Source organism: Molothrus ater, chromosome 2 (assembly GCF_012460135.2).
Source record: "Molothrus ater isolate BHLD 08-10-18 breed brown headed cowbird chromosome 2, BPBGC_Mater_1.1, whole genome shotgun sequence".
Lineage (NCBI taxonomy): Eukaryota > Metazoa > Chordata > Aves > Passeriformes > Icteridae > Molothrus > Molothrus ater.
Genome location: NC_050479.2, coordinates 63,563,664 through 63,635,752, shown reverse-complemented (window position 1 = coordinate 63,635,752; position 72,089 = coordinate 63,563,664).

The window sequence follows — 72,089 nt, the reverse complement described above, 5'->3', positions numbered from 1 at the left end:
TCCTCTGAGCTAGAGAGCCAAGACTGCAAGAGATCATTGTTCAAAAGGAAACAAATTAAAAAGATCTAGCTGATTTATTCCAGAACAATTAAACGGGCTGTTCCCTGCAGTTTGGACCACAGGGTCCAAGGCGCCCAGCAGAGTTGCTGTAGCACCCAAGGTATCAGCACAGCAAACAGCCTGCTGTGAGCTCCCAGGGAATGGATCTGATTCCTGACAGAACCCTGCCTGTAATACACAGGGACACCTGTAGGTCTCCTCAGGACCTCTGCAGTAAAATGCTTGTTCACCTACTCCAGGTGTTTAATCAGAAAGTTTATTGGTGCATTATTCACAATTTCACCTGTGATATTTGGTCTACTTTTATTATTTGTTTGGTTTTAAATTGTTCATTATAAACTTTAATGCCCCACAGATAAATGTTCAATGAGTGTACTACAAAGAGAAACTATTAACACGTTCCTCTTAAGAAGCAATAAGAGGGTTAAGTATTTGCATGGCTCATTTATTAGAAAAATGTGTGCAAGTAACTCAAGGAGTTTTCATTGAGTTACTCTTTATGAGTTAGATTCAATCAAGATTTCTTCTGGCTTTAATGCTGCAGTAATGGTCCAAGGCAGATCAGCTGCCCAAGCCTTGGCTGCCCAAGCCTGCACCAGGCTGATGTCGCTTCTCATGGCAGCTGAACATGCACAGGGTCTGTGGCCCTGCTCAGCCACCACACAGCCAAACCCAGCACATCTCCAAACCAAGGACTCAAGAGGAGATCCCCAGGATCCCACATGGCCTCTTTGCCACAGCGGTGGTGTGGTATCCCAAAGGTATCCCAAAGGATGGGCCAAGTCAAGTAAGTGTAAGGAAGTGACAAAGGTGGGTTGAAAGACCCCAGCTCCTCAAGAGCACGAAATTTGTTTGAGCCAAAGTGACATGGGAAGTTTCCTCACTGAGCACATCTCTGGATCTTCCATATGGGAAAGAGCCCTTCTCGTCAAGCCTTGCCATTGACCTAACTGCAAGCACTCGAAAGTGGATTTTTCTCTCTCTCCCCTACCCACAACAGATTTTTCTTATTTTTGGACAAGATTTATTTGACCTGAAATAATAATTTTTATTAGCTGAGATGTATTCATTCCCATTTTCAAACTGAAATCTTCTTAAATTGGTGTTTAGAAGATGTTTTCAGTTAGAGACTGACTCATTTTATTTATTTCTTTTATTAGGACTAAGCAGGCCAAACCCAAGTTGTTCTATTTTGGATTAAATAAACCATTTCAGGTTGACTACCCCCTCTCATGTACTTGAAGTATGAAAAAGAAATAGGCTTTGTTGAAACAAAGATAAATGTATAAAACACTTTCTGGCCCATTTTTCACACAGCTGCAGTCAAAACCTCTCCTACTTGGATTAACTCTTCCCGCTTCTTCACACGGCCTGCTCTATTCCAAGCACTCAAACAGAAGATGTAAAAACCATCTTCAAGTAAATAAGAGCTACCTGCCAGCTGCAAAACAAAACACTGGAAAGCAGAAATTAATCTCTTTTTAATCTGAAACAGAAATTGCAAGCACTGAAATTTCAGCATGTGGCCCCACCCTGAAAACTGCCTGTGTTGGCTCTGCTTTTGGTAAACCAAGCCACAAACAGAATGCTAAAGACTTTGGCAAACCATACCCCTATGGAGCAAAAGCAGTGTGAATGACATGGGAGCCATGTCCTTGGTAGATTATATTGGGGTGGTTTTGCAGAAGTCAAAGATGATACAGCTGGAACAGCAATAGCCAAGACCCAGCATCCTGAGATCCCTGAACCTTAGGGCAAATATTTAGTGTCCATTCTTCAAAAACTTTGCTCATTTTAAAATGAGATAGTCTCTAACAGCTTTTATTCAGAGGTAGCTACCAAGACTCTGCCTTCATTGGATGAGTAATTTTCAGCTCCTCAACATGTGTTTTTCACATGCTGGGGAGAATAAATAAGGTTAAAAAAATAAGGTTAAAAAGCAATTCTGTTCCCTTAGCAGACGTCAGAGAAATTGCATCTTACAACACAGACATATCAAACAAGACAGGTTTCCAGGGGCTAGCTTCAGTGCTGTTTGTACACAGAATATGGACCACTGTGAGTGCACTGGTGTAACAGTTATGGCAATAAAGTCCTTGGCCACTGGGACCCAGTTTGCATCCTTCTTTTTTGTTTTTGTTTTTGGTTTTGTTTTCCACCATTTTTTAGGGTCCAGCACCAGACCCTAGAAGACCACTTAGTTTATAAGCAGTTACTCTCTATTACATCCAGATATCTCTAAGGTCTTCTCCCTTCCTAAGTCTGTTGCTTTTATCAAATCAGCTTTGTTCCAGCTCATGCCCATTGGCAAGCAGCCCATTCTGTGTCCTGTGCCCTTGCTCCTTCACACAGAACCTGGCTGTTGATGGGGAGTTACATATCACAGCTCACAGGCTGGAGGGTTTTCTGGTTTTTCATAAGAGAAAGAATAAATGCCTCATGAATGTCATCTCCTCCTCTTTCCTGCCTCATGAATATCCTCTCCTCCTCTTTCCTCCAGGACGAGCCTGCAGGAGGTCTCTCTGCCAGGCTGATGGGACACTCTGGGCACAGAGCTCCCACATTGTTGGGGAGCACTTTGCCCTTTCTCAGACGGTCTGTTCCCACCACAGCAGCCTGTCTCTGACTGCAGTGCCATTCAGATTGGTATGGCTGAGCCAAAGGCTAACTCAGCAGCTTTTCCCACTCTGTAAAGCCAGGATGGGCTTGCATTGGGAACACTTTGTACAGTCCTGGATGTTCTTCCACCCGCACAACTTAAAACTGATACAGTGCAAATTGGAGTAGGGTCAGAGCAAAGCAACAAAAAGGGTCAGAGGTTCAGTGCTGTTTGCACACAAGGAACAGCCGAATGCCCCAGAATGCTTCAACCTGGGAAAGAGAAAACCTGAAAGTAAAGGAAAGGGTTTAATATGATCAAAAATCAAGTAATCATGAGAAGCATGGGAAGCTTAAGAAGAAAATGCCAATTCACTGTCGTTTCCAGGGCACACTGTTGAGCTCACAGCTGTTAGTTGGATCAAGTCCTATGAAAGAGGATGGTTTTGCACAGAGTGTGCACTTAAACTATGGACTGCCAGGACTTTACATGGGCTCACGGGGAGACTGGATGAACAAAAGTCCACTGAAGGTGTTCAGTGTACTACAGAACTTCTGGTTCAGGTAGCCCTATCTGTGAATGGTTGGATGCTGGGAAAGCTTCTGTGGAAGTGGCACACACACTTGGACCCTCGTAATAGGCATTCAGCCACTGTTTACCACTGCCAAAAACTTGTCACCAGACTAGACAGACCTTTAGTCTGCCCCAGCATAATTTGCTACCACACATTCCCCATGCAGAATCATGCTCTTTCTTCCTTTTTTCTCTGAGAACTGCAAATTTCACTGGTATGAAAAGTAAACACTGCTGCGCCAAAGTCCTTCCTCCCTTCCCCAGGGTATGGGCACACCACACCCAGTCCCACAACCAGTCCACTTGCCTGGGGATCAAGCCACATTTTTGTGCTGACCTTTGCTCTTCTACCTGCTCTCTGAAGGACAAAGCCTCCTAGCCCCTCTGTGCCATGTCCTAACGCTGTTTTCCCCTGGCCCAGCATGCCCAGAGCTAACTGAGGACTTGTCAACTTCAGAGGAACTTCTTTAGCGGGTAAAAGTATCACCAGGGTGGGAGGCTGAGCATGGCCCCAGAGAGAAGGGATTTCTGCACCACTGCCTCTAAGGATTGGCCAACACAAGCAGCTGTAATAATTTTCTGGACATTCAGCAGTTTTTACCTTGGTTGTTAAAGGGGTAGCTTGGGTTAGGGATACCATAGTGGTACCTGCAGCAGCTCTGAAGGCATCATCAGAGCCCTCACAATGGGCTCAGGCAGACAAGTCCCTGCTGGGCCACCCTGGTCCAGGCAGTGCAGAACAATTATGATCAAGCTGGGGAAAAAACATTAATATAAGCTGAATTGACAAATTTCCTTTTGGGTCACCCCAAACCGCTACATTTGACCCAATGTGAAATATTTATTTTACTTTTGAAAACAAAAGTCTTCTCCCTGTGCTCCAATTCAGTAAAAGTCTTGTTCTGAAAATGTTCATGGCACAAGTGTGTTTAAAAAAAAAAAAATTTCTTCTTTTATATTTAAAGGGGTTTTTCTGACTTCAGCACATTTGACATATTTATTAGTATTTCCCAACCCTCCCCACCAAAGAGAAGTGTCACTCAGCTGATTTTACCATGGCATGTCTGGCAAAAATACTGGAACATGGTGCCATAGCAGTTCTCAAAACACAAACATTCATGACCACAATTAAATAGCCCAATGTTGGGGATGGATCTGATCATATACTGTTGAACTCATTCAAACTCATACTCAGACTCATTCAAACCAGAGGAAGCAACACCAAGCCAGTGGGGTACAGGTAGCACCACAGCACTGAATACAGGCAACACCCATTTGTGTCTTGACACAGTTCACTCCCAGGTTCCAATACTCCAGGGGAGCTAATGGTCATTTTAGCCTTGGGTACAAAATCAGGTAACAAACAAGGAGAAGTGGAGGCAGAAAACACTCCTCTACCCCCCCCCCCCCCCCCCCCCCCAGCTCCTCTGCTCCTTGTACCTAAGCACTTTGGCTTCTTCCTCACATTTTAGAAAGAATCCGATGTTCACCCATGCATGTTCACAGATATGCACTGGTTTCACTAAATTATCCTCGAAAGTCTCTTTCATCCAAATTAGATTTGTTTAACAAAGTTAACTTTCTTCAGGCCAATACTATGTTTTTCGGTCTTTTTCAAGTGTGTCCAAAGGCTCTGATTCTCTGTCAACATGAGTTACTAAGAAATCCCAAGAAACTTTGGAAAAAGCTGAGTCTACATTTGAAAAGAACGTGCTAAGCAGCTTGCCAAAATATCATGCCTAGCCTCAGATAGATGTCTTGAGAGTGTGCAATGAGTGACTGTACGATCACAAGATGGTACCACAGGTACCCCAAAGTCCTGAGTCCTACAGCACTCACAGGGGTCCTACAAAAAGTCTGTTTCCCATTCCCACGAAAAGAACCCATTGCAGCCCCTTGTCTAGAGTCATGACACTTCTATCCTCCCCAGAGACTCAGCTTTAACATTTCTTGTTTTCACAAAACTGTTCACCGCAGTAGCTCACTCTGCAAGTCCACCTAATCACAGCCAGTTAATTCATCATTTCTGCTGGTCTCATTGCTCTCCCTCTCCCCTTTCACAGATAAAACACATTTAATGGCTGTGTTAAATAACAAGTAGCATGCCAAAGAATATCTGGCATACTTCAGAAGGGTAATGTCCTACCAGATTTATCTGGTAGTTTAAATCCCATTTTGAAAAAGTTTTCTTGTTTACTGAACTGCTGAATGCAAATTTCATAATAATTTATTTCAGAAGGCGAAAAGAAATGAAAAATTCTTAGTTTTTCATTATTTGTCTATACGTTAATATCTCAATTTCAAGTCCTCATCATAGGACTTTCCTCAGGTGCAACCTGGCATGTTCTCAAAGAATTTGCCCATAAAAGTGTCTCTCAATTTCCTGTTCCCAGACATAACCACTCCAAGCAAAGACCTCAGCTCAACTTGGCAGGGGCCATGCTAAATCCACCTCCCAGTTCTACCTGCCACTTGTGTTATCCCAGCAAAGAGGCAATGGCATCCCACCATGGGATGCTGTCCATATCTGTGTAGCTACATGGCCGGAGTCTGCATGGACAGCAAGCAGCATGCTGCATTCAGTCCTCACCAAACCCCTTCTGTGTCCACCCAGCATGCCTGTAAGCTGCAGAGACACCATTTTCCATTTCTTTGTTTATTTTTTAAAGTCGAGTCTTTGATCTTCTAGGTAGTAATAGTAATTTTCCAGCCATCAAACAGGCATAAGGAGTGTGGTATGTGCCTACCACAGCCTCAAACCACAACTGAGAGCTCTGAATACCCTCCGTCATTAGCCCCAACAGGACACCAAAGCCAGGCTCAGGTGCTGAGCCCTCACTGTCTCAGCTAAACTTATGTAATTTGCTGTTAACTATTTTTGAAACAGGATGGGAGGGTGTGGCAGAAGCCAGAAGTGGGAATCACTTGAATCTGCCTGCATCTTTTCCTTAAAGCAAGCCCACCTAAAATATAGAATGGCTTTTCACCTTGAAAGTGGAGATTTATTGGGGGATCTTATAATAGATAGGAAGGGGAAATCCCCAGCCAGAAGGCAAAATTGTTGAAGGATTTTCTCAGAATACAAACTATGACTAAAATCATGCAGTTCTCAGAAACACCTCCCTTTATTTTTTCAAATAATCTTTTTATGGCTTTATTTCCTTTTGATTGAAACAGAATGCAAAATCTCTAATTAGGAAGCACAGAGAAGGAAATGCTGAAAAAGTCAGCACAGGAGAATCTATTACCAAACTTAAATTAAAAATTACTTTGGATCCTTAATCAACAGTGTCTCTCCAGCCTCTACCATCCTGACTGTGATTTGCTCCTGCCTCCCTCCCTCAGATAAATACATCCCAGTGTGGTGCATGTCTTCACAGGTTTGTTTTCAGCCACGGTCAGTTTGCTTTTTTGAGGGACTGATTATATTTCCTTTGAGGAATATTTATCTAAGTATCATAAGGTTATACTGCCCCTTGGCATTTTAGCAGTCTTCATGAGCTCTCATCTCTTGTATGCTTTCATTGAACAGCTATTTTGTTCCCCACTCAAAGATTTCAAACCTACCTATCGCATGCATCAAATATGACTAAATAAGTGCGTGATGTCTGGAAAACAGTCTGATGAGAATTTTTGGTGCAGAGGTGACTGTAAGGCAGAAAAAAAAAGTAAGGAATTTAACTTTTATTAATCAGGCTTTTTTCTGTAGCACTGCAGCATGAAATGGTGTAAATTTTTTGCCATGCTTTGGAAGGCTGCCGGCTCCTCATGCTGTGTGCAGGAGAGCCAGAGCCTCCAGCAGGATACTGCTGTGGCTATCCTAGCAAACCACCTGCAATTCACCACCTGCAATGCACCATGGCCCCCGAAACGAGACAGAAATCTGGTGAATTTGTACTTTTATAGTCATAGAGATTCCACTGACAGTTGCATCTCCTGTAAAACACACTAGTAATAATGGCCAACACTTTTATCGACAGTCCCTGCCATTTTCACACAGAAGTTACATATGCCTACTGCAGAACAGAGTGATCACTGTGGTCCAGGATCTGATCTCATTACCCCGCAGTGAATCCAACACTATTCAGTCACTCACGGCTGGTACTTTGGACTTGCACCAGTGTCACTGTGATCAAACTCTGCCTCTCTGCCTGCTTCAAAAGGAATATTTAGAAAAAGATGCCAAAAGTATCCTTTTCCCAGTACAGGCACTGGCTAAGAGCATGTCCTAGATTATTAGAAACCTATCACCATCTGGTCACACTTATTTCAAATATTATCACCACCTCTGCAAAATTCATACTGTCCTGCAGCATTGAGTGCCCCAGGGGGCACAGTGGGATCAAGCACCACAATGAACACGATGTCACTGCCTGCAGAATATTTTGGGTCACTGCTCAGCCCATTTGTGGACCGAGTCTGGATCCTGGCAAGGCTGGAGAGAGAGGCTGAGCCCACACAACTTACACTTGTCTAGTTTTGTGCAGGAAATGGCCCCTTTTAACTGAATCAATGCTCCATGTAGGTTAATTACCCTGTCTGCAACAGTGGGCTCAGGGATTTGACTGCCTGGGGAGAAAAGTGACGCTTTTCCTCATTGCCTTAGAAGTATAGATGGAGTATAGGGCATATGTAGCCTGACTTGAGTAGGTTCTACACATTTTTCTGAGAATGAGAATTAGAATTAGCACTGCCTCAGCTGACGGGCAACGGAGACTCAGACCTGCCAAGACAGCACATTGTGAGCATCAGCTTCTGTCCATCAGGACCTTGAAATTGCAGCAAATCCCTCTTGCATCCCCTGCTCCTGAGCTTGAGACTGACAGCAGACTTCTTCATGTGTTCACTGCTTGAAGGTGCTACTGAGTGAGATCAGATGGGAGTTAGAGGAAGCAAAATAAAAACCAGTATGTTTGCATTCACATAGTGTCTAGAGAACTAATTAGTCTTGGTTTTGGTGAACACGCTGGGGGTAATGATACCAATCAGCAAAGCTGACTTGCCACGTCCCTGGAGATCTTCAGTGCATTAGAGAAAAAAAACATTACCTTATGATTTTGACACCAGCACAACTCCCTGCATGCTTTCTACACAGCACTGTTATTGGTTGTTCGTGGAGAATGGAAAACTGCCTGTCTTTCTGGAGTTCCTTTAACAGCCATGGTCCTGCATCCCCACAATGCTTTTCCCTGTGGGATACCAGCAGCCATCATCATCTGGAATTAGCTTGTGCAGTTTTCCATAATTAGGGCCCTAGTGAGTGCTGCTGTGGGAGCAGGAGCCCTCAGGAAGCACGGTGCCTCTTAGGGTGCAGTCCCAGAGCAGAGTAGGTGACACAAGTCGGTGCAGAAAATGCTGAGATCATCAGAATCTCAGACAACCTGGACACCAAGAAGAGGAGCAATAATGTGATAACACCAACAGGATCACCCTCAATGACTGAACAATAACAATTTCTTCTATAACATGGAAGCTCCTCAGTATTGCAGCACCTAGGAGGATGGAAGTCTGAGTGTGCTGCTAAGTCTCAGGATAAAGATGCTGCAAAGATGCAAGGAAGCCTTGTGCCACTGGGGAACACCAAAAGAGACACAAAGTTCTGCAAGGCTGAAGTGCCCTAAAGACCTACTGCCACACAACTAGAACAACCCTTAAGAACAATCTGTCATAGAAGAGTCAGACAGCCAGGAGGAAGTCAAGCAGACCAACAAGATGCCCTGTTGGTAAAATTAAAGTAGAAGCAAGCAAAACATTTTAAAACAAGTAAATAAATACTGTAAATATCATAAGATAAAGGTTTACAGGCCTGAGGGCAGTGAAGAGACTGTCATAATGAAGTATAAACAGAAATAGGTAGAGCAGTCAAATAGAGCTCCTGTCTAATCCTTTCATAACACAGCACCATAAAAGTAAAGCTGGTCAAAATTTTCCATCCAAACTTCTCTACTGAACAGTAAAAAGAGTGCTTTTTTTGATTACTCTGATTTTTTTTTGACCCACAACAGCTGCTTTCCATGAAAATTTTCAACATTTTGTGGAAAGGCCAAAAAACACCCAACCCTCTGTTTATGGCAACTAAACATTTTCAGACAAAAAAAGTTTAACATTTTTGGTGAGAATTAAATAATTACTTGTAGTTTTGAGACATAACTAATCCCTTTGTTGCCAAACACCAAATATTTCTTGGTTTTCCACTAAAAAGTCCAAATTATTCTCTGGGTAAGGGAGGCACTTTCCAGATCAGCAGCACTTTAAATATCCAAATAAAAAATTCAAACTCAATTCCAGCCTTAAGGGATGGCCAGTGCTGAGATCTTTGTAAAGAGGGAGTACTGGGAACTGGTCAAAGAGCAAAACCAAGCAGAAAAACAGACTGATTCTGGGCAGGATACAAAGAGAAATGGAAAAAACCAGGAAAACCAGTGTGTTGGGTTGATGCTGGCTGGCTGCCAGGTGCCCATCAAAGCTGTCCTATTGCTCCCCTCCTCAGCTGGGCAGGGGAGAGGAAATACAACAAAAGGTTCACAAGTTAAGCATGAGGTGAGGTCACCAATTACCATCACAGGCAAACCAGACTCCACTTAGGGAAAATTAATTGAACTTTTTAACCATCAGAAGAGGGTAATGAGGAAAAAAAAAATCTTTGAATACTTTCCTATCACCCCTCCCTTCTTCCTGAGCTCAGCTTCACTCCTGAATTCTCTACCTGCTTCCATCCAGTAGCACAGGGAGTTGAGGGCTGGAGACTGTGGTCAGTTCCTCACAATTAGTCTCTGCTGCTCCTTGCTCCTCAGGGGGAGGACTCCTCACCCTCTGCCCCTGCTACAGCAGGGTCCACACCAGTGGGTCCCTTGCACAGGAGACAGTCCTTCATGAAGTTCTCCAAGGTGAGTCCTTCCCACAACCTGCTGCAACATGGGTCCCTTCTACAGGGCACAGTCCTTCAGGAAAAAAACAGTACAAGTCCTGCCAGGAGCTTGCTCCAGCATGGGCTTCCCACAGGGTGACAGCCTCCTCTGGACATCCCACTGCTCTGCCATAGGGCTCTCCACAGGCTTTGGCTGGATCTCTGCTCCTCTTGGACCCTGACAGTCCATGGGGAAAACTCTGCCTCACCATGGTCTGCACCAGGGGCTGTAGGGGAATCTCAGTTCTGGCACCTGAAGCACCTCCTGCTCCTCCTTCTCCACTGACCTTGGTGTCTGCAGAACTGCTGCTCTCACACATTCCCACTCCTCTCTCCCACTGCAAACTGGTCTTGGGCAGTAATCATTCCCCTTGTGAACTCTATTATCCCAAAGAATCCACTATCCCTGCTGGTCTCAGCTTCGGCCACTGGCCAGCTGTGGGTCCATCTTGGAGTTACGTGACATTTGCTCTGTCAGACATGGGGGAAACTTGTGGCAGCTTTTCAGAGAAGCCACCCCTTTAATCCCATTGCTACCCAAGCCTTAACATGCTAACACAACATGACCATCCAAAAAGAAAATTATTTAAGCTATTAAGCTGGGAGACACAGTGAGAGAATTGGAGCTCAGATTGGTGGTTTTGTTGTAGGAAGTGTCAAATGGTTTGGTTTTGGATGGCTGAGAAGCAGTTTCCAACTGAGCATCTAAAGACTTGGAGACCAAGCAGTTACAGTCTTGAATACTTGGCCAGCCAGTGGCCCTGTCTGCCTCAACATCTTTGGTTGTTTATAATGAGAGAGAAATGTGGGGTATACATTTTTTTTTAATCTGCCTTTGCCAGGGCAGGCATTGTCAGACCAGAGAGGTTTCTCTAGCCTACTGAAATATCATCCAGTAAAATAACTACATTATTGAAAGAAGTTAAATCAAAGTCTAAAATACTAACATTTATTGCAAGAATTCTATATGGTGCTGTATATTAAAAATAGTTATTTGAGGAAACTGTTCTGTTGGACTGGAGCCAACTCTTGTGTTTCTAGTAATAAAGTATTTCAGCTCATTTCACCTCTAACTTTTGATCTTGCGGCAGGTATCACCAGAAGATGGCAGGGTAAGCCAAGGCAGCTGTAAATGTCATCATGCATTAGTATAGGACCTGGAGTTAATTTAAACCTATTTATTTGTGTGATTCACTTGCTTTCCTATCACCTAGCAGCTTACTTTACAAATGCAATTGTAGCCTGGGGTAGATCTTTCTCATGAAATTTCTGGTTTAAACACATTACTGCAAATGATTCTCAGCAGTTGAAGTGATAATAGATGCCAAGTAGCATAAACTTCTGGAGGAGAAAAAAAACCACTCTCCATGGGTCCCCTATAACCTCTGAAATCTTCACCAAGCCAAAAAAGAGCTAAATTTCATCTATTTTCATTTCAAAGAGCTAAATAGCACATGTCTCAAAAGGATGCAGCCTTCTGTGAAAGCTGGGGAAGACATTGATGGAGCTGATGGTCTGGTATCTATGCTAGAGCAGAAAAGGTACTGAGAAAAACAGTCCTGGGCTGAAAAAGACAAAAGGGTTGGAGCTCTGTCCAGCCATGTTAAACAGGAGGAAGAGAGGGAATTATCCCCCTTCAAAAGGAGAAAGCAGGTCACACAGGAATTAAGGTGAATTAATCAGAGATTAGGTAAAAACAGTCAAAGCCTGCTTAAAAATCAAATACTTTTGGCCCTGCTTCCTGCTGGTAAAGTTGCACAACATGAACTCAGGGAGGGAGCAACATGTTGGGAACAGCACCCTCAGCTCAGCAAATGGATATCAAGCATTTAGTGTCAGAAGCAGGAGCAATCCTGTCAGACAGGGGCACAGTGGTGTCACATTGCATCACCAGTGGTGGTCTGGAAGCAGATCCTGTTCTGCTGCTGCAAAGGCTCTGTCTTGGCAGTGACCTGGTCACAGAGACATTGTCACCAGCATGTGTTCACCTGAACTGGAGACAATGTGGTGAAGGGAAGGGAGGGAGGAAGGAAGGGAGGAAGAAAGGAAGGAAGGAAGGAAGGAAGGAAGGAAGGAAGGAAGGAAGGAAGGAAGGAAGGAAGGAAGGAAGGAAGGAAGGAAGGAAGGAAGGAAGGAAGGAAGGAAGGAAGGAAGGAAGGAAGGAAGGAAGGAAGGAAGGAAGGAAGGAAGGAAGGAAGGAAGGAAGGAAGGAAGGAAGGAAGGAAGGAAGGAAGGAAGGAAGGAAGGAAGGAAGGAAGGAAGGAAGGAAGGAAGGAAGGAAGGAAGGAAGGAAGGAAGGAAGGAAGGAAGGAAGGAAGGAAGGAAGGAAGGAAGGAAGGAAGGAAGGAAGGAAGGAAGGAAGGAATAGTCTGAAAAGGATATTTAACAGACAGTATACGAGTGGCAACAAAGGACTTGCAGAAGAGGAAGAGGCTGGATTCCTGAGCAAGGATAAAAGGCTGTCTAAGAAAAGGAAAGTTTAGTCTTCGGTCTCTTCTTCCTTCAAAAATCTTACCAAATGGACACACATTGAAGGATGTGGTTTTTGTGAGGGTTCCAGGAAGGTTTTTGTGAGGTTTTTGTGAGGAAGTTCCAGGTAAGCATGGGGCAAGCATCATACTCACGTTGCCTTTCTCTTAAGACTCAGCAGAGATGTGAAAAAACCAAAAGGAGTCACAGCCAATAGTGACAGGAGAAGAAGAAGTTTAAAAACAAGTAGGTGCAAAGGGAGAAGAGGAAAGCATGACTGGGACATGTAGCTCAGTCCAGGGTAAATGGCAAGGCTTTGCAATTCCTGAATTTCCTCTGGGACCAATCCCAGTTAATTTACTTTAAAGAAGCTCGTTTCATTTCAGAGTAGTTATTTTGGTTCCCATCCTTGTGCATAAAGTATTATGGCTTTTTCATTAAGAATGTGCACAAATTTCACTCTGTAGTGACATTCATGTCAGACTGAAGTGCTGGCAGCAGGTTAATTTCAACCTCACAAAATAAGCATTGCTTATTTTCAGTCCCACTGTAGGGTGAAGAGAACATATAGTCCCTTCCGTTGGTTTGCTGCTTAAACAAAACTAAAAGACATTAATGTAAACTGTGAAATACAGAATCTTTAACTTAATTAATTCTCCTTCACTAACTTGAATTTTTAGGCACTTTTCCTTAGAGCAGGATAAATTTAAAAACCTACTTCTGAACTCATTAAGGCCAGTATAAATAAGGAGTAATGGCTCATGCTAATGGTAATACACTTGTGTATAAATTAGCAAAACCAGATTTAGTTTCACTCTGTTTTGTGTTGTACTATGTCTAGTTTCACTCTGTCCTCATGGTTACATTTCAAGAGGTGTTGCTGTGCCTTGCACACTTGTTCAATAAGTAAAACTATTAAATAAACAGGGATACAACAAAAATATGAAGTTTCAGAATATTCAGGAAATCATCATTTCCTGGAGCTGAATAAACATTTTAGAAAAAACTCACCCAGCAGGAAATGAAGCTATCTGAAGTGGCCAGTAGGTTCAGGGGATGTGGAAAGGGGTTTGTTCAGAGGCGTTAAATAAACAGAGTAAAATGCCTTGGGAAGCAGCTCCCTTTATTTGCTTTCTTGGCTAACAATGTTCATTTTACATTCAGCCTTCAGCACAAGAGACACAAACAGGCCCCATGAAAGATTACCAAGCCAATTGCAAACTGATGCACAGCCTTCCTCATTCTGCAGGCATCCTGAATGGAAAGCTAGAGGAGATCCCACTGCCCTGCTCCACTCCTGAGTACAATACCTGTGCATATTAAGTATTCAGCAAGTTAAGTATTATCAAAATAACCATTTCACTGCTTTTAAACTTTACAGGTTTGCTTATCTCTTGGCCAACTGACCTCCAAGTCACAGGAAACAATACAACCATATATTGATAGAAAAGCCTGTGGCACATCAAAACCTATTAAGCAGGAGATGACATAAAACCTTAAGTCTAAACATCAGCAATATAAAAGGGAAGAATATAAATCAAGACTTTCATGCTTAAATCTTTACAGTCTTCTGCCTCTATAAATCTGTGAAGCTGACACAGAATTTCATGAACACTGTACTGGAATATCACAGAATACAAGGACTTTGCTGCGTTTTTCAGCTCCAGCCATGCCTCAGGAAAAGAGGCGTTCCAGGTCTGTGAGCCAGAGTCAGGCGGTGAGCACAGACTATAAAGTTTCCTTGTTTTTTCTCCCACTCTTCTCTCTCCTTGCCTTTAACTCCTGTGAGTTTTACTTTCCCACCATGACACTGTGGAGAGAAATTGATGATCTTGAGCTCTCAGAGTGCTCTTGACTCGGACACTAAGAGCAAGTTTTTCTGTGTTTTCTACATGGGTGTCATTCCTATACCCCAGTAAAATTAATTGGTTGAATGAAATTAAGACAGTTAACAAGCAGAAGGATATCAGACTGGGCAGAAAAAGTGTCTTCACAACTTTATGTGCTAAAACAGTTTGGTAAATGTATCCTTATTTTCCATATGCCTCAGTTGCAGGTGATTGAGGCTGTAACCCCTTTAGTCCTGTGGAGGACATGAGGACTTGTGGCACAAGAGCTGTGTTTTCCTGCCCAGCTGCACAATGCTTGGCACCATGGGTCCCTAGCATGACTTGTTCATAAATATCAACAGCAGCAATACCATCTGGACCTGTATCTCACTGTTGCTCTGAGGTCCAGGACAAGGCCTTTTCAAGGAATGTGCTCCATTACTGAGGCTGTCAATCATGGAGCTTCTGGAGAAAAGACCAAAATGTGGACATGAGGAGAAAAACAGGAGAGGCCTGAGAAATTAAGAAGAAGGGCAGATAAAATGGAAGAGGCAGTGGAGAAATGCAGTGAAGGATGAACTAATGCATGAAGAAAAACTGAGGAGAGAGATTACAGCAAAAGAAGCCAGAAAACATATATCAGGGATTTTGAGAAGAAGCAGAAGTAAGACCTGGATGGTTGAGAGAAGGTGGACCAAGAGAGTGAGGGGAAAATTTCCAGCAGCTCTGATAGCAGAGCTCTGGTGAGACTTCACACATTTCAAACCAGAAATATGGCCCCTCCCCAGAAAACTGGGCTTCTAACTGCCAGCAAAATTGTTTCCACAGCTGAGATTGCAGTGCCAGCAAATGTCAGCAATCAGCCCATCCAGGTGCTCTGTGATACAGGCTGCACCAGACTCAGCCCATCAAACCAATGGGAATAAATCTGAGGGCCAGGAATTGGGCCCCTGCTTGGCTGCTGCTGTGCAGAAATGAGAATGTAAGTAGCCAAAAAAAGACACATTTAAGGCATAACTCAACAAAAATAAGAAACAGACCTTTTGACAGCAGACATGCTAACAAATCAAGTTCATGGTGTAAGAACCAGCTATCCTGCAGGTGGGACAGGACACTGCTGTAGGAGTCTGATATGCCAGTTTGCAGACATTCCATCTATTTCACTTTTTAAACTGGACTTACACAGGAAAACTATCCTATCTGAGCTTTTAATTAATATTGTATGAACTACCCAGCCTGCAGAGATTCAAAGCCTGATCAGTGTTCAGTCTCTTGCATCCCAGTGAACACCAGCATGACTTCTGTGGTGGGCCCTTGGTCTCAGCAGGCAAGTGCAGCAGTGTCAGTGGCTGATACATCATCGTCACCACCGAGCTGTGGCACTGCTTCACGTTGTCTCAGGGGAGCCAAAGGCAGCACACTCAGTATGCTTGTTCCACAGGTGGCTGCACAGACTTTGGGGGGGATTGTTAATCCAGTCAGGTCAAATAGGAGCATGACAATTCGGTCTGATGGAAAAGAGAGAGACACTATGACCCAGATCTGCTCTTTCAAGCATAGTTCCAACACATTGAGTGCATTATATAGCAAGGGGTAGGCGAGATTTTCTATAAACAAAAGAGTAACCCAAATCCCAGTGAATACCTCCTCATGGATCTGTACCAGCAAACAATAAAATTAAGCTGGAAGGTGCTCTCTGGGGCACCACAGCCAACTCACTGCTGCTGCAAGCAACCACTTTATAGAGTCTCCTCAAACCCATTAATTCACTTTTTTTTACTGGGGCGTCAGGGTGTTATCTATTTAACTATGTCAAATATTCACCTTTTCATCACTGCAACACAGACGGTTTTGTGACGGAATCCAGTTCTTGGCCCAGAGAGGGAACAACATGGCTGCTCACGCGTCAGCTTGTCTTGGCCTCTGTCTGGTCTTTGTTTGCACAGGACTTGAATGTTCAAAACATATATTTAAACTCACTCATTTAATCCTGATATGATTCAAAATTATGGGAGTGCTCCACACTAGCAAAACTGAACCAAAGCCTTGCTCTGCTGGATGAAGATCATTTTAAAGATAACCACCCACTTTCCCGGGAGGCTTTCTGCAATCAGCAGCTGAATGACTCTGAGTGAATGTAACCCAGCTCACATATGGTGCTCAGCATGGGACTGGCAAGATCCCTGCCCTCGTGTTACATGGGACATGGGAAAGCTACCACATCAGGAGATGGTGTTCTCCCCAGCACCCCACAGTGCTCCATGTTATGCTTAGATTGTTCTCCCTCTGTTAGCCCCTTGCCTGGGCTGGGCTCCACTTCAGCTGTGAGGGAAGAGACCTAGGAAACTTTTCACCATTGCTCTGTCTTGAATTCTTCTTCATTGCAAACTCCCCTGGAAAAATACCCTCCTGCAGCTATATCAGCACTGTGACAACACTGAAAGTTTGTGGTGGTGCCCAGAGGGGGTTAATTTAAACATACTGTTAGGCAGCTTTAGAGGAGCACCAAGAAGAACCAAGTCTTGGAAGGACTTTATATTTTCTCAGCCCATTCCCTAAAACTTCTGCATCAAGGAGCCATGGATCCAAATTGGTTCTGTCAGCTGCCTAAGGTGCTCGAGGATGGTGTAAATCAGAGGTAATCAAATCCCCTTTGCCTGCTTTCAAATCTGCCCAAACACAGCATGCAAAGTCAGACATGACACTAACTGGACACTGATTTTGCAGTCCTCATGGTTTCAGGCTCCCTTTGACTGCACTCACAGACCCCCAGTGCTGTCAGCAGCCCCCTTGTCTGCATGAGGCAGGCAAAAAGGATGGTCTACTGATCCCATCCAGAGCAGGAGGCTAGCAATCTCCCTCTTTGAAAGGCCAAATCACAGGCAATGCAAAAGGGAGCCACCTGTCTCCTGAGGAAGCTCAAATCCACTGTAAAGAAGAGAAAGGAATAAAGGAAAATTTACCATGAACTTCCAAATGAACGATATGCCTCCTGGGAAGAAGACAGTAAATTTCTTTTGGTAAATCATTAGTCACAAAACACATTTCAGGTTGGCTGATCATTCTCTGAAGTTTGAACAAATTCAACAAACTGGTTTTGCCAAAACAAATTAAGACTGCGGGGGGCAGGGAGGGGAGGAGGAGTTAATCTATCAGAAATAGTTTGTTTAGACACTTACTGAACATAAGCCCTTCACATTTTGAAATATTTAACTTTCTGGGTACTTACAATCGAGGTCATGTAAACAAAGGTCACGTAAATAAAATTAGTTGTAGCTAACTTTCCATCCAATAACACAAAATTAATACCCTCAGCTAAAAAATGAAAGATGTAGGTTTGATTTCTTCCTATGGCTCAAGGAGCTGCACTTGCATTCCAGAAAAAAATGCTGACCATAAGTCAATGCTGATGTGTTTCTGCTCTCCTGGATCCTTGTGGATGGTGCTGCAGAGTCTGCAAGTTAAGTGTCTTTCTGATGAAAAGGACTGGCTTGAACTAAAGCCCCCTACCCCCTTGGAGGACAGTGGTCACTCAGCCTGTTGTTGGTCCCTCTCACTTTTTCTCTGCCAGTACCCCACGTGTGGAGCTCAGGATGCTCCAAGGAGGAGAGCACAGGCAGGGGGTGAGGATGAGGCCAGGTGCAGAGCTGGCAGTGCTGCCTGCAGCAGCACATCCTACACTTCCTTGTGACATGGACAGAGGGGTAACCAGGGGCTCCTTTCAAGTCAAAGAGAAGTACAAACTGCTGCTAATTTTATTAATTTAATTTTCTTGGCTTCTACCTCAGAACTGAGTAACAAACATTCTGTGACTTTTTATCCCAAAGTTTAGGGGTTTTTTTTAACGCCTTTTCTCTATGGCAAATTAAAAATCCTAATGTTGGGAGAACACAACACAATCTGCATTTTAGTTATTTATTCCAATTACTTTGCAGATCAGCAACAAACTTTAACTTGGTTGTTTACCCAATCCCTCCTTGCTACCCTCATTTGACTCATTTCCACTTTATTTAGATGTCTGGGAAAACAGACCCTTTTTTTCCAAATTAGCTCAGGAGTAGTTGTCTTTTTACTTTGGATAAGGCACTAAGGAGTCCTAATTGCTCACCCCATCTCTGGGAAAAAATTTAAAATTTAACCTTACTAACATCTAGCTTCCAAATTAATTTCATACATCACTGTCTGCATTTCTAGTAGATAGAGTGGAAAATAAAGAATCATTTGTTTGGCACAAAAAGATTAAAAACCCAACATAATTTTCCAATTTCATGTTTTTTAACATGCTTCATTGTATAGCTGAGGGAGAAATCAGCTGAATTTCCCTCATGCCTGACCATATGATCAGAAGGCAGCTACTGCAGGTACAGTTCTGTGAGGGAGCTCTTTTGAAGTCAGAAGTCGAAAAGACTTTCAGGGCTTTAAATCCCTTTTTAATGTGGTCTCTTTTCTGTGTGGAGTGCAGTCCACACTTAAAGGGCTTTCTGTGTGCCTGTGAGAAATACCTTTTTTGAAACTCATTTTTCATCTCTGTTCTACAAACTCTGTGCAAAAGCTGAGACCACTCAGTAGATCCTCACATGCTTCAGTGTGTGCTCATCTTAACCATGGTTCTGTGAGGTCCCAAAACCAGCAGATTAGTCTGGATCAGATAATGTAGTTCTCAGTCTAAAGGCTGAATGCAAATATCTATTATGAAAGTAACAAAACCCTTTTTTTCCTTATTCCCTTTAAAGTCAAGGACATCTGCTTTGCACTGAACTGATTCTACTTTTCACAACCTCACTGTATTTTAACTTGGGGCCCATCACTCAGTGAGACTGCTACGTGTCCCAGGCAGGTACCAAGCCTGTGGAGGTCAGGTAGTACCAGGTTCTTGTGTCCCTCCAAACACAGACCACAATCCTCAGGAGCAGGACAGGCATCATTACACTCCAAAAAGTGCCTTCTCAGGGAAATATTAGTAGGCACTGCCTCAAAAAGGGCAGAGGGGTTCCTAACATGGTGAATGTTGCTGTCCTCTGTTGTCATGAAACATCTGGTAGGAGCTGCCTCAGGTGCACAGTGCTTTTGGGTAATGCTTGGTCTTTCCTCCATGACATCACAGCTGGAAACAGCTGTCTTGTGCCAAAACACCCCCTGCAATGTGCTGGGCACCATCAGTGAGGGCCATCATGGAAATCAGGAATGATGGAAATCAGGTGGCTGTATGCCCTTCCTTTGAGCCCTGTGCAACAGCAGAAAGGGTGGGTCTGGAATTACCTATTTCTCCCCTTCCTCACTGACTTTCCTTCTCACTGTAACCATTCAGGCTGCAGTGCACCCCCAGACTACAAGGGGGAAAAGAAAGAAAAAAAATCCAAACAGTTTCTGGATCATATTTCAGTTTTCATAGTCTTGTCACCCAATCCGAGTGCAACAGTCAGAGTAATTATGCAACCTTTTAAAATATCACAGTGACATATGAGGTAATGCCACTTTCTACCCAGGCTCTGTTGGGAGCTGCTAGGCAGAGCCCTGCCGTCAGCAGTGTATTTGGAGCAAGCACTCATCCACCTTCGTTTTCACAGGGAAACAAGAGTTCCCAGAGCCCAGACAGGATGCCATGGCACAGAAACACCCCTCTGATGTCAAAGTCCCCTTCATTCCTGAATGATTATTTGATGAAAAGAGGAGTTGCTGCAATTCTGATTTGAGAAGATAAAATATTTGTTATCTGAATAGTTTATGGATCAGGCTGGCTGAGATAGGCTGTGAGAGTGTGTTCAGCCATAGAGAAGCATGGAACAAAGCTAGAGCTGTAACATTTTTATAGCCTGATTGCTAACCCCTCTCCACGGATTCTGCCTAAAGTCGCCTAGAGTCTCTGAGAAAGCAAACAACATGTTTTCTTTTACTAGACCCGTTAGTTGTTATTTTAGCATTTCTTTCGCAGTGAGCACATGGAACAAGCAAAGCCTGACTAATACCACAACCTTTTCTTCTACTCTATGCAACACAGCAAGCCCATCACATCCCCCTGGACTGTAGAGGAATGAGAAACTGCCCATTTCACCCCACCCTACCCCCCTGACAGTGGGTGGGAGCCCATCACCCTCATAATTTCTGTCTTTCTCACTGGATATTTTTTCAAATGTGGCCTAGACTTGAAGCTTACATGAAGTGCTGAGGAATAGCCATGTTTGGGGCATGGATCAGCAGACCTAGCAGGAATGTTTGGTCCTTCCTCTACACAGTCTGCTTCAGTGAACAAGGTCTTTGTCCTGTGCAAAGGTGCCAGACGTGTTTAGGTTCTCATAAACAACTCCAAAGCTCAGTCTGTTCCTACACCTGAGCATATGTTTGCAGACAGACAGACAGAGAAGCCTGCGTCAGGAAAAAGAAAGACTCATGATTAATAGACAACACTGGCGTGTCTGGGGACACGAAGAGCTGTGCCCCATGAAGTCCCGGTTCCCCCAAGAATATTTTTAGGTTGGAGAGGACAGACTTGATTATTTTCATGATATGTGATTCCTCTGCCCAAATGTCTCCGTGGAGAAGAGATGTCCTTGGGGAGGACTGCCTCTTTGGGTCTGCAGTAAGAGAAAAAAGGTATTTTTTAAAACAAGTGACAAAGAGGGTACAGGCAGCTAAAAGATAGTCACTCTTTCCTCAGTTCTTGAAAAAATTAAGGAGTAAGTCTTTATGCAGGTCATTTTAGTGCAAGTGAAAGTAAAGACAGCAACTGTGAACAGCCAGCATGGATTAACAGATGTTGAACTCATCAATAACCTGGACAGGGGAATGAAACGAGCCCTCAGCAGGTCTCTTGGTGGCACCAAACTGGGGGGAGTGGCTGATACACTGGATGTCACCCAAGGACCCAGACAAACTGGAGAAATGGGTCAGAAGGAACTCCATGAAATGCTACAAAGAGGAATGCAAAGTCCTGCACCTGAATAGGATCTGCCCACCATGCTCAGCACAAGACTGGAGTCAACCAGCCGGGGCGTTCCTTTGTGGATATGGATCTTGCTAATCCCAGCTCTGGGAATGAGAGCTGTGCACATACTGTGCACTTAGCAGAAGTGTAGGCAGCGTTTCTGGGAAAAGTGGTTATTCCTCTCTTCTCAGGACCTGTGAAGATACATCTGGAATAGTGTGTCCAATTTGGGCCCTGATCAGAAGTAAAGAAAAATTTTTACAGTGATGGTGGCTGAGCACTGGCACAAGCTGACCACAGAAATCGTGACATCTCCATCCCTAGAGGTACTCAAAATGCAACTGGACAAGACTGAGCAACCTGATCTAACTTCAAAGCTAGCCTTGCTTTCTGCTGAAGGCTGGACTACAACACCGCCAGAGATCTAGCCTGAATTTTTCCACAATTCTATGATTTATGATAGCTCTCAGCAAATCCTGTGCCATTATGTTGTTGAAAAAATGGTCTACGCTTTTACAAGGGGAATGTTTCAAGCAGTATCAGCACTTCCTATTAAAATTTTGGCAAATGCATATGTCAATATTTTTAAAATGTAATTGAACATTGCTGCTTTCATTCTTTTCCCTACTTCAGGAAGAAAATAGATTATTAGTAAACATGAATTTTCTAAAATTATATCTTAAAAATTCTGGCAAAACCCTCTGGAAATACATTGTAAAAATAAGCAGAAAAAGTATCAATTTCAAATCATAAGGAGTGGAAAGATCTTCAGAATGTCAGAAATAGTGAAATAATTTAACTAGCTCTGTAATTTCTATAATGCAATAAACATATGCATTACCTGCTGGGTAAAAACCATGAAGACATTTTCCATTTAAATTAAGCGAATTCAATCCCATAATTTCCATTCTTTGGTGCTCACTTTCCTTAAATTATCTCCTGAAAGATTTTCTTGGCAAGTATGTTCCCTGGAACAATTCACTTCAAATAAATGTTGCACACATTGCAGAGAAAGCAAATTTCACTTTCATAATTGCCCCATATTCTCACTACAAACTGTAGCATGTGAGCAGTAGTATGCACATAACCTTTATGCAGCACTGGACACATGAGTTTCCAGTAGAAAATATTTCTGATTATTTTCTCACAAACCTCCAGGCAGATGAGGCTGCCCCTTCTTTGTTTATGCTTAGCTATGCCTGCATCACAATGACAGCAATTCCTTCTTCTGATGCTCCTGTTGGTGCTTCTGATGTTTCCTTGGTGCTTACCAAGAAAAGTAACCACTTTGTATATCAAAAAGCATTGGCTTTTATGGGAGCACCTGGGAATCTAATGCCATCTACCTGAGAAACCAAGAGAGCTCTGAAATATCAGAGGTGGCACAGTCTGCACCCTCTCCACCTGTATTATTTTCTGGGCTTGCACAAAGAGCAACCTAATATAACTAAATTGTCCTGATCCTAAGGAGCGTTGTAAACTGATTTTGTTTGTGTTATTGCATCATCTCAATGTTATATGACTGTACTTGGATTTGCCTCTACAGGGCTCCAGACCTTTGGCTGAAGTAATGTCCAAGGTATGGCTGAGTGCTCATGCAGCACATTGCTGGAAAAATCTCACCTTGGGAGTAAATTCTGACCAACATTGATCTGAGAGAAGAGGCATATCCTCAAGATGGAGTTAATACAAAACAGATCCACATCACTTCCATCAAAATCATTGCTTATCGGGCTGGCCAGTATTGTGTCTCTGCTCTTTCATTTTCCCTTTGATTGTCCACTAAATCTTACCTCTTCTCTTGTAGTAAAAGATTATTCTTTATTATTCTATGTACCAAAATACTTCTAGTTATGAATTTTTATAAATATGTCAGTAACTATGTAATGTCAACACCAAGTAATTCTTTTAGTAGATAATGATATAGGAAAAGAATGGGAATCTTTTCCACTGAACTTATATAACTCACATGAAAACATACATAGAAGACAGGATTGAAAAACCTACACAAAACAAAACTGGGCTTAGGTCTTTAGGCAGTAAAAATGGACTGCTGTTGTCATGTTTCTTCTTAATTCTGAATATCAGTATTTTTGGACTTATTTCCTTTAAAATATCACATTTGTATTATTACCCAGCTTTTCTCCCTAACTTAGTATAAAGTTTTCATTCTTCTTTTTTTTTTTTAATGCTTACAGCATGTACCAGGCTGCATTAATAAAATTTGGACCTTTCCTGGAGTATTAAGAAAGCCAGTAATTAAGATACATTTTAGAAACAATCTTTGCAACACCTAAAGGCATTCCAAATTGCTCTGTTTTGTGGACTTTTACCCAGATTTCATGTTATGTCAAATGTTTTTTAAAAATTTGATTTAATTTTTTTGGATGAAACTTTATGAGACTTAGAGAAATGCAGTTCTGAAGTATAAATGCTGTTCTTCAGCTTGCTTTAATAAGTATGATGAAGTCAATATGGTTATGTTTCCTTTCTCCAGCTGAGACTCTGACCTTCAGTATAACATTTACCTCATTTTCTTCTTCCATTAATTAGTCTAGGCTATAAAAATGGTTTGTCTGGCAACATTTAGTCTTGACAAAGCAGTGCAGGTTATTGATCATATTTTTACTGTCTTCTAGATGGTCAAAGATTATTTTCCTTATCAGATGTTGAGTTTTGGATTAAAGTACTTTAAAAATTGGTAATCACTAACAATATTCTCCTTTTTGAGGATTGCTAGTGCTCTTCTCTTCTTATTACAGTCATTTCTCGGTGCTTTCAGGTTTTTAAAAAGTAACTGCTCCTTGTCTGGTAAGCCAAAGGGCTAAGACCTAACTCATATTTCTTAACCTGTTTGTCATAACCTTAAAGTAACCATATGATGGAATTCTGAAATATTAGCAACAATTAATTTTTTAAGAGAAGCACTTTATAAAGGTATTCATTGCCTTGATGTCAAATTGTCACTAATTGTGAGCCTGTTCACAATTAATAGTGGATTGTTTCCCAGGATTTTAATCTTGCATTCTTTAAAAGTTAAGGATGAGGATTTTATTTTCCTTATAGATATGGAAGTTCCATATAGATATGGAACATTTCTCCTCAGAAAGAAAAAAAAAAAGGAGTGAAAGCTTTCATTTTCTTTAACTTCAGTGACTAATTCACAGGACACATACAAGTTCACCCAGTTTACACTTATTCCACATCTATACCAATAAAAACCACTTACTGAATACAACAGTTTCTGAGTAGTCTTGGCTAGGTTTCCTTACTCTTCCCCCCACTATATATTTTATTACCTGTCCCATTGGGATTTGAAGCCACAATCAATGGAACAATCTCTTGTTGAGGCTACATGTGCTCTTCTCAGCTGCATTCTTAATTCTCTTCCACTCATCACAGAATCACAGAATGGTTGAGGTTGGAAGGGATGTTTGGAGCTCACCTGGTCTGACCCCCTGATAAAGAAGGGCCATCTACAGCAGGCTGGCCAGGACCATGTCCAGTCAGCATCTTGCTGCCTCCAAGGAGAGACAACCCACAACCTCGCTGCACAACCTGTGCCAGTGATTGGTCACCCTCACAGTAAGCAAACCTGTTTTCTGTTATTCAGAGAGAACCTTCTGTGTTTTAGTTTGGGCCCATAGCCTCTGGTGCTCTCTCTAGGCACCACTAGAAAGAGCCTGGCTGTGTCCTCTTTACCCTTCCAGTATTTATACACACTGATAAAGTTTCCTCTGAGCTCTTCTCTTCTCTCTTCTCTTTCTTTCACAACTCTCCCAGCCCCTTCTCACAGGAGAGGTGCTCCAGTCTCTTAAATATTTTTGTGTCCCTTTTTTGGAGTGTCTCCAGTATGTCCATGTTTCTCTTGCTCTGAAGCCCAGAACTGAACCCAGCACTACGGGTGAATTTCCCCATTCACATCAAAGAGGCCATGGACAAATTTTTTTTGTTTTTCATCAAATTTTGCAGAAACTAATCATCTGTGCTCTTCTACAATGAGTAGGCCTGTCCTTGTAATGAATCAGAGAAATATTTGGTTGCCAGCCTGCCCATTATTCTCAAATCAGCACTGAACAAAACAAAAAACCCCATTAGAGTCAAAGGAAAAACTCCAGGCTGATTTCTGCTGGTGGAAGTTTGACCAGGACCCCTCTGGGTTGTACTGCACCTGGTTAGCTTGAATAAAAACAATTTGTTACAGTTTTAGATGGATTAGAAACAATCTTTCAGTTCATGTAGGAGGATATTTAGATGAGCTTTTAAAGCAAAGTTTACCTCTACTATCCAAGGAAAGGTTGACTGCTGCTCTCATGTGTTTACCAGATTTAAATTACTCATCTCTCCTAAGTCCATTAAGAAATAATACACTTTTTTATGATTTTGCCAAACAGCAAGAATGTAAGCTTTCCTGTGCTACTCCATCAATTACTTCATGGCAATAGCGGAAAAGTAGCTGCACTTGGAGGCCAAAGAGTGATTTACTCAGCATGGTTAGTACAGTTAACTGAATCTTTGGCTTATTTAGCAGAAAGAAGGGCATCTACTAACACAGAAGCAACAATTTTTGAAAAACTGTCTGTAAAGTAATGGCTCATGTTTTGGGAAGCGCCTAAAACATCATATTTAAAGTGGGGGCACTTCAATTTGAAGAATGCAGCCAATGTAATCTAACAGCATCAGTGACTTCGGTGGCAATTTTGGGAACTATCAGGTTCTCTGATCACTTTGAGAGATGTGGAAAGTGAATCTTCAGCGATTGCATAGATATCAATTACCTCAGCTGTAATCTTGTATCGTTTCTACAAATGCCAGCATTGCTTCATTACAGAGAAGGGACCATCATCCAGATCCTCTGTGCCCTCCAACCTGGAATTCAAACACTTTGTTGGGCTTTTTTTTTTTCCTCTCTGTCTTCTCCATCATCCAAATTCTTCCTCCAAGACTTTCCACTGGAAAGCTGTCTTGAAGTAAATTAAGTAATCCCTCATGCATTGCAGGAAAGAATGCTGGTTGTGCTAAATGTGCTGGGCTGTACAGAAACTAGCAGTAACTCTCTATTTCTGGCCTTCCTCACCCTGAATGCTTTGGACTATGAAAATGGCCCTTCACTGAAAAAAAGCTCCCCAGTAAGACATTCAGTGGAGGCAGCAAAATGTTCATGTTCAGACATAGAATGAAGGACCATAGGCCAGGCTGGATGGGGCTTTGGCGACCTGATGTAGTGGAAGGTGTACCTGCCCATGGCAGTGGGGTTGGAACTAGGTGATCTTTAGTGTCCCTCCCAACCCAAACCATTTTATGACTCTCTGATCATACAACAAGAATCACTTAGGTATGTATTCTTACCATGCTGGTAGTTTTCCTTTAATTGAGCAATTCCACAACCTCACTTCAAATAATATCAGAAAAAACAAATAGAATAAGATTTATGCACTTATGCTGTAGTATAAGGGTTCTGCCGTTTGGGAACCTAACTTTGTGGATACAGGCATCAGGTTAATGCAGGGGTTTCATAAACTGGCACCAGCCTCATTAGCAACACCACTATAACTGGATTGCTGCCATGTGCTGAAATAAGCAATAAATGAAGTAACCAATAAATAACCAATCAATGAACAACCAGGACATGACCATACATGCATCAAAACAAAGATTATAAGGCTTCAGTTTCTTTCCCCCACAGGCATGTGCTATTGGTTCAATTACTGCAGCATTCTCCAGGTGGTGCCTATCAGAAATTGAAATAAGGGGCTACGTGGCTACAAGCAGGAACCTTGAGCAATATGACAAAACTTGTTTCACAGGCATGACTGACCCATGGAACTGCATACATTCTCAAAACATAATAAACACAAAGATGAAAGAAGAGATTACAAACTGCAATATTTTTCTTATTAGCTCAGTAAGAAAGCCGCTGATGGGAACTGACCACAAAAGATGCATGAACAATGAGGAATGAAAACCTGCATTTAAATACTGTATAGGAAAATAGAAAAATGAAGTATTCTCAAGACATAGATCATTAATAGTGAAATCAAGGAAAATTTTCACATAGATTTTCTCCAAGATGGCAGCTGCTCTTATGAGCTGATCCAAAGCCTACTGAATTCAATGGAAAGATTTAACTTCAATGGACTTGGGATCCTTTTCACTTTTGGCTGAGAGAGTTGCACTACTTCAAGTTAAAAGAAAGAAGACTTGGCAAACAATAACTGAGACTACAGCACATTTAGGGTCAAAATACCTTAGCTGCTAGACCAAATCTTCCCTGATGTGATTCCACCTTACCCAGAGGATTTGCTGAGTCAGTTTTGTAGAGACTGATGATGCCATTTGTGATTTTTAAAGAGTTCAGTTTATAAGTCAGGGTAAAATTTGATCCAGTGGATGCGACCAAACTGTAAAGTTTAGTTTATTTAAATACAATAGCCCTATTGGTTTAAGTAACTGCAGAAGTTTTTCTTAACACATTAAATGGCTATATTTTATGTCTATAACCTTACAGTTATGAAATATAGCTGTCCAATGATATAACTATTCTATATAACTCTCTTCCCAATGGCTGCTGGTAGGAATTTCACTGTTTCTGAAATAAATGGGATATGAATACATACCATACATGGAGGGAAAGGGAGAGCAATAGGAAATACAATGAGCTGACTCAAGATATGTTATTTATTTGCACACATTTTTAATGACCTCATGTCTCAGAAGTGGTGGAGGGAACCTGAGCCACTTGTGAATTATGGAAGGTCATCAATAACTCATAGCAATATATGACACATCCATTCAGGTCATCCAGACTTACTCCATGCTTGGATCTGTTTATCTAACACCAGTTTTAGTTTAGTCTGTACTGTGTGTTGATTTCATAGTACATCATGTAGCAATGAGACCTCTTGGCTACACTCCCATGTAAGATAACTAAGTTTGAAGTATAAGAGAACCTGAAACAAATTTTCAGAGTATCAGTTGGTTGAACTGAACCACACATATCTACTTCCAATGACATGTTGTGAGCATTAAGTAAAATAACTTAAATATATCAGATTGGTTGTGTGCACGTGCATCTGTAAAAACTCTCACATTTCATGCAGTTGAAACTCAAAACTTTTCCTCATGCTTGTTTCTCTCCCTAAGAAACTCAAATAGCAAACATGCAACAGAGATTACTTTGATAGTAACAGCACAAGGCACTCAAGTACTACAGAGATGAGCATAATAGAAGAATGAAATGAATTGCAATCCAGTTTTTTACTGTCTTAAAAGAAAGCTAAAAGGCACATTTTATTCCCAGTCACGTATCTGAAATTCAACAATTAGGTATAATCCATATAGAGACAAGGGTATAATTTACTGTGCTATTCTTAAAAACTGTGCAGGCTACAGTTACACATGTTTTAATTATAGCTACTTTGCGACAGCTCTCTGACAATAAACCGTATTTGAAAACCCAGTTCTGAAAAAAACTCCTATGATTTTAAATGGGTTTTGTCCAAGGAATCTTAATCAATCAATTAGAAAATATTAAACTCCTCTGCTAGTTCCTCTTGGTAACACTCATGATATCAAACTGACCAGGCAGTGCCCATTATTGGCTGCCAATACGTTCATGGCAATACCCTGGGGTGGAGCTCATTTCTTCCAGCCCCAAGCACCACTGTGGTTATCCCTTCATGAGCTAATGTGAGTTCAGTGTGGGAAATACACAGCACGTGGCACACCGTGGGGAGCTGTGGTGAACACACATTCTAGGCAGTGCTGCATACTCAGAAGGTGCCTAATGCCAGCACTGTCATCACTACTCACACGTGCAAATTCCCCATACAGACCAGTATCCAACAGCTATTCAGCAAGACAGGATGCATTTTGGTGACCTACAGATGTGTTTTTTGGGATGGCTGCAAACATTCAGGCCTTTGGACAAGCCACCTGGCTCTATATCAGCCCAAATGCTACATAAACTATTTTGTAGTGTTCCTGCATCAACTTGGCATGAAAATAAATAAGTCTCCAAACATCTCACATCACATGTGCTGTTTGAGGCAGACACCGAAGTCATTTATCTGCACAGTTGTTCTCCAATTTGACAAAAAAACCAAGCCAAAAGGGTCTTTGATAGCAAAGAAAAATTAATTCCATACACGCAAGTCTTGGACTTTTCAACTACTTTAATGAAACTCTCATGGTAAGTCATTTCACATTTAATACATGAAATAGAGCATCCTGTTTATAAACCCGAACACTGCACAAACAGTTTTTGTCAGGGCAGGAGAACAGCTCTCAGGCAAATGACAACACAAAACAATACCTTCTACAGGCCGCTGGGCAATCCACACCACATGATAAAGTCAGGATTACCTGTTCACAGCCAGAAGATGGAAGAAAGCTTGGTCCTATCTTTTGCTGTCAAAACTTCCCTCAACTTAATATGGCAAATGTACTTATCTAAAAGTGACAGGACACCCTGCAATTAGCTTTAATTCTTTCTCCTTACTTACCCTTTTAGAAAGTTTCATGTGTTTTTCCCTCCTATCACCTCAAAATTGGCTTATAAGAACTGATTTATGAGCTTTCATCAAGCTTTCAGGTTTTTGGTTGGTTTATTGGTTGGAATTTTTTTCCAAGACGGACAGCTAACTTTCTCAAAGTTAAAAAAAAGCATTGGTTGCAACATGACAACTGAGTGAGTGGTGAAGCATAGTGGATGATCCCTGCCACAAATACCCAGATCAACAACCTACAAAGCTCAGAACTGCACAATTTTTTAAATGGAAGAACCACCAGATTTAAAGCTAGAAGACGATGGTTAGGATGGCTGAGGTTCTGCCTGGAAGGGTTTCCATACCTGATATGTTTCAAAAAGTAAGTGCAGGGTAAAAAAAGGGCCTGTTTGCTCTTTCAACAGGTTGCTCACTGGTCCTAAGTAAAAAAGCCAGCTCAGAAAACCAGGTTACACTGAATTTTCCTCCTAATCCATGAGAGGTTAATCTAGAAACAAACCACCACAATTTACAGAGCTCTAGAGAAGCTCACATTAGCTACCAGCATTGCTCCTGCCTTGGGGATGAATGGAGGTCAGAAGACCACAGTGCTTCCCACAAGGTTACAATTCTTCAGATCCAGATGTAAAAACTTCAAGTAAAAGAAAGAAAAGAAAAGATAAGAGCCCATTGTTTTACAGTAAGCACTTCTTCCAGTTATTGTATGAACACACCAGCCAGATCAAATCCTCTGAACCTGATTCTGACATCACCACATTAAATATATTGCACTATCTCTGTCAATTTAAATCAAATCACTGCTGCTTTTTCCTACTATTTGATCAGAGTTAGGCAAATGAACTGTTCAACATGACTGCAGAAGTCAGGTGCTCTGAGAACAGTGTTGATGGGTCCTATGCACCGAGTTAAACACAACAAAACAGAATACAGCAGAGCCTGACTAACACAAATCTGGCATGAGACCAGGATCTAAGCCTTGTTTTTCTCATTCATACATCACCACCACATTTTTCAAGTGCCACTGTCATTAAGTTAAGATACAGCGCAATCCATCATTTAAAACCGTTAAGTAAACCTTTTTGGGTCAAAAATATGACCTTTCATGCAGCTTGGTCTGTAAAGAAGAGCACTTTCCCGATGTGGCAAAGGGAATTAAGCAGAACAATGCAACACACTATCAACAAGTAAATCTAACAGCTTCATCACTAATTAATTATGATTTCCACAGGATTTATGCTTCATGGTTGACTGCACCTTCAAACAAATCACAACAATGAACTCATCCTTGTCTCACCTACAGCCCCACCACAAAAACCTCAGTTCCCTCATTTCTCCTCACTGCAGGGCTCTTCAGTCCCCTACCACAACATCCTTATGCCCTTTCCATTTGTTCTTCTCCTAGGCAGATATTTTATCAACTTTGTGTAGCTTGCTGGTGGGCCAAGAGACATCAAGACCTTTGTATGGACCAGGGCTACATGAACACAGTTTGACTGGCCAGGACACCCCATACTGGTTGCTCAACCAGTCAGTCAGATGTCCAACACTTTTCCACAACAGAGTCTACAAGAGTGCTTCAGGTGCCCTGTGATGAATTCTGCCACACTTTTATTTTGGAAGGAGAAGACAGGACATGGTGAAAGTCATGTAACTGTGGATCCTCGTGCTCTTTCACCATACATCTCACAGGCCTTTACCAGAAATTTTGTATATTGGAGAATTAACCCTCCGTTAAATCTTAATGAAATTGGCTTGTGAATTGAAACAATAATAGTGAAGAAAAGAACTGACATACCCACCCACCTTACTCTGAGAGTAAATATACACTGACACCATGCAAGCACATGAAAATGTGCCACTTTAGAAGGTAGAAGGTAGAGATTTGCTCACACAATTTAAAATGCTTCATGTTGTGCAATTTTCATGTAGCTCTCAAAACAGTAAAGTAATGGACATTCAAGTTGATAGAGAAAATCTGGGAGCTGCAGAGATAGGTTAGTATTACTCCCCTTCTCTGAAGTAATTCTTCTCTGAGTATTACTCACCTTGGCCAATGAAGGAGACTTTCTTCAGCTGCTCTTTACCTGTCAAATCTAAAAATAAAAATTATCAGGTCTAAGAATTACCTAGGGTCTTTTTGAAGCTTCTTGCAGTGTTTAGAGAAAGAAAAACATGAATTCAACTCACAGATGCACACTCTTCTGTTAACAATAAAATTTCAATGGTTTTGCAAGTCCTGCTGTCAATAATTACCCTTCAGCTCCAGAGCAGCTCTTTTGTGCTCAGGCTTTTGCTTCTATCCTGAAAGGCTGCTTGTCATGCATTCAAGCCATAGGCACTGCAACTATTCCCAGCTACTTTGAATTCCAGTCAATATTTGTGATGTCCAATGTTTTCCTCCATTTAATTTATTTAGGCATTTGTAACAGATGGGTGAATGACAACAGCTGAAAAAGATAACAGCAGAAAGACACAGCAGTTAAGTTAATTTACAATCCCACTTAAAAATCAGTCTGTTCTGGTTATCACCTTCCTCTACTTCAGTTTCAGCATGATTTTTAGCAACCATGCTTCTCACAAAGTCCTGGACTCAACAAATAATGCTTAAGAGTTAAACCACTCAAAATGGAAGTAACAGTGTTCTAAAATTGTCTACTGCCTCCATCCTTTGGACAGCTGCTGCTAAAATGAGGATGGTGTGGAAGCAGAGAGGAAAATGGAACAGGCAATTATTTTTCATGTGCAAATCAGTAAGATTCTATAGAAACATTCTGCATAGTTAGAAAATAAGCATTCCAAAGGTGTCCAGCCTTTCTTTCCTGTTCATGGTACTTCATGATCATGAAGGTTTGGAAATACCCAGATATTCTTTTCATCCCAGCAGGAGCTAAGGCTGTTAGTCAACATGCCAGGATGCTTTATTACCACTGGGAGCTCAGGTCAGTCCATCTGTACCGTTACTTGAAGATGGAAAGTTGTCCTCTAGTAATTAATACACTTCCACCTCTGTCTAATTAGAGATCTAGTGCATTCATTCTCATTAAAAAAGAAATGTGGAGATTTGCAGTTTCTCCAGTTTGGAGATGTAAAAGAACTTCCAACATCAGAATAATTTTCTAAAAGTAATGAGTTCCCTCATTCTAGTTGGAGCTACAGCCCTGGTAATAAAGCATCTTTGCTAAAAACTGCTGTCTGCAGACTGATTCATTCTGGTGGCATGAGAGAGAGATTCAGACTGTGAGTGCTCTGCAGGGAATCTGTGACAGTCTTTCATCAGCTGCATATTCTTGACTTATAAAAACAAAAGCAAAGGCATATTGTGAAGATCATGGAGCCTCATTGCTGGGCTGCAGAATGTTTTAGCTGAAGATTTCAGACTCGGATACAACAGTGTACTTGAGAAAAGGGCGCCATATAAACTTAAAATCAAGTGTGAGATTTCTGTCTCCATTGCTGTCTGTACAAATCAACAAAATCTCAACTATTCTCCCTCAAGGCATCTTGTGGATTTTATTTTTCTCTTAACAGACCCACTCTACCCCTTTGAAGTGGCAAGCGGAGACAGTGGCTTGCCTCTCTGGGGTAATATGCATAATGAATGTGTTCACATACAACTGCTTCCTTTCTTGGCATATCTGCAGGATACTTGCACCATATTTTCATCCAGATCATACCAGTGTAAATCTTGAATAATTTAGACAGAAATCATTACAGCTGAGAAAAAGTGCCCAACAGTCTCCAACAGGAGACTGGCCTAAGCAAAGTCTGCAAAACTACTGTAACGATACCTCACAGAAAAGTCCTCAGAAGCCAATGCCAGGGCCCTAAGCTCCTAATTTACATGACCTTCCTTGGCTTTCCAAATTAGTCAGAATTAGGGAGGAGACAGAAGCTTGGGCGACAGCCCACCTTCCCTTTGCTTTGCACCTTCTGACACTGCTAGGCCTCCTGGGAGGAGCAGTTGTTCTGCTCCTTCGAGTGTGGGAACCACAGGCATTTCTGGCAGTTGCATGCAGAACTTTCAATATACTCTCCCCTCTACTCACACCCACATTAAGCATAAAAGACAGTGTTTTCCATCAACACTTATCAAAGTGCCAGTACTCTGAGATGGAAAACTGAGGGAAGGGGAATTCAGCTAAGAAAATCAAACCACTGCCATCAACCCATTGAAAACTCTTCTAAAAGCTTTTTTCTTCCATATTCCCCACCAGAGTGCCAAACAAACAGTAATTAAAACATATATTATGCTCAAAGGCACAGATTATTCTTCCCACTGGATTTCTTGAGTGGTTCTCCTGTCTTCTTGCATCAGTGTTTCAAACTGTGAGCTTTCTGAGACATGACTTTCATTATCTCTGGGTCATTAGCAGCTCATAACTCAATGTCAGATAATACTGATAAAGAGAGACAAAGGGCAGACCCTTTTCAAAATGTGGAGCCAAACATATTGCACTGCATTGTGTAAAGTCAAAAATGTATGCATTAGTTACCAGGCAGTGACAGTGCTGGACACTTGTCTGGCTAAGCAAAGTGGATGGCATGGCACATTGCCTTCAGCACTGGGATTCACACAGCTGCTCAAAGGCACACTTTGACAGCCACGCTGGGTCCAAGATGGGTCTTCAGGGATATTGGTCATCAGAACAGAACCCATGACTCAGATTAGTTTAGCTAGGGCAGAGATTTTTTGTAGCTTCAGAAAAATAATCTAAAACCACTCCTCAAAACCCCAAACTTTGCCTTCCACTGTCATCAATAGGAACCATGACCCACAGCAATGTGTTTGGATTTCCACATAACTTTGGGATTTCTGCACCAAATGCAGAATGTGCCTCCAGTGACTTAGCACTTGCAGGGCTCCATGGGATCTGCCAAAGTCACCTTGGAAAGCAAACCTAAGATCACTCTTTTAATAATGTCAATATTTTATCGGGGAAGTTACTTTTTAAGAGTATCCTAGTGACTGTGCATTCACTTGGAAAGCAGACCAGCCCTGGGGTGCACCGCACCACATGAACAGCCTGGCCCTGAGAAGCCTGAGTCATGTCCCATCTTGGTTTTCATTCAAGCCACATGATCCCCACATTCTATGTGACACCACAATGCCAGTTCAGTAGGAAAGGTTGGAAGAACCCTCCCACACAACCTTATTTTCACAGGTGTGACTCAAGGTACTTCCCAGTTCAGTAGTGAATGTGGGTTTGAATGCCCTCAGGCTGATGAGGGTGATGTACCCAGCTCACCTACTCCTTAGTTGTAGAACCTAACTCACAACCTAATAAGTAAAGACACTGAACTTTTCCTGCTGGGGATTTTTTAACTGAGGAAAGGACTGCTGATGGTGAGCATGTTCCTGTTCTCTGGGCAAGGAGCATGAATCTGCAACCACACCCTTCAGGTAACCATGAAAAATACTTCTCTGGTAGCTAGGAACATGATGCAGCCTAAAGACTGTTGGTTCTGTCAGCAGCCAGAGGCTCTCTGGAACCAAATCGGAGATGGCCCTACAAGGAAGCTGCTGAGAGAGCGAGTTTGGGGGATCACAGATTTAATTCACCTAAAGCTTATCAAGGTGGTGGTAATCTTATTAGAGATCTGGCATCATCTAGTTTTCTTGCCCTCACCTGAAATATCTTCTTCCAGGGCACCACCACTTATCAACAAACCTCAGCAGCTGCCTGAGGTAGGGCTCCAGCACTCAGCCATCACCATGGCTCACTTGCAGCTTTCTAGAAGCAGCTGAACAAACGACACCGGGGTGTGGATACTCTCTAGGACAGCTGGTCTCCCAAGAAGATGAGTTATTAAGCTGAACTGAGAGCAGTATATGGGGTTTTTTTGCCAGAAGATCTTCAAATAAAATAACATTTTCCACATGACTTCTGGAACCTTGTTTTGTCAGTAAAACAAAAAAAAAGTTCAATATTGCTAATTAGGAATTCTTTTTTTAATTATCATGTCAGTAATTTTTCTATGCAACTTTTTCTGCAAATGTCTATTGTCCTTTAAAGCCTTCTCAGTTAAACAAAAAGCAGCTTCAGTTGTGATCCTAGATAGACACCTGAGCCATGTTTAATTAGTCTGGATTTTGCTGCTAAATATGTTTTTAAAATTAAATCCACATCCTAGCAAGGATGCTAGGGGGAAAGGATGAAAATCCAGTATTATACAACCTGCTAAAATTCTCTGTTACTCTGGTGTAACATGTCACTGTTAAAATTCCCCTCTTCCACAACATACACACCTGAACATATTAAGTGGGAAAAGAGTTTTAAAAGTTGGAGAAACTCATGATCAAGTTTAGAAATGGGGGAATGAGTCTGCCATTTTCAACATGTAAAATAACACAGACATCTCCTTTTTAGTATAAAGTCTATGCTTGAGTTTCAAAGGTAGGTGGCAATTCTACCAGTACTTGATGAAATATTAACCACACAAATTTGGCTCCCTGATTTCTGAAGAGCAAGGAAAGTGGCTTGGTTCTCCGATGGACTTATGTGATAAGGTTGAGATGGCAATCTGCCCCAAAGCTCAACAGGCTGAGGATACTACAAAGTGCCAAAGGGGGAGGAGACTGAATATAGAAACTCTGAGATTCCAGAGAGAGTTTAATAGGATCAGAGGAAGCTTTATGTGCATAGGTTGGCATAAACATGGCTTTGGATGTCAGACCTTATGGAATATTAATCCCAATATTACTGGGTGGGACCTGCCTGGGCTCGTCTGACCCTTGCTGCTAGACCAAGGGTGGCAGCTGTGCTGTTTCACCTCAGAGATACCTTTGGCCAGCTGGATGCTGCAGCTGGGCACTCAGAACAAGTCCAGGCATGGTAGGAACTCAGTTTACCTCTTGTGGAAAAGGTTCAGGGGACGGTGAAGAGAAAAAGGAGAGGATTCTGCCATAGAGTTTTAATCCAGAGTTTTATTCCAGGATGACAGACCTCTGAATCTGGTAACAGCTCCCAACAGAATCCCGACCGCATGGTCCCGTCTCCTTTTAAGCCTGGGGACAGGGGGAGGGGAAGGGACAGGTAAGGCACCAACCAGGTGGGAGGAGGGGAAGGCTCAAGGATACAGACACTTGGACAGGCCAATGAGCCTGGACCTGAGGGGCATCTTTTGAACTTCTGCCAACCACACCACGACCCTGCTGGAATGTTAAGATTGATGGACAGCTCTCAGCAGGAGGGCAACGGGGAAGGGAAAAGGAGAGGTTGGCACACCTGGGGGCTTGGGATAGGTGAAACAGGAAATGGAATCACACTGCAACAAGACCTATATAATCAAGATGGAGGATAGTGATTTGAAACAATAGTGCTTCTATTGAGAAAAGCCACCTTGGACGCTTTGGAAACAGAAAATCTAAAAAAACCCAGTTTGGAACCATGTGCCTCCTTTTTCTTGATAAGGGTCTGCTGCCACCTCCAGCTCAGTTTTCACCATTGCTAAGTGTCTCCCGCCTTCAATCTGGTAAACACCATGGTCATGGTCCCAAATGGCCCCACCTGCACTATGGCACTGAATAGCCTGAAGGTCTGAAGCTGAGGCATCCAGGAGTTCCCATCACCCTGCCAGGCCACAGAAATCCCAGCATTGCTTGCTGAGAGGCACTTAATCTCCAGGCAGGGTTGACAGTGCCATCTCTACCTGCACTGCTGGCAGCTTCCAGGTTCCTCATGTGTCCCTGAAGTTACCATGTCAGGCTGGAAAGACTTTAAGGCTATTTGATCCTTCCCAGAAGAGCCACAATAGAACCAGGGCAGGAGCTGTGTGCTGACAGCCCAAGCACAGCCCATGTGTCCATAACAAAAATCACCAGTGAAGACAACATGTAACACACCTCTCCCCCAACAAACCTTCCCTGTGGCCACAAGAAGATTACAAAGGTGAACAAATTATCATACATTTCAATACTATTTACAAACAGGTGTGTCTCAGATATTAGACAACTGTGCATGAAGGAATGAGTTTTGATTGCTTCTGCACTGCAGAAGTAACACTGTCAGGAATGAAAACAGCTCTGCTCTGAAGATTTTTGCAGCTGAATGGTCAGACCATGTTTTGTCTATGAATAACAGGGAGGAGCACTTCTTTCTTCTCTTCATTTGTACCATCTGCAGTGGTGCCTCTGTGAAAATACAAGACAGTTATGAATGACAAGGGCTCCAAAGCGGGACTGCCATGGGATGGTTTAAAAGCAGAAATGGATATGGACAGTTAATCCTTATAACAAAGTTCTAAGTCTGACAAAACAGAGCCTGGGATTATAGTGATGCCTTGTGAAGGCTGACCTAGAACAGAGACTAGATGGAGCTAAAGAGTAAAGTAGATATTAACTAAAAGGCTTCAATGGATACACCTCGGGGAGCACAAGAACCCAGCCAGGACCACACCCAAGATGAACCCAAAATGGTGACAAAATGGATGATGGGGTCTCATACTATTATAATTCTGGTCCATTAACATATTGGAGTTAATTGTCCAATTATAGCTTTAGCTTATGAAGTCATATCCTTCTTGTTTTTCTCTCTTTGGTCCACTGTTGTTTATGCTCTTGGGCCTGAAATTTGGATCATTTGTCCTTGGTCCCCAAATAGAAAAGGAATTATTTTATCTACCTACTCTATGAAGACTGCTTACTATCCCCTAATATGAAGCTCAGAAGTACACACCAAAGCACTACAGAATCTGAAAAATATAAAAGCTAAAACCTGAGGTATCAATAGCATGGAAAGAGAAGGTAGATTCAGGAAGTTCACTGTTTCATTTAACTAATTTGAGGTCAGGGCAAGGTAGGGCAGATGGAAAAAAGAAATGGAAAATGTTCTTTAAATGGTTTTATTATTCATGAGAGGATCTAGTGCTGAGGGTGGGAAGAGAAGAATTTTATGCTTTTTACTAGCATTTTAAAACAGTCCCACCTTCAGATGAACACAGTAAGGGAGTATTCCTTCAAGCAAGGGATAGGGAGGAAGAGCTTAAAGCAGGTTTCTGGAACATTTGTAGCTTCTTCCTTCATGGTTTTCTACATCCATAACAGAAATAGTAAGGAGCACTGAAGTCTGTACTGGTAAATACAGTAGTAAATTAAACATGCTGAGCTCTAGTCCCTGTCCCTGAGGGTAGCGAGATGCAAACAGCCCAATTCACTTACTCTCCAAAACTGGGTAGCCATTACCAAGTTGTTCATTTGGAGTTCTCCTCTCCTGCACTAATTCTGGACCTACCAGCCTGACACAGAAAGCTGGCCAAGGCCAAACCCATGCTAAGGACTCTGCTAACAGTTCAGTGCTATGGGCAATTCCTTTCCCATTGCCTAAGGGTCTGGAAATACAGAGCCACATTCAGCAGCTCTAAGTAGGCAGGATCCCACTGTACTTCACCTCCAAGACAAATTATCTCACAGACAAATTTCATTTAGCTTCATCATCTTCCCCTTTGCCTATGGTTAAGGTGGAGCAGCTGGAAGGCTTTCATCCTGGTCATTTTGTGCCAGTGGAAAGCTCCAGTATAAAAGGTCCTAACTTAGCTCCCTGATCAGTGATGTAAATGTCTCTTCTGGACCTGGGCTTAAAGTGAAGACTAGTTGGTCTTTTGGGAACACAGAACTGACTGACCTTTGCTGTGCTTCTGCTTGGGTCTGGCCTCTGGAGGAAATGGGGAGGGGACCCAGCCAGTAGATCTGCAAGTGTGAGAATCACAAAATTTGAAAAAAAAGTTCTCCCGTTAAGAGGAGACAAAAAGGTGACAGCTGTCACCACGCCCCTGTCATTGCATTAGTAGTGCTCTAGTCTCAGTTTTGGGAAAAAGACCCTCTTCCAGCCCCAGTCCATGCACTGGGGGGCCAGCAGAGCCTGTTCATTCAGCTGTTAAGCATTTGATCTTCCTTATTTCATCAAGCAGAGCACCTACAAAAGGAGGCAGGAGCTTTGCCTGAGAGGACTCTGCAGGATTTTGGTCTTTCATTTTAATGGTTAAGCAGCTCTGAGTCTCAACCTTCAGCACGGCTGAGGAGATCTGTGCAGATGGGAGACTGCTCCTTCTTTTCTTGTGGTAAAATTAAAAAGAAAAAGAAGCTCATACATCATAAAACGTGACAATTCCCAGAGTAGTTCTTCGGGGGCTCCTTCTACCAAAGAGTTGTAGCACTGCCAGGCAAAAGGAGAAATGATCCTAATCACCCAGACCCTAGGAAAACACTATATCTTTTTTGTGAATCGAGTTTAAACAGAAGTTATGCAGGAAGGACCAAGTCAAAAAAGACTTTTTCCAGATGTCAGAAAGATTGAAACACACATGAGGGAAAAAAGCAGTGTTATGAACATTTAGCTTGATATATCTTGTAGGTGAAAGAACTAATGCTGTAAAGAAAATGTTTGTCTAGTGCCGCTGAGTCTACTCTAGACTATAGCACTGGTCAAACAGCTGTTTGACCAAGCATTCCTTATCCACTCTGCTGTTTGAAGAAAAGAAAGTACTGGGAGGAGGAGAAAAAGAAAAATCTAAATGTGAACACTAAGTTCTATTTACTGAGATAAAGATTGAAGAAATAGATATGGATATAGAAAATGTACTAGAAATATGTTCCTTGTTATAAATAAACCATGTTGCCAGCACTTAAATAAAAAAAAAAAAAAACTAAAAAAATCCCTGTTGAGAGTCACAGGGGAGCAATACCATCGCCGGAATATCTGCTGATGCAGCTGAACTATGCTTAAGACATCTGCTGAGATGAAACTACTTTGTGGCTGGAGGTATTAGGAAAAAGAGAGTTACTTCAACAAAAAAATAGCCAGTGTGTGAAAACAAAACCACACCAAACTTTAACAGATCATACACTTCTACAACTGTGGCACCACCATACCGTAGTTATTCCATCAATCTGTCTGCCTTGGAGTTGAAGCAGAAGATTGTAAAACAGCCTGATAAATGAAGAAACCTCCCCCACAGCACCACTTTCTGTTGAAACCTCAGATCCTGAGCAGACTCGCAAAATATTAAGAGAAAGCGAGGATCAAAAATAAGTGGGATTTGCAGCCAATTTATTTAAAATGAGCGCCTTGCTCACTTTGCTGCCAAAGCTCTGAGTTCAGCCCCCGCGATGGGTGCCTGGCAGTCGCGGCTGCTGTCGCCGCTCCCCAACGCGAGGGCAGCAGCAGCGCCGCGCCCAGCGCGCCCCGGCTGGAGCCGCTGCGGGCGGGCAGAGGAGCGAGCGGGGAGCGGGCAGTCAGCAGACATGCATTATTCATGTGACTTGCGCCGCTTGACCACGGGTGAGTTTTAAAACAATTTCCTTCACTCGGAGTGGCTCTCACTTCGGCTTGCAAGTGGTTTGATGCTGGCTTTGCTGCAGTTCATTCTTTAGTGTCTGCTTCTTCATCAGGTCAACTGCTTGACCACAAGACACAAAAGCACCTCTTTCTAATTAAACTGCTTTAAAAGTCAGCTTCAACAAAACACAAGTTGTTTCTGCACACAAACCATACCTTGCCTTTGGAAGGCTGCAGCCTTCCATTTAGTTTTTTATAATAAGTACAATTCTCTGAACTTCTGTAAGGAAAGAAGGAGTTCTTTTCACTTTTAGTATGAACTCCTTACTCCTGCTTTTTGAAATGCTGCATTATGATTACTAACCATCGGTCAGGTCTTCAGGCAGTAAGGGACAGATTGGCAGACCTAATGCACATGTAAATTAGAGATATAGTTCAGGAATACTGAAGTACATGTAACCCACTCCCATGTCAAACTCTCACTTGAAATAGCAAAGCATTACTCAAAGCATTACTGCTTCTCTCCCATCTCCCCCCATTCCCTTCTCTTCGATTTCTTCTTCTCCCATCTAAAATTTTCACAGATGTTATACATAGTTGCTGTCTCAGGTGTCACTCAACAAGCATCTTCACCCCACTTTGCTGTTTCCCCCTGATGCTCCTCCACCAGCATTTTAAAAAATATTTGCCAGCCACCATACAGAGTTCCCATGTTCCCCTTTCTTGCCAGCCTAATGATAATAATTTTCCTCAGTTGCTGGGCTTGTCATGGGTTCAAAACATGAATCAACTTTGGGATTAGCTTTTGTTCTTATAGAAAAATTAGGGGGGAGGGAGGGGTGTTGCAATCAAAAGCCCAGTTTCTCTGCAATCAAAAGCTCAGTTTCTCAAACAGTCATAGCTGATACCTTTTCACCTGTACATAAGGATCAGGCCCAGATGTGTGATGCATTGGACAGCCAAGAGAGGGTCAGGTCTTCCCAGAGGGAGGATTCCACAGATACTTTACTACCCAGTGGCAGCTTTTTTATTGATGAAACAACATGGAACTTTAGGTCCCTGCTAGAGCATTATAGTGAATCAACAGCTCAGAAAATTCTTGAAGGCCCCTGCTCGCATGGAAAAGCAGTGGTAGCCTCTGATTTACCTCTGGTCCCTTAAGCAATAACTCACTAACTGAGGTAACTTTATTAATACCTACTTGACAGACAAGAAAGGTAATGATGGTCTTGTCACAACAAGTCTCATTGTGGCTTTTGCTTTTCCTCCCTGCTGCTGCTTTCAGCTCCTGTTTACTGGGAAACCTGACTCATTTGCTACTTCTGTAATACACTGTAATGCAGAGTTGGGGGATTCCCTGATGGAAGAGCTATTTAAAACTTAGTTGTAACCAGAGTTCATACAGGACAGTGTGTGTGTGTGTGTGTTTGTACACACTGTCTCCTAATCTAAGGTGGTCTTGTATGGTAGCTTTTGCAAAACAAAATAGTAAGGACACAAATAAGCTTTTTATGGGTACTTAAAAGAACCTTCACAAACAAAATAAGCTGAGAAAGTATAGGCTGTTTTTATCTCCCCCTGATGTATATGAACTTAAGAAACCTATAGGCCCTTAGAAGAAGCGTACAAAAACACAGCTCTCTGAGGTCAGACAAAACACAAATATTAGCCATTCTAAAATTATTGAAGCAAGAAATGAGATGTTCGGTATCAGGTACACCTTTTTGATCACAAATAGAGAATAGGTGACAACATGATGCAGATGGTCTGTATGATGTTTTGATAAACACTTAATAAAAATGCTCCAAGCTCCCACTGTGTTAAGTGATACACAGATGCTCTTGTGGCCATTTCAATGGAGCCTGTTCAGTGGGACTCATTTTTAAACATATACGTATTGGTTGCTCACGTGGGTTCTAGTTGTACATATAGTCCTTTCAAGTATCAAATGCCAATCCCAAATGCACAAGGTTTTGAAAATCATTCAAGGAGGTTTTACTTAACAGCATTTGCAGGAGGGCATTCACATCAAGAATAACTTAAGACCTAAGATGTCTATTCCAAAATAAATTTCTTTATTCTAAAGAATAAGGAAATTATTTATCCTAAAGAATAAATTTCTAAGAGGAAACAAGTGATGTTCAACATTGAACATTATTGAGAGGAGTTTTCCTCTTTCCTGAGAATCACTTTGAAGCAGTCATGCAGGGAATATGTACCATGCTCATTGTAAGTGGAGCACATGCTCATGTCTCACATTAGAGAATATCCTATACCAGCAGTGTATTCTTCACTCACCCAAAATCCCAGAGAGAAGGGGTTTTCTACAACTTATTGCTGCAAACTGGAAAAATAAAACCAGCATAAAACAAACAAACAAACAAACAAACAATTCAGAGACAAAGATGTGAAGTATTTCTGTGAATACATACAGGCTGGTCTTTTCCACCCAAATAAATCTCCATGCTACCATAACTATTACACTAATTTTACTTCAAAAGATATGGGTATATCTGCAAGCATTTTCCCCCACATTTTTGTGGTTTTTTTATCCTCTCAACCCATTTCAGCTATGGAATTAATTTATAAACAATGTGTGTTGTCCCCCAAATGACTGTATGAGAAGGATACCCTGTGCAATGAGGCATTTCATACCATCAAGGCCACCCAGTCTGCCCCTGGAGACATGTCCTTCTGAAAACTGTGCTGACATTTCCATTTTTATATAGTATTTGAAGTTCAGAATTTTCTCTTAAATGCTTGGCATAACCTTTTCATTAGTCCATAGTATACTTCTCACACAAAATAACAGGCAAATAAGAGAAGAGGATCTGAACGTATTTTTATGGTGTTTATGTCACAGAACATCTGGTATTACCTTTGATTTTAAAATCCTTTTAGTATGTAAGAATTTGTAAAATTATTTCAATCACAAAGCATTTGGTCCACAGATCTCAGTGTGTATAATAGTAGCTCACTAGTTCCTGAGAATTAAATGATACCATTTTTTGACAGAGAAAAAAATTTCAGAGGCACTGTAGGTGGGGTCTAGCACCAGATACCCAGAACAGGGGGTTAAATCACAAAAAAAGAAAAAAGAAAAAGCTTAAACCATTACTATCTTCCACTATTTTAGGCATGTCATCACAGATTGTTCACAGAAGCATTGTTTCAGACTAGGATAGATATAGCTGATAGACACAACTCCACACTGTTTCTTCTACCTCTGTAATGAAATTTAAGACAAAGCATTAGGGTTCACAAAACCAGCAGGCAGTATTTGGGTGCAAGCAACCCTGTACCCTATAGACATAAGTACCCTGAACAGCCCAAGAAGAAGTGGCAATGCAAGTGCTGGGTGTGTTGCTTGCAACCAGCATTGCTGCAACAGGGCTACTCCAAACAAAAATCCCCACATAGTCCTTGTATGGCTCTTCTTAACGGATTTTTCATGGATGCAGGCAGCTGGTCCTTCCCCATCCTCCTCCTTCTCCTCCCTCCAGGGCTGGTGCGTGGGGCCCAGGTTTTGGAGGTGTGCTGAGGCCATGCACAAGCAGGGGCAGCCACTGGCATCAGGGCCCTGGCCCACCACGGGGCAGGTACCAGAGCAGAGATGCTGGCAGAAGCTCCTGCCCTGAATGCCCATGGCAAGCTGGGGTGCACCTGGCCCCAGTACTATAAACAAAGCAGAAGATCAAGGATCTTTGTCTGCAGCTGACTGGCATTTGAGACTGTGAGCTTCACATTTTCTAGCTTTTTCCATGACCACAACAGCTAAAATTAATTTCCTTTTAAATTTGTTAGCCGAAGCTGGACACCTGTCTTCTAAAATTTGGATTTGAATTCCCTTTGTCCCCATCTAGTCTCCCCCTTCTCCTCTCCTCTTCCTCCTCTCTCACAACACTCCAATGCTCAAATTTAGGAAGATTCATGCTTGAGCTGCTGGAGCTGGCAGCACTATATTAGTAGCAGAAGGTGGTATTCGAGTAAGGGCCAAAGCAACACAGAATTGCAGAGATGGATACAAGAGCAAACAGAAAAGAAACACCTACCATACGGTTCTTTGCATCAGAGCTGGCTGCAAATTTTTCACCAAAGCAAATTTTCAGTGAAAATTGTTATTCCTTGTTTTGGCCAAAGACAGATTCTGCATGTGAGGTGTCCACTTTTGCATTTCTCCTTAAAATAAATGTGAACTACGAAACAAAAGATATTACAATAAGCACATATTCAGTTCTCAGCCAAATTGTGTTTGACAAAAATCTGTCCATTCCCAGGAGAGGAAAGAACCTTTTTTTACCCAGTCCTATTTTATAAGCCTACAGTATACAATACCTATTGTTTTCTGTGTTGTTAAACCTCCTACCATGGTTCAGTATTGCAGCTGGCTGTCATGCTTGTGTTTGTACACTGGATATCTGTGGGGTAGATTACTTCATTATTTATGTGTATCAATTCCCCATTTGGAAAGGGAACATACCACACTTTGTCTGCCCAGCTGATAAGCACAGCAACTACTGTCTCTTACTGTGCTCGGGTACAGTGCCACTTAAAATGGGTCTTCAGTTTCAATGAGCACTAATGTTGTGCTAATGTCATGCAAACAATACAGAATATTAGTCTTATTAAATTAATATCTTCTGATCACCTCCAAAGCAGGCAAAGAAGCACGCGTTCAGGTTATTTTTTTTCCCCAGAAACAGGCCTCATGAAGCAAATCTCCCTGATTCTCTGACAGTGGATGATGTCTATAAATCTTTGGAAGCCCATGTTGTTTGCTGAGCAAACAATGAGGATGGGGTATCCTCTAGGATTATTTGTGCACTAGTGACAAAAATCACATTGATATGAGGCTAACTCAGTACTCATTCTTTCGTGTTCCTCCAACAGCTCCCCAGATTATTCTCAGTCTTTTTTTTCTCTCCTTTCTCAAAAGGATTTTATTTTTGCACTGTCAGTACAAATGTCCATCATATAGTGGTGCCATTTTGTGGCAGCTGCTTTAAACATGCTTGCCATCAGCTGATCTGAGCTGAAGTTCAGAATGGACAGGAGCTGCCTTTGCAGGACTGTCATCTCTGTGTGCTTTTCCCAGAACAAACCAGTTTGAATTTACTGTCCCTGCCCAGAAGAGAGGGTCTGGCAGGAGAGGTCCAGCTAGGCCTCAGCAGTGCTTTCATGTCCCGTTCCCACCACAGGGAATGCAAATGTTCTTTGTGTGCAGGAGAGCTGGACTTTCCTGCCCAGGTGGCCCTTCATACGATGACGGGATCCTGACTTCTCAATGCTGTCGCTGTACAGCACTAACAGCATCTCCAGCCACTTGTGTCCTGCTGGGCAAGTCCATCACACAGAACTGCTGGCAGGGAGGTGTAATCCAGCACAATATCACCATCAGAAAAGGGGAAACACTCCAGGAACAAAGATGAGGAACAAACTGAGCAACAAACAGTCTGCTTGCTTTATTCTAGTCCCCACTTTCAGGTCCTGATATGGCTCTTCTGCTGGCTTCCCCCTGAACCTGAGCCCTCACACAATACAGACCAAGTTCAGACCAAGTTTCAGAGGTATGCAGAAACAGTATGATTTAGGACTCAGCTCTAAAAAGAAACTGGAGCAGTTTGGTGCAGGCAAGTGCCTGGATAGCAAGGGATGTTACAGGCACACAGAACTAACTGCCTTCCCTCTGTATCTCAAGTCTACGGATCTGAAGCACTTGGCTTTTGGTTGCACCTCTGAACTTTGCCTAAAGCACGTAACACTCATGAATCTGCAAAATTGGACTGGAAGTCTCCAGAGAAGAGGATTACCCAGGAGAATTTTAGTATTTCCTGCTTCCAGTTGGGCTGGAACCAACACAAAAACAGCTATAACAGTATTTGGCTCTGAAATGCCTGGTCCCAGCCAAAAAGCAGGAAATTTAGAGGTATGTAAAGATGAAAAAAAATGATGGGAGATTGGGGTGAGGGAAAGAGCTGAGCTTTTGAGAAACTGAAGGGCAAAAAAGATTCATTCCGTCAGTTCTTATTTGTTTCTGAAGGATTTTGCTAACCTGCAAGGCTAGGTCCTCTTCTCTGAATAACACCTGGACTTTTGTACAGAAGAACAATCCCTAAAGGCTGGATTTTCAGCCCTTGGCACTGTTTTATACCTCCCCAGAACAGAATAAAACTGCCAAGTCAGACTGGGATCTAGCCCAGAGTTTGTATTAATTAAGTTATTTATTTAGCTGATAATTACAGGCTTTCTGGGCCTGAGACCCTTTACACAAGTACTCTTTGGAGACCTCTATGGAATTCAGAGGGAAGCATAATCTTCTCACTGTTCCTCAGCAGATCTGGCAGTAGTTAGAAGGACTGCAGCAGCCCTGCATTATCACAGATCCATGCACAAATTTAGCACTTCAGACAGAAACCACCTATCAAGACAAACAGTGGGAACTTGCTTTGTGCACACATCTGGAAATGAAGGGTTTAGATGTAGCACTTGCAGATTTTTGCTGCCTGTGACCTCCCTCACCAGTACAACAAATTGCTCTTTGTCAAGGGAAAAGTTGGATTTGTATACATCTATGTGGCGTGAACACAGTCTCTCTCGCTGCTGGCTTCACTGCACTGTTGTACACAAACAGAAAACAGACCCTTGTAAAAGCCAGCAATGACTTCAGTAGTAATCACAAGGCATCACCACAAGTTTGTACCTACTTACAGCCTGATGGCCATGCAGATCACCTGGACAGCCCTGTGGCTCTGGAGGTGCACAGCCTGGTGCCTCATCAGCCTCTCTAGGACTTGAAGCAGTTCATCCCAGCTGGCACTGCACCACAGTGTCTGCATCGACCAGCACAGACCCTGCCTGAGGCCAGCTGCTCTATGGCCACATTGTCACTGCCTTCTTCTTCCTACTCTGATCCCACTCAAAATTTATGTTCTTAGACCCAATCTATATATATTCTGCATTTTTGCCTTTACTCTAGAGTTGAATAATCCAGTGTAGACCAGCTTCAAAAAGCTCTCAGGTTCTCTCAACCTGTCATATTAAACGTCCTGAATTGTTAATGGTGGTTCACTCCAGGGGATGAAGGAGCATTTTGATTCAAGTTATATGTGCCTGCAAAGAGTGTAAGTGCAGCACCAAGGCTGACCTGTTTTTTTCTTCTCTAGCTGGGAGAGAAGGTGGGCAAGGAGAACAGCTCTGGCCAACATCACTGGTAACCCCAGGCACCAGCTGCATGATCAGCCTGCCTCTCTGGGATCTCTGCGAAGTTCTTACTCCTGGGTCTTCCCTTCCCACAGCCCTCTGACAGATGAGACAGCTGATAGTTCTTGACTCTTTGTATATCTTGGTATGAACCTCAGAAATTTGGCCATCCCGCTCTGATGAGTCAGCCCACATGCATCTTGATAACTGGGGATGTTCATCGACTCCTGAAGAGAGGGAATAATCTAATTAGGTTCTCACTAGTCATAAATTTGGAATAGTAATAGAAAATTTTAAAAACTGAGTGTTTCCAACTGGCTTTCATATCCCTGGAAGATAACTGCATAAATGTTTGGGTAATGGTCATCTGATTGGATATATATTTACCTGAACCCTTTCCATTGTGGGGAAAAAAGAACTTATAAAAATTGGTTTTGAGTGATAGCTTGCTTTAGTTTTAAAGCAGTCATCAAATGAAAATCCTTTTGAAACCAACTCAATTCCAGTTTTCATTTAACAAAAAAAGGGCAAGCACTTTGAACACCAAGGGCCAAATTTAAAATGAACCTTCTAATAAAAGGAGGAGAAAAATAAAATCCTTTGCCCTAGCTTACAAATAAAAGCATGAATGCCCTTGGTTTAACCTTTCTCTAGCCTCTTACTCATAATATGTTTACATTGTCACCCCAATGCTTGAAGAGGAAAACTTTTCCCCAGGATCATGACCTTCTCTCTGTTTTCTATGGTCCTGCACCCCAGATTCACGTTTCAGAACAGAATACAACTCCTACTGCACACGCTACCAGACCACCCTGTTTGTAACTTTGCTACACTTTTGTCCAAGAAAATGGGCAAGGGCCTTGCCTTAAGCTGTCTCTTCTTACTGGCATCCTAACTTTGACATCTTTCACCACCTGGGGCTTTAGAGGCTTCTTGTAATTGAGAAAGGGCAAGTCCAGCACCTTTTTTCCATGATCCTGTGCCATGCAGGTCGCACTTGGTTATCAATGGCAGCAAGGCTACAGTTGTTAACTACTTAGAGGATCTTTTGGCTCAGCAAGTAAATCCTTCAACAGTTCTGCTTCCTTACTCTGCTATCCCATTAGACAGCATAACTTTGGGGCTAGACAAGAGGAGTTTTTACAATCCTGTGCCTTTGCAAGCGGAAAATCCTGAGTGTTTAGGGTGCAATTCTTGCACAGCTGAGATGACACAGCCTCTTCATGCACAACAGTTTTTCTCTTCCCAAAATCAGAGTACAACTGGGAGTATAAAGGATCCTAAGGACTACAGCAAAACAGATAATAAATAATAATGTCATCCTCCCACATACTCTGGGGGCAGGAAAGCAGGATGGTGGTTGTTGTCACTTCTTATTCTTGAGGAACGCCTACCTCCTTCTCCTTCAGAGCACTGAGGTATCAGGGATACAGAACTAGATCTGTTGATGCCTAGGGTTAAGGGAAATTCAGGCAGCACCATGCCATGATCCATTTGGCCCAAATTAATCTCACTTGAACTCCAGTTTAGTCCCTGTGCACCTTTAGACTGAAACACTTTTGGGGTCCAGCAAGAGCTACAAACACCTTGGTTTAGACATGGCAATGGGATTTAGGTTAAATGAGGATTTGTTTGGCCATGAAGTTTAGAAATTAAAACCTTATCTGCATAAGGCAAATTGGCATTGACTGTAAATATGCATCAATACTCTTCCTTCCCTTTCAGTGAGATCAGTCCTTCAGCCTGGGCAATAGATTTGCAAATTGTCAATGACAAGGAGAAAGCTTCACCAGTAGCACCTATAGTGTTTCCTTGGCATAGTGAAAGCTGTATTTTTGTTCTCTTCATTCTCCCAGTCTTTCCTCTATGCAGAATTTCTGCCATCTGGATCTTCTTCATCCTTCCTATACCAAATATCCCTATCTTTAGTTTCACTCCCACTTCAATTCACCCTTTATAACTTCTACCTTTCTTTCTTTCTTTCTTCACTTTGGACCCACATGACTAATACCAGTTCTTTTACTAACTGCTTTTTCCTTCTTATAAAATTTATAGAAAAAAATGTATTAGAGTGTGTCTGTTGTGGTTTCACCCCATCCAGCAGCCAAGCCCCACACAGCCACTCACTCACTGCCTCACCAGCAGGACTGGGGAGAGAATCAGACAGGTAAAAGCTGGAGAACTCGTGGGTTGGGATAAAGACAGTTCAACAGGGAAAGCAAAAGCCATGCAAAGAAGGAACTGATTGACAAGCAAGAAGGAATTGACTGTTTCCCATGGGCAGGCAGGTGTTCAGCCATCTCCAGGAGAGCAGGGCCCCATCACGTGTAGCAGTGACTTGGGAAGATAAATGCCATCACTCCAAATGTCCCCCCTTCCTTCTTCTTCCCCCTCTTCTAATACTGAGTATGATTTCACATGGTCTGGAATATCCCTTTGGTCAGTTTGGATCATCTGTCCCAGCTGTGTCTCCTCGCAACCTCTCATGAAGCCCCAACTTCCTCACCAGTGTCTCAGTACAAAAAGCAGAAAAGGCCTTGGCTATATGTAATCCTTGCTCAGCAAAAAAACCCATCTCTATATTATCACTTCTGTGTTCAGCACAAATCCAAAATATGGCCTCATACCAGCCACTATAAAGACAATTAATTCTACCCCAGCCAAAACCAGCACAGTATCAAAAAGTATAAAAAAGAAAAATGTGATGAACTAAAATGTAGCGTATTCATGTTAGCCCAGTTTCTTAGTAAAGACAAAGTTAACATTGGCTTCAGTATTTTCATAATTTCTGCTTTATAACAGAAGCCACTGATTAATTTCAATAAAATTTGACAGGTGTAGAGAAATCTCAAAATATTAAGTTTCAACAGCTTTGAAATGTTATATAGTACAGCTGAAGATAAAAATTTCAGACACTGGGAAATCAGAGCTAAAGAGAGGAGAAAGACCCTAAACAGCCCTTCTGCCCTTGGAAAAGCTGCAATAAGAGCTGACCATCTCTCAGGCCATATGCTATTTTAATAATACTTCCCTAGGTTTCCATTTCCTACCTTTAAGCCATGTGCCTCATTTGTTCATGTTTTTGAGTTTCTTTTCCCTCATGTTCAGGGAAAGCACTGGTTTCACTTGTTGAATGCTTTTATTTTCCCTTTCATAAGCCAAATATCTGGTCATCCCAATAGTCTTGTGGGGAGTTTGTCATGCATCATGCTGCACAAAATCACAAACTTGGCCTTGATTTTTAGACCATTCACATACTGATCTATTGTTTCTGCATATCTGCAGGAGTCTGATATCTGGTAATAAATAAAAAGAGATGTCCAAATGTCACATATTTCTTGGAGCTGAAATAGTCCTGGAACTGATCCATCAGTAGAGTTAACTTTGCATTATCCTTTTACATTACAGAGCTGAGACTACTATCAATACATCATGCCCAGTCACGTGAGGGAAAACAGATGCTTGTCATTTCTTTCCTCACCATCTTGCTGGTACATAAATACTGTTCAAGCATTTGTCTCCTCTTTCTCCCAAGCTAGGATAAGACCTCTGTAAAAAGCTCAAGGTTTGTCAGGGTGCCATGCATCTGCTCCCCCGTGAGACCAAAGCAGTAACAATCCAGCTGCCCTGGGGTCAGAGACACGGTGTGCAGGAACAAAGGCAAGGTATGAACTGACATGTTGCATGTGATTGCTGCAGCCAGGAGCTGAACTGAGGTCCTTGACATAAATGCAAGTACCATGTCAACTGTTCCGGTCTGGTTAATCTAGTATCTTGCAATAGTTGTGTATATCAGTATAATGTGTGCCTGTGCTAGAAAACCAGATCATGCAAGAAAAGGAACCCATGAGAATGAAGGCTGCTAACACACTGCTAAATTATCAGTGCAGGCAGCCACCGTCATGTTCAGCATTGTGGCAGCTGGTCAACCCATGGGCTTAACCACAACCAGCTGATGTGATGTTAAACATTACAGTCCCTGTCTGTGTTCAATGTTTAACAGCATGTTTAGCATTGTCTTAGCTACCAAGATTCCTCAGGGTTGTGTTTTATCATGATGAAATTTTCCAGTGTGGAAGAGCTCCAAAGGGCTAATGTTTTACAACCACTGGAACATAAGACAGAACATAAAGTGTCAAAGAGGAATAGATGGGTTTAGCCAGTATGCTTGCCTTGTGGCTATAAAGAGATCTTCCTCCTACATGTGATATTGCCACAGGTGCAATCTGGGAAAAAAGGTCCTTTGTTTAGGAAGAAGGCACTGGTAGCAGTCATTTTTCCCTCTGGGGTCCTCCATTCTGGAGCAGCCTTCACCATCTTTGTATGAAAAACCTCAAACTCACTGACTTGGGGGCATACTGGCAAGGTCCCCCTGTTTTATAGTCCTAATTGGAGATGACAGATTGAGTGAATCAAGATTTCAAGTGGAGAAAGCCTTTTTCTTTGGCACAGGAACTTTTCCAGTAGGGCAAATTAAGATACTTGGATTTTTATCCATAGCTCTCGTGTGTATTTAAAATAATTACCCAAGTGTGGAGAGCCATCATGACAGGTGCTTTATAAATAAGCAGAGAAATAAGAAAAGATAACACATTATGTCATCATATAACTCCTAGAGTCTGAGTTCTCCACTGAGCCTCTTCCCAGATATTTAAGGAGCTATGTAAGAACCATTCAGCCCCAAAATCAACTTTGGAGAAGGTTGGACCTGGATTGACAAGCAAGTTCTGGACCTACCTCCTTTATCTATTAGGAAATAAAGTCAGTCTTTGATCAGAACCTTCCTTAACTTTAAGAAATTATTAGTATGCTTCAAAAATGGATCTTTGCTCCTCCAGTTTTTGTCCCCTGGACAGATGGAGTCTAATGTGATTGATCCTCAGGTTCTTGGCACAGTTGTACTGCATTGGGTTGCAATGGATCCCTAGATCGTTGACAAAGGCTTCTTAAGGAACTTTGAAGTTCTCCTGCCAAACATTGCAATTACTGTGTAACTCTCCAAAATTAAACCTCCAAACAATACATGTAGGTATTTTAGCATCCCACATTTGTTTAAAAAACAAAGGAAAAGAATGGAGAATAATCCACTTTCCTGAAATATTAAAGTAAGCTAATGGAGGCAAAATCAGGGAACATAAAATTAGGGCACCTCTCACTAGTGGCATGTCATCCCACAAAGCTGATTGCAATTTTAACAAAACCAGGTTATCTTAGACACGCATTTTATTTTAAAAAATCACTGAAAAATGTTAATTGGGAAAATATTTTCTGCCCTTACCTTTGCAATCATACTGGCTATGCATAACAGGACAAACCAAAACAAATTTGTATTGGCACTTGGATTCTCTGGCTTTTGAGGAAAATAGGGTGAATCATACTTGGTGGTTGATCCAAAACCTATGAATGACTGTGGAATTTTGCTCATTCATTGCATCGGGTATAAGATCAGGCCATAGTATTTTTTAATACAGTCACAAGTAAAATGTAAATAAATTATTACCTTAATCTCTTGCCTATCTCTGTAAATTGACCATGTAAGGTCCAAGAACCAATATTATAGATTTTATTTAAATTGGTTTGACTCATTACTATGTTTTGGTTGCTTCTTTAGGAATAAAACAATGTTTTCATGTACCTCTGCACATCCCAAAGCTCTCTTTCTTTGGGCAGCTCTTTTTAAACACTCTGAATGTTGGACAGTCATCTGATGCAGACACAGCAAATGGTTGTTTCATTTTGGTCCTTTTCAGCAATTCAGCTGCCAGATAAGACTCACCACAGCACTTTTGTCACTTGCACAGCTACGTCAATGTGGCTTCAAATTCTGGAAAACCAAGACATGAAGGCAGACTCTTGTGAATAGCAGTGATGTTTCATGATTTTCAGTGGGGGAAAAAAGTCAGAAACCAGAGGAGACACCCAGCCACGCTTGATACTCTCAAGAATGGGTCCTGCAAGGGGAGAAAAGAAATCTGTAGGAAAAGTTCTGGTTTTCTTTTGTTTTCTTTAATTAGCATCCCAGACTATTACGAGAAAACAATGTCTGATTTACTGAGCAGTTGAGATATTATCAAGGCTTCTATCACAGCACCATCATATATAATGTTCTGTCCTTAAAAGGTACCATCTTCAGTATAGTTTCAGTAAGTGAAAGGCTTGGAAGCTATGTAAGGTAAACAAGATGGTTGGTTTGTTGTTTTTATTCCTGGTGTACCCACACTTACAGCTGCCAAAAAGCAGGCAAACTTTTGCCTCCAAAAATAAAAAGTGATTATACTCTGTCTAACCAGCTCTACCCTTAACTGCACCACTGCCTATCACAAAGAGAAGGACAGATATGTATTTTGTGGTATTGTTTTTGGAAACATCCCATTCAGGAGTTTGCAAGAATAATGTGGGTGTGGAGCTGAAGTTTCATGAGTGTGAACTCATGGTCCTGTAGAGCTCCCTACTGTTTTCTTTGCATCTTCCTATGGGCACTGGACCCAGATTTTTTTTTTTTATTCACCAGAATTTCACCAACTCTCTCTAAAGGACTGATTAAGTACCACTGACACCTGTAGAAGCCTCAGTACAGGAGTCCAATGGCAGTTATGATCAAGTCCATTGAGGAATGATGATCTTCGTTAGGAGATCAGCTTCAATCAGCAGAGCAAGGGCATGTGCAGTTGTCTGCACATTCAGCTATGTTTACCTTGCCTCAGACCAGTCCCTGTGATTCTTCTTCAACAGCTGCTTTGCCCAGACTTTTTCCACATCATTAACAAAGACAAACTTTGGTCCAACTTTCAGACTTCTGTGCAATTTTGAGTAGGGGCCATATAAAAAGCCTTGTGACAGGAAGAGCAGGAGCATCAGTATCGCTGGTTTGTTGATGTATTATTTCTGGCTGAAGACTGAAATTCTAGCCTGTCTTCATTACACTTGTATGTGAATAGATCTGAGCCCCATCCAAGGGTGTCTCACACCTAGTTCTCAAATGGTGAATGAATGGCCTCTTACATTGGACTTAATTTTCATCTAATTTTGTTACTGCTACTGGCTTATTGGCTGAACTTGCCCAAGTCACTGCCTCTCTTCATGCCTATGTTTCTCTCCCCTCTTTCTGCATCTTACCACTTGTGTCTTTCAGTGTCAGGAGCCAGGGCTTGCGTTTCACAGGGTCCCTATATGTGCTTCCAGATGGTTCAGCCCTGACCATGATTTGGAAATCATGGCACCTTCACAAAGAGTAACAACCCAACATGGGCGATTTCAGGCATTAGTCCCACAGCAAGGGAAGAGGACCTGGATATGTGCTTTCTTTGCACCAGCATCTGAATTTTCAGTGTCACTAAGAACACCAGGAATCAAAGTGGATGGAGGAACCAAAGTGATCTCTCTTGGTTCTCACCCACCTCTCCCAGCAGACCAGGCAGATGTGTATGACCACCTGGTGACGTGCAAGAAGCATAGGAGAAGGGGGCTGGATCTCAGCTCTGTGTTTCTCTGCATTTCAGTTCCCTGCTAGCAATATGGCACTAACAATGTGTAGGCTTCCCGGCTAGTTTGCTATTTGGAGCATCAATTATTTCAAGATTACATATGTTTCTAATACCTTTGGGCTGTTACCCAAAAAGACTCTGCAAACTTCTGAGTTTGAATCAAGTATAGAATTTATGTGACTAGCAGAGTATACTCAACAATGTTCATGGAGATAGCAAAATAAACCCATGCCAGCAACACTAAGAACGGTCACAATTCTAACCCCAGGATAAACTGAGAGTTCCACATATTCTTTGTGAGTAAATCTTTCCTACAATGCTTCTCCAAGTTGTGAAAAATGGTCACTCTTTTCCAGGAAAAAAAAACCCTCCCTTGCTAACAAAATTGTGAGAAATATTTAGAACAGCCAAGTAAAAATTATGCCAACAAAATAAAAAAAATTACTCAAGCAACCCCCAAGCTGCAGGTACAGCTGCTTTCTCCAACTGATATCAGTTCTCTAAAGAGTGACATGTTTCATAAATGAAACACTTCTTTCTTGTAAATATGTTAATTATCTTTTGACAAGCCAGAACTATCTTCCCACATCTGGACTGCCCCAAGCCATGGCAAGGACACTGCATTTTTTCAAAGTCTCACCTACTGTCACGCTTTTTAGGCATAGCAGCATTGCTATTTCACTGTATTTTACAGGTCTCAGTTAGCAGAATAGGGTAGCAAAATATTAGCCAACTATCACAGACAAGCAGTTCTCCCTTGCAAAGCCTTTTCCACACTCAAAATTGGACTGGTTTAATTAGAGGTGTGTTTTAAAATCAAATTATTAAGCCAGTGCAATCACTGGAATATTTTTAAAGCTATGTTGTATTGATTTAGCTTAATGTGATCAGGAAATGATTTATACTAAATTGATACAGAGTACATTTAAATCATTCTGAGTGACGACATCTTGTACCAGTTCAACTAAATAATTTTAGAGTCAATTTTATATGGATCATATCCCGCTGTTGTGCCAAGGAGCATGACCTGAAAGGGCGAATGAAAAAAACCATATAAAGGTACTTGATTCATTACTGCAAAACTTCAATGTAAGTCTGCTGTTGTAGAATTGTAGCCAGCCATAGTAGTAAAACTCAGAATGCATTATAGATAGATGGTGCCTCCTCTAAGCATTTTGTAAGGTTTCCAGTCCTAAAACAGGGTGAGCTATTTTGGACATTTGGGTTTTGTTTGTTTGGGTTTTTTTTAACAGGCCTAGCAGTAGTTCTCTGAATAATTTCCTGAGTTGCATATTCATTTTTCATTTAAAATTTCTGAACACTTCTATCATTTCAGGCCTAAAGAAAACAATAATATTAAACCTTACTTGACTCCTTTCAAGAATTATTGCTTTCTAATCAAGGTTGACAGTCTTTCCTTTCTTACAGAAATGAGGTAAGCTCATTTTTATAAATAGTGTATTTCCATCCAAGATCTGCTCTTTTCATTCTGCATAGGAAAGTAATAAAGGGGGGGGGTGTAGGGATATTGCATTTTCAAATAAAATTTCCCCAAATTAAATCCTACAGAAGCTTAAGATCTGAGAGAGGTTTCTTGTGGTTCTTCTACATTGTAAATACTGAGGGTTTAGATTACTTACATAAGTTTTAGTCACCAAAAGTGCTGTCTATAACATACGAACAAAACAAAAACCAAAAACCAAAAAAAAAAAAAAAAAAAAAAAAAGAGAGAGAACTCTGAAACAGCTGTAGCACTGTGTACGAGTTGGACTGTGGCAGAGATGTGAGTGCTGAGGTAGGAGTAACACTGCTCTGTGAGCTTACCCAGGCGCCTTGTACCTCCTGGCAAAACATGAACAGTGTCTGCTGGGCCCACCATGAGCACCCTGCTGCTGAAAGCCAGGCAAGGCACATCAGTGGTTTGTTGAAACAGGCAGTCACCAGAGAGCCCCTGGGTGAAATAGCCCATCCAGCACTGTGGGCAAACAGGAACTGGTGCTGCAGGGTTGGGTGTGCAGGTTGGAGGGTCTGTCCTGGTCAGCTGCGCTGGGAGGGAGGAGCTGGACATTCTCCAGACAAGTGTGGGCCAATGGCGATGGGCAGAAAGATGAACATAATAATGATAAACTGGGATTTTGGGGGCTTCTCTGCAAACCAGCACAGATAGCTCTGTCATCCACACCCCAGCAAAAATTGTCATTTATCTCTGGAGGCAGGCAAGCATGTTGCCATGAATTCCAGCAATTTAAGAAGCTCACATTTGCACTTGGGAGCTAGTAATTATTTACCAAGAAGTGCAATCATTACTGTCAGGTGATGATGACATTTCTCCCACTTTACCCATTCAGTAACTTTTTGAAGACTCTGTGTGAAGTCTTTGTGGGGGGGTGGAATGAGGAGCACTGGCACTGCTACCAAAAAGGGTGTGTATTTTGGCAGTGGTTTTGCTTGGAATATTCAATTCAGATTAATGTAATTTCAACATCTACTATCCCGAGTGTGTGGTGGTGCCACTAAATACACACATTTCCAAACTATGAAGTGCAGACTGTGTCATTCAGCACAGGAGCGAAGTGATTCTTATCTGTCTCCCATGTGTGTACCTTTCAGATTAACTCCACCAAAACCAGTGGCATTACAAGGGTTTAACAGCAGCAGCAGTGGGAACAGGCCCAAGAGAGGCAGTAGATTATTCAGACCATTTGAGGTTGGGAACTGTGTTTGTTTGATCATCAATAATTGTGTTAAGGATGTAGCACCATATTCTGGTTGCAACCACCCAGCCCACTTGCACTTCACTTGCACAAACATGGGGGCAGCTGGGAGGTGATGGAAGGAGAAAGTCCTTCCCTGGGGCAAACAAAGCCAAACCTTTCTCCAATCACTGCTCTCCCTACTCAAGGGGACTACCTTGTCTGGAGCTGCGTGCAAAGCAAGGCCATGCTATAATATCTTAGAATGGAGGCCATCCTGGGACTCTGATGGGGCTGTTCCTTCTTTTTTAATCTAATTCATAGCAACCACATATGTCAATCTCCACAGTGATAATTGGGGATTTCCTACCCTTGTGAATCTAGTACATTCTTTAGAAAAAGCCCTTGGATTGCAGACAGTGAATGCACACCTTCTGCTATTTTTCTTCTGTCCCTCGCATGTTTATTGTGTATATTGTAAATTCAATATGTAAATATGTAAATTGTATATTCAATTCTACTCCTGAGACTTCCCTTGTTTTCCCATTATAACATCTACATAATCTTGTCAGGATAGATGTCTTCTCCATTCTTGCTGCCCAGTTATTTGTTTGCTTGCTCATTGCGTGTCAATAACTTCCAAATTTCATCTTTTTATGAAGGCATCTTCAGTCTTGGGCAAAGGAGCATCCTGAAAAGAGTATTCATGCCAAGAAAAAGAGACTAATTTTATTTTGCTGAATCATCAAATCTCTCAGGAAAAAATTACAAGTTTCATCCTGCAAGAAACTACAGATGGACAGACCACATAGGGAATTGCTCCTACACAGGTACAGCTTGCTACAGCCTGGTCAGCCCAGCAGTGCCATTTTCCTTTGATCTTGGCCAACTCAGTGAAAATCCCTGCTCTTGGGCAATCCTGTTTTAGACTCAGCCTTTGCTCCTGAGCAGCCCCAGTGAGCCAGACCCTGCTCTGAGAGCTGTGTAAGTAGTCAGTTAACAGTGATGATGACCATCTCAGGGGTTTGAGTCCCTTACTTGAGTTACTCCTAATTGCCTGCACTACATTTTTGCTTTCCCAAAACCTGACAGTGTATTCATGAGGCTATGAAAAAGCAGAGCTAGGCAGAGAGCCCAGGAGATGAGCCCTTGTGCTCCCAGTGACTGCACAGGGCACCATTTGCTGTATGGATGCTGTTATTCATGTGACTAGATAACTGTTCCATTCCTGTCATTTTAAAATTTATCCATCTTCATGGATCCTTTCAAACACAATATTTCATATCCAGGTGGTTTTCTTTGTGCTTTCACAATAATAAAATGTTATGAGGGAGCAGGGAAATATCTGCCACTGCCTCTAAAAGTGTTGATTATTTTCAGACTATATTTCTTGAAGAAATAGCCAGGTATATGCTCATGTCAGAAGGCAAGTGAACATGTGTCAGGCAGAAGAACTAGAATTTATAAAATAAGTAATTGCTTAACAAAAATGCAATGTGAAATATTTTACAAAGTTCTGGTTTCTTTTATATTTTTAAAGCATAAGAAAATCTATCTCTTTTCTCTTAATGTAATATCTCTAGTTAGCCACAAAGAGGAAGTTCACTGTAAAAAAATACCCGAAAAAGCTCACCGTAGATAGGAAAATTGAGCAAGAAAAAAAAGCTTTTCTCCTGCTCATTACTTTGTCATATTACCTGAACAGCCACCCTTTTGCATTTTTGCCCGGGACTTTTTCATGTCAATGCCTAGGTTGGTGCTGTAGCAGTGAAGCAGAGCATCCTCAGCTCCTGAAGCTCTGAGCCCCTCTTCTGTGCTTGGGCACTTCCTCATGCCAGTGCTGGGTTGTCATCTGGAGCAAAAGCCTGTGCATCCCAAAGCTTCTTGGGAAGTGGGAATGTGCTTATGTATATACAGTCATTGCTAAATCTAGTGGTGAGTCACTGTGCAGACTTTCTGACTAGCTGTAGCTTGCTAATTGTATGACTCTGTTATTCCTGGCTCATGCTTTATTTTAGGGACATTAACCTGCCTGTGTACTTCTGCTGGTGACTTACTGGTAACCTTCTGTCCTATGCCAAGCTCAAGACTCCTCAGTAAAAGACTCTGTGAGTCTTCACTTTAAACCCTTTTTTGTTTGTTTTTAATGTCTCCTTCTCTTTCCTACCCCCTCCTGTACCCTCTCTCTTTCTCTTTTTCACCCTGTTGTCTCTTACTCTCTGTTTTTTGTATCTCAGTCAGAGAGGGCATCCACACTAGGAGCTGGGTAAGGACATGTCACCTGTAATCTCTGCACTGCCAAAACCCATCATTAGCTTGCTGAGAGATTCAGTGACCAGCTCCCTATCCACAGAAACAGCCCAGACAGCAGCATGTCCCTAAACTGGGAACCAGGGCTCCAACAGAAAGCTTCAATTTGTCTAGGTCCCCGTGGGCTGGAAAGAGAATAGGTAATTAGGCAAACCTCCTCAGGCCACCATCACCAGCACCAGCAACAGGTTGGATCTAATTCTCAGGCTGGAACAGGGCAGGGCAGCAGATACAAATCCTGATGTCAGCTGGAGTCACTTCAGGATGCTCCCTCCATACCTCCCACCATCAAACTATAACCAACCCGACCCCTCCCTCATTAGAGCTAGGAAGAAGGAAGAGAGGAGCAGAGAGAAGGGCAGATTGTCAAGAAGAAAAGCAAGCAAGGAATTAAGATAGATAGCAGGTAAAGAAAGAAACACATAAAGAAACTGCGTGTTTCTCTTAGTTTATTTACTGTATCTTTTTTCTCTCTTTCTAGTTAAGTTATGCTAACATGATCAACATTTTGCCTGGTTTTCACTCCTGATCATTCAGCATCTTTTTAAATCTTCTAAATCAAAATATTTTTTCCAAATTACAAATTACCTTTTGGAGCATTTCTCCACCAAAATGTAACCTTATGTGGTTGAACATGATAAAAAATTACATGGAATTACAGCTCTGGATAAGGTAGAGAGAACCATGTCAAACTAGTAGCGCTTTCAGTTAAACATTGGATGCTAAAGGTACCTAACAGCCACGAGGTATTTGGTCTTGGATAGCTGTTTAGCATCAGTAGGTTAGCATCAGGAGTTAGACCTGTCATTCTGTTGACCTTTTATGAACCTGGAGACAGTTATTTCTCCTTTCTGTGACTTTTTGTCATTTGTCGGCTTCTCTCAACAGGAGTCCTCAAAGTAGGAAGATGAATGTTTCATGTTTCATTGCCTAAAACGTGCTAGCCTGGTTTAAAGACTGTATTGCAAACACTGTATCATTGCATCACTATATTTGCAAACACAAATTGCCCGGGTAGCGTAATTCAGGCATAGAAGGAGATGTATGGGGTCAAAGGGAAAGCACAGTCACCAAGTTCTGCATACTCCTGGCTGACCAAGGAAAGCTTATGGAAAATAACACATGGTGGGGCTTCACATAGGAATTTTCACCCACAACCTTCTTGCTTCTCTGGCTTGGGCTGTGACTGAGCAGGACTGGTGGCAATGATTCCCCATCTCCCTGATGTCTGGGAAAGTTTCCCACTATCAAGTGATTTCCTTCTGCCAGGACCATAACCATCTTCTTTCTTAACCCTCTTCTCTTTTTCATTGCCACTTCTTTTGAGAGAGTTTTTTTGGGCAATTCTGTTTTCCAAGCCACCAAGGCCTACGTTTCACAATTTAAATAGTTTATGTGCACATAACTAAAAGCACAATATGCTGTCAGTCTCCTAACAGGTATTTCTGCTTCACATCTCTATTAACAAGAGTATTTAGGGCAAAAATTGATAACCAGCATGTATTAGTTGCAACTAGCAAGCAGCAGGATTCTGCCTGATGTCCAAAAGCTCATTTTGGGCCACTCACACAGACATACATATACACAATTTTCTTCCTTCTGTTAGCATTCACAGTTTAAGCTGTTATTCATCTACAACATCCACAGTTCATTGTTAACCACTGAGGGATTATCTGTCCAGGAATAAAGCCTGAGCTGTGAAGATTTGCACTTTGTTGGAGCATGTGTGACACCTCCTCTCCCAGCAGACTCACTGGATTTCTACTCAGGCTGCTCTTCCCAACCCTCTGTACTCTACAGTGCCTAAAGAAAATTTGTAGAAACTAAGCATCCCTAACACCACTACAAGTGAAATTGGGATGAACTCTGCCAGCTTGGGCTCTCATGGGCTGCTCTTCACCTAAAACACAAGAAAACAGGCAGCCAAAGGGAGGGTGAGTGGGATTTCCTGAAATTAATAAAAGAGATGAAATTTCCTTTTTTTTTTTGGGTTTTTTTTTTTTTAATCTAAAGGAATAGGGTCTGACCTGGTGGAAATTCCATTACTCAGGAAAAATTGGCAAAAAAACCCTGCCATGCTTCACACTTCTGACCCATTTGAGCATTCTCATCAGTATCATCATCACAGAGCCAGTCATCCAACTAGGGAAGGAAAACCATACCATGTGACTTAGAGTAAGTAACATTTTTCAAACAACTTCAAGAGAGATACCAATGTGCTTAGAGAGTTTTCAGGGTGAAATATATCAACAAAATTATTCAGTAAGAATAATTCTTGCAGTGCTATTTACTGTCACACATTAGTATCAGGAAGTAGAAAAGGACATGTGGTACAGAGAGCCAGAGAGAAAGAAAAGGCAAATCTCCTCCCACACACTGAAAAGATGCACCACTTCCGCATTGCTTTAAACTAAAAGAGCCCAATAATTATGATTTCACATTTCCAAGTGAACTAAGCCCAGTACTACACAAATAGCCTCACTGTAGTAATATGCTGCTAGCCACTAATCCCAACCCTGAACACACTCTCCAGAACAGATCAAGCAGACTGCTGGTACTAATTCTGGTTGTGGCTAGCCTTCTGTTGAGTTTTCATTAACTCTGTATCACCCAGGTCTTCATTAAACCCTTTTTATCTTTTGATGTGCTCATCCTGACATGTCTTGAATGATCAAAACCCAGACTGTTTGCTCACAAAACGGGAGAAGATTCAGGGGCATCAACTAAGAGTCTGATTTGTACTGGCTCATGAAAGAATAGCATCTTACAGATTTTTATTCATGTAAACCAGAGCCTGCTATGGTTTTGCCAGGAACAAAGCTGCTGGGTGGCCTTCCTGTGAACAAGAGTTGGCTCCTGGGATAGACAGTCCAAATGCCTGCAATGCAGGCCAACCTGAGCTCTGTTCCCAATGAGAAATGAATCAAGATTCAACTGTCTTGACTAGTACTTTTCAAGAGTTGTAAGACCTTCCCCTAGAAAGCACCTTGTGTTTATGTTGGTTAAGTTGACAGAGCTCAGAAATGCACCAGGCCAGAGCAAAGCTCATGCTGACTCCCTGAAACCATCTCTGCAGGGGCTTTGTCACTCCACCCTTCCAGTGAATGGACACAGAGGTGTGTTCAACTTGGAAGATGCTAAAGAGTTTTTAGTTCAGTGATCCTATCTATGCAAAAGGCTGCTGCAGTAAAACTGCTCTTGTAAGGAATCTTGTTGCAAACCAAAGTTCATGTAGCAATGAGAAAACTGCATGAAGACCAGGTACTGAACACATGCTTAAGTCGATGCATGCAAGCGAATCTTTTAATGCCATAGGACTTGCTCCCAGAGGTTACGCTGCTCATGTGCACAGGCCACTGGGCACAAGGCATTTGTCTTGCAGCAGAACAATGAGTTCACAACCCCACAGCAGAAACAATTCTGGTTTGTGTACATTTTCTTTTATTTTTGAAGCAATATATCAGCTTTTCAGTGTCTCCCTGAAAAAGGAGATTCCTGTCTGATTGAGCACAGCAACAAAAGGGAACACATATTTTTATGACTTTTTGTCATCTTTTAATATTATTTGATGACCTGTGGTTATAGCAGTTTCAAACCATAGCCATTGCATGCTGCTTTGTTTCTACTTATCAGATGCAAAGCCAAAACTAAAAGAAAAGCTAACATGTTTGACATGCTTCATCCTGTGCAAGAGAACAGCCCATAACAGTTTGAAAGAAAACACTAAATTGAAAAAATAAGGAAAGAAAGAAAGAAAGAAAGAAAGAAAGAAAGAAAGAAAGAAAGAAAGAAAGAAAGAAAGAAAGAAAGAAAGAAAGAAAGAAAGAAAGAAAGAAAGAAAGAAAGAAAGAAAAATAAAAGCTCTTGTTTTTATAGAATTATTATTTGAAAGCCATGGTATATGACTCTGTTGCTGAGTGGTGTAGCTGTACATTGCACAGGCTAGTGTATGCCTCTGACATGCTAAACACTGATATCTCCTTATAATGATGTGTTAATGTAAAGGGAGTGATTTTGCAAAATTTTATGCCTTATTAAGGAAATGATTCAAGCCCAGGAAATGTGCGGGTTAAGTACTTGCTTTCATAAACATGGGTTATGGTGGAAAAAAAGATTTTAGATATTATGTGGAAAAATGCAGTAAAAAGCGCTGAATTAGCCCATTCCACTACATTGAATTGTTCAGCAATTATGGTCATCCCCCAGCCTAGAAAATTAAAGTATATGATGAAAACCCAATCTAAAGATATCCACTGCTCTGCTGCTGAAGACATAGCATCTCATTCTTTAGAGTCACTTCAGGCTTCAATGACCAACCAAAGTTATCCAAGGAATAAGTTTGAACTAGCTACAGTCACAGCCTGGGGCTGCCCTCTGCTCTTTCCTTTCACTTCTCACACCACCCACATTGCAACTAGGAATTGCAGCAGATTTTCCAGGGCTCAGATGCGTTCTTTGTAAGGAGAAGATCTCCTACAAAATGCTCAGTTGAAAAGCAAGAGCAGCGTTCTGTGCTCTTCATTCCAGAAGGCAGGATCAGGCCACCAGGCAGTGTGATGGGGATGGCCCATCTTGCTGTGGAAGGAAACTGTGCTGGGTGGGGTGGAAGAAATAATTTCCAAATATTCATTTGAACTTGCAAGCCACTTTGTATTTCACCACTTTCCCTAAGCCTTCATGTTGCCTCTCCACAGCCATGTCAGTGCTGGGGATGTGTAAATGAGCACGCACGCTCTTCGTGCACATGCTTGAGCAGTGTCTGTAAGTCCCTTCCAGGCCAAATCTCTACCTGACACTGATCTTCTCAGTGCTATTTGTGATCTAGTATTTACTAGAGACATTGACACTTAGTGGGTATTAACTTAGAAGACCTTTCAGCTCCAAAACCTGACCCTTCTTTCTTGCCTTGTCTCGGTTGCCTCTCCCCAAAGTTCAGAAGCAGTAACTTTAGCCAGATTCTTTTTTCCTAACTTTAAAAATAATAATGCGTCTTCTCAGTATAAAATGTCTGTCTCCTCCACTCCCAGCCTCCTGGGGTTGCCATGGGCATGGTCTGTAAATTAAGTGGAGGCACTCAGCCCTCAGCTCAGCTCTAGTCAAACATTAGCTGCAATGTTTACCCTTGTGTAATCTTCAGTTTTGCATTAATTTAATACTGCTCAGCACTTTTTAACATATTCAGCAAATCCATGGCACATAGTGTTTTGTGTCTGTATCTCCCCCATGAAACCAGGTTTTGATTTTTAACCAAACTCTTCAAAGCAAACTCCTCACAATACTCTCCCTCTACTTTGATCTTTACATAATTTAAAAAAAAAAAAGTTGCTTTATGTGATAATTCAGCTATACTCTGAGGGTTTTTTCCCTTTTACCTTCAAGGACAGCAAATAGGAAATCGTTTTCATTTTTCTTTCACATTTCACAAACAACATGTTCTAGTTGGTTTTGAGGAACAGAAGGTAGTAAGCATCTCCCAGTTAATAATTCTCAGGTAATATCATGGCCTCTTCAAAGCACAGATCCCAAGAAATTCAGTTCATAATACAAGCAAATAGAATTCTCTTGGAAGCTCTGGCTAAAGGACAGTCAGAAACAGAATGGGCACACGTCATCATTTTTAATCAGTCTTCCCTCTTTGAACCTTCTTCTGAGCAAAATAAAACAAACAGAAACCTTGGAGTATGTAGCTAGAAAACCACTAACCTCCTGGCTTCAAAACTGCAAGAATCCCACTGAGCTGGAAAAATCAGCAACTAAAGCCACACAACTTGGATATCTCACCCCAGCCCTGTTACAGGTAATCCCACCGAGAAGAGGGAAGGGATTTTGTTAAAGAAAAGCCTGAAGTTAAAACCAGACCTGGGACTTTTTGGCTGATCCACTCAATAATGATCCAGAATTTCATATCCATCAAGGACACTTGTATGACTCCCACCACACAGAAGAGTGGGCAGTCAGGCTCCTGCATCAGCATTTGAATTGCATGATCTTTTCCGGACTGGTGAGGTACTTCAGCGCATGCATCATCCCACCTACACCTATATTAGTAACTCTGCAAGGATCAATAGCTGTGCGTTGAAAAGATTCCTAGCTCTTTGTGTTTCATCGTGTGGGGGCTCAGGCAGAGCCTGGAGAAGAGCGGGAGGAGCTGGAGGCAGTGGGGACCATTTTCACCCATGTCACAATGCCCTGGTGAGAAGCTCTGGCAGCAGCAAGGGCACTTAGGCTGTGATTAGAGGCACAAAGTCCAAGAAAAAGAGCTGCTTGAGCTCCACCTCTTCCCCTTGCAGCTGATTTTTCATCAAATCTCCCTTACTGTTCTGCTCCCACCCCAAGGACTTGACGTGTCTGAGCATGGCCCTCAGGGAGGGGGGCTGCCCTCAGTCTCCAGCACGCTAAATTTAGCACAAATAGCAAAAATCCCAGCACAAACAAGGGAGAACACAGAGCTTGCTGTTCCTTGTACATGAGACAATTCCCTTCAACTTATTGACACACATCACTTCCTTTCTTGTCCCATTTGGGGAAGTGTACAATTACGTGTGCGGCCGGGAGCTGGGAGCGCCAAGCCGGTGCTGCTGCACAGTACCCGCTGGCTCCATGTTCCCCAGGGACCCCCTTGATCTGCTCACGCCTGTCTGAGGCCCTGCTCAAGCCAAAGAGATTAAGGAAAAGTCAGTGAGAATTTAGGCACGCCTGGCTCCAACCAGCCATTTGCACCAATTCACAAAGGGAAAAGCTTGGAAGTGTTTCCAAAAATACAGGCCATTCATGTGAGTTGAGTCTGCAAGGGAGCCTAACGTGCCGACTTTCCCCATAATCAGGGTTTACCTCAACTCTGTTTATTCTGTAGACCCTGGTTTCTCAACAGAAACAGCTCATCACGCTACACCCTGGCTTGACAAACGTGCAGAAGGCTTTTGTAAAGAGCTAGAAGTAGAACAACCCAGCTGTTTCTTTAATGAAAACTTTTGTTAGCAAACTATCTCATCATTTTCCCCAAGCATTTTTTGGGGAAAAAAAGTTATTAATAATAATTTCATACAATGGGAAGCTGCCAGATGGATGGCACTGAAAAGGAAGGGAGTATCTCAGCCCATGGACAATTACCAATGTGAACAGTAGCAGCATAGCTGTCCCCACAGCCTCTGGTGAGGGACCAGAGGAGGGAACCCAGGCTTTATTCTGGAAACAAGTGAATTATTCAGAGCAAGATATTTGCCAGTGTGTTTTCACTTTTCTTTTCTTATACTTCTTATTTGAGGGGCGAATTTTTGCAGGGTGCTTATGATTTCAGAGATTTCTCTCTCAGAATTGTTGAACAACTCTTGGCCCATATCGTATCCACAAGCTATTCACACTGAGGTTGCACAGATTGAACAGAGTGAGGGAGGTTAGATCTGGATGCAGGTTGGGGTTGTATGCAACCAAAAGCTAGGGAAAGAACTCACATTGGACAACTTCCACACCAGGGCTCAGCCCAAAGGCCAGAGTGATGCTACATGTCTCTTAGCAGATGAGAGAAGGCAAGAGCTCAGTGTGCAATGCAAGCTGAGTTTGGGGTTACTGTGCTCATTGATCAGTGTCAGTCCACCCATGCAGTAATCTCACAATGGCTGTGCTGCATCCACACAGCTACCAGTGGAGGTACAGAATGTACATGCAGATGTAGCCGACAGGCTCATTACTTTTCTGTCCCTATCACTTTTGTAATCAAATGTGAGGACTGAATACCTGTATTCATTTCTTGCAGCATTTGCTTGGCTATCGAGCTGAGTTTCCATTGAAGAGGGGCATGAACAGCATCAGCACGAATTAAGTTCTCAAAATAAATCAAATATTTATGAGAAAATAAATGCACACAATTTTGTCTTGTTTGATGCTGCTACAGGATGGATCCACAAGAACAGTGTGGAGGAGAGACAGTGATTTTCCTGCAGTAGGATGGCTAATAAATCAAGGGCAACACAACCTGGACCAAATTCAAACCGCTGTAGGCTCTTCCCTTGTATTGCTGACAAACCCTGAGCCACCCAGTTCTTCTCTGTCTCACCCCCCAAAAATATGTTTAGATTCCAAACACAAAGCTTAATTGTTTATTAAGGAAGTGGTTATGATGGGGAAATAATGTCACTGTGGAGGAAAGAGCAGGAGGGTTTTACAAGATCCAGTAGAATTTATCATCATCTCCTCCAGGTACACTCCCTTGCCCCTTTGTTCTTTTTTTCACTTTTGCTTTAATTCTTATTGAAATAGAAGCCACTTCTCTGGCTGTGGACAGGATGGTATGCAAAACCCACACAGGATGACTGCATTGTATTGATATCATGAAAAAAGATCAACTTTCCTTTTATTCATAGCCCTCTGAGACCTCTGATTAAACATGTGGCCTTGTTTAACCTCTGCTTTATTCTCTCAATGCAGCTGGTGTAACTACAAACCAAACATGTCCTACACCCTGTTGTAGTGAATTGATGTATCTCCTGTTAAACAAAATAAAGTCATGCATGGAAACTGAACCGAATTTTTCCCTTTGAGGGTGTAAGACTGAGAGCTGGTACCTAACTATCTATTCCATGTAATGATACCCATGAAAGCAACACAAAAGTCTGTAATCACATACTTTGGCTGCTTGGTTTATGTGACTGAATTAATCTCTTCATCATGTCCTGTGGAGTTGTATCTGGGGCAGACTCACACTAATAAATTACTGATGTCAGAATCATAAAATTCTCGATAATGGAGCAAGGCACAAAAACTCTGGCTTATTCCTAAATCTGCAGTGCTCACATCATGTATATCTTTATTCAGTGATGCAGGATGACTCACAAAAATGTTAGCTCAAGATATATTTTAAACTCCTGAGCTAGTACTGTCCTGAGCAGAAAATTCTAATTTTGCTTCCTGTGGGCATACTTCTGAGAGCAGATTATAAATCTGAGTAGTGAAAATTGCTCTCTCTTTTTTTCCACACAGGCAGTTTTGGAAGATCAAGATTTTTCACTGTGAAAACAGCAAATTGCCCACATAAACAATTTACATGCGCACTCAAAACCACAGTCCCCAAATCCCATGCTCCTCTTCTCCACCGTTGCAGTATGCTGCTCTCTTTTCTTCTCTGGTTGGTCAAAGTTTGGCTTTGTGAGATTGTCCCTAGTTTTGCAACACCAAATCTAGATCTTTCTACTGAGGCAGAAAACATTCACTCTCTAAAACCAGCAGAGCCTGTTCCATTTCTGCCTGGATGCAGTCAGGATCACATATTCATTCTGGGTGCTTCAAGTGGAAAGCTGTATTGAGACCATTTTGAATGTCCAGCTTTGAATGTCAGACATGAAACAAAGAGAAATCTGCTCTCCCATTGTGGGACACAAGGCAGCACCAAACAAACTAGGACTTCCAAAGGGAGTAGCACAGCTGCCTTCCCATGCTGCCCCATCCAGGCTGTCTAGCAGGCCTTGCATCTGCCAGTGCAATTACTCTTCTCCTGGGAACCTCTTACCTTCTTTTCTTCTATCCCAGATCCTCATCTCCTGTTTACTCAACATGTCCTGTTTGTGTCTTTTGGAGCACATAAAGTGCTTCTCTCAAAAAATTAAATCCATGTATGATTTTGGGAATTTCTGGCTTCAAGGACTGCTCCCTCTGGAGAGCACAGGTAAGATGACATCTGCTGTAGTTTTCTACAGTACTGAGGGGTTATCTTCCAGTACTCTTCCAGAATCAGTATCACAGAAGAGTTGAGGTTGGAAGATATTTTGGGAGGACATCTGGTCTGTACTGCTCTGGTCTCCTGACCATCTCTGTGGTCCTTCATGGGACTCTCTCCACTGTGTTCTTGTCTCTCTTTTCTGAGGAGCCCAGAACTGAACAGAGTTCACTTTGTGAGAACGTCATATTTTCAGTGAAAAGCAACAACTAAAGGCATATGTCAGACAATGAGTTCAATTCAGGCCTACTGGCTGGATGAGTATGGCTGACACACACAAAACAGAAATGTCTCCTTGGAGGCAGTTAAAGTACATCCTTCTCTTTTAACCAACAAGACATCAAAGGTAATGGTAAAATGGGTTTGCTTTCTGACAAGAGGAGGTTATTAGGTCATAGACTCCGTTTCCAGACATCTGTATATTCCTCAGAATTTGGCTGTAGTTTTCAAAATTTGCCAGGAGCAGTGGATTCGACCAGATTCCAGGGGAGGTCAGTCCCCAGCAAGCAAATGGATTTGTGCATTTGAGCTCGTTATCTGCGTTTTTGGCATCCCTTATGCACAAAGGCTTACTCTCTGGCCACTCCACATAAATGAAAATGGGACCAAAAGGGTGACTTGGAGCCAGTGCAACACTGCCCATGTCTGAGGTTAGCTGTCTGTACTGCTTGCCTGCTAGGATGGACCCTGTGAGATTTTTTAGGTCAGTCAGGCCCCAGACAAGTTTCAGGGACCTTGAAGAGGCCACAATGGACATACAGCTTGAAAAGTTTGGGCATGGCATTTGTCCCAGGCCACCTAGCACTTTCTCACTCAATTTCCAGGCATGTTTCAAGGGTTAACATGAGTAAGGGGCTGTTCAGGTGGGAAATTTGGACAGGTACCTCTTTTAGGTAGATGAAACAGTCCAATATGTAAGCATGCTCTTCCATGGCAGTAAATGGAGTAAAGGACATTTCATCTACCACAAGACCCATCAAGATGAGCCACAGCAGTGTTTTCAGTGCTCCCAATCCCTAGGGATGTTGGCCCACATTGCAAAACCCCTGTGAGAGGCAATACATGTGCCTGACTCCCCAGCAGACCTGTGGCACCAGCAAAGAGAAATTCATCTGGTCCAGAGACAGGCAGAGAAGGCACAGCATTGAGTAAGTACACCAAAGGCAGCAAGTGTGCATCTCCATTACCACAGGCATGAATGTAATATTTCACTTCCAACCCACCCATTCCTCTTTAACGTAACACATTTGAATTGGGGGGTGGATATTACAGGGGTTTCAGTCATGCTATGTCAGCCTAGACTCACCCTGTCACCAGCCCTGGGCACATTCCCAGGCAGGAGGAGAAACACCAACAGCTTTTTAGAAAGATGTTTCAGCCTACCTTGGGCCTCAGATCACCTTCTGAGATCTTTCTCCACTGAGTCCTCAGGAGTCTTGGGTGGCTACCACCATATCTCAGACATGGAGGTAGAAGACAGAGATAAATCTAAGGCAACATTTCTGAATTATATCAACTAGGAAAGGGCTCTCATATCCTGTAAACCCAGAACAT